The following is a 72,089-nucleotide window of genomic DNA, read 5'->3' on the forward strand; positions in this document are numbered from 1 at the left end:
ATCATTCATATAAAACAAGCATAATCTTTAACCCTCTTGCTGCCGGAGGGACACATATGTCCATGTTTTAATTTATGCAAGCTTCTCATCATTGCTGTACAAGACTTAAGCAAACACACCCACATTTGATAACTTGCACAAATGACCAAGTGTCTCCGTGAAGGGTAAGGTTTATACGTTTTGGAAAATGCCACGGCCCTTTTGGAAAATGCCACGGCAAAGAGTGTAAACAAGATATATTCTATTATCTTACCTCCTATAAAGTTCTAAGAATACCATTGGTTTAAAGCAAACGCGTGGGAACCGTGTATTGTATAATGTTTTTGATACTGACTTTATCAGCAAGAATATCAAGCCAGTCCACTAAGGCTGGTGACATCAGTATCAAAAAATGAAATTTCCTTATTCTTTTTATTGGTAATTTGTCTTTACAATATGTTTTTGTTTTGTGTTGAGAATATGAAGAAAAATGAAATAGTTTGTAAAACTACTTTTTTCGTGCACAAAACATTGTGATGGTTGTTCGGTTGTTTGAATCAAATCGCGTGCATTTCATTGATAAATTGATGTAGATGGAAATGAAAACGCGACGTTGCAGCACTGAAACGTGACGTCATTGCCTAATATTTTCAAATATCAAATCCCGTTCATGATCAAAACAAATATTAAGAAGAAGGATCAAGCCGATACATGGTATAATGGCATTTGTCTTTGTCAACATTAATATTAATCGAAGGCCGAGCTGATATCCAAGCTGGTGAGTCAGTAAATATCAATGCCGTGCAATCAAGGTCAAATTAACTGTTTACAAAACTTTGAATTTTTCAAAAAATTAATGCTTTTTTACCCCAAGAATAGAATACCTTAGCTGTATTTTGCAAAATCTTTCGGAAGTTTTGGTTCTCTCTAAACTTCGTACTTTATTTGGCCTTTTTCACTGTCACTGATGAGTCTTTTTTAGACAAAACGCGCGTTGGGTGTACAAAATTTTAATCCTGGTATGTATGATGAGTTTATTTACAAGCCAATCAGCTGTATCAGTGTAATGAACTGATACCAAGATTTCTACCGCACATGCTTGAAATATTTTTCTGTGAATGATAGACTGAACAGTTACATGATTTGTGTAGACGGCTAAACTAAAAATGTCCTGTAGATCAATTTGCGACGGTCACGGAAGTTCTCTTTGTTTTTTAAAACAAGCGAAATCCGTACTTACGACAAATAAAAGTAAAAAAAAATCCTTAGCCTTACGGGATTATTTAAAAGCGAATATAAGGTACACAAAAGTACAATAAGTTGTTTGCAAGAGGAGAAACCTTACACATGAAATCACAAAATAACCATACATGCTTATCCAGAGTAGGATACTTTGTCAGAGAATAACAATTATATAACAATTTTCGACAGCTTTTCGTCAAAGAACAGACAAAACGTATGCATCGACTAATTGCATACACAGTTTGCAGAGTTAAGATATATGGTAAAGTTAAAATTACACACCAATATGATCGCCATATCATATGATATGAAAACTGATAGGTTGTAATATTACTACAAGAAGTCACAGTACTGTACACAAAAACGTAAAAGCACAGTACCGTCTTACAGATTATGAACGCAAGGTCACAGTACACTGGCAAACTAAAACGACTATGTATATTCATTCCATGTAAAAGTAAACATCATTATTAACCCTTTTGCTGCCAGTAGTTTTTTAAGGTTGCATTTCGTGTGCCAGAAAATACGACAGCTCGACGTCTGTGACGTCACATGCCCAACAATGACGTCATTCGATATATGATGTCATGCCCTAATGACCGTTACATTTGGGAGCCATTGAAGAAAAATATTACACTGTTTAATCTTTAGTCTTTTATTTGAAAGAGATATGTAGTAAAAGAATATTGGAATTAAAATTGAGAATGTAATTCTATTACTTTTTTTATAGAATGTATGATTTTGATTTGTATATAATATCTATTTACTACATGCACTCTTAGTCTAGTCTGTCTACAGATTCAATCTAAACAAATTGCAACAGAAAAGACTTTTTGAATATCATATGAGATTATTATAGCACATTAACATTAAAAAAGTCTAACAAAATCGTACGGTCGGAAATCGGTGAAAATTGAAAATAAAAATAACGGTGATGTGCCTTCCGATTCATGTCAGAAATGGTCCGCCATATCGACAAGGGGAGAAGACTCTTACATATGTCAATTTATAGAAACCTACTGAGTAGATGATATCACTGAAAGAATCGCTAACATAAATTTATGTTATTATACAAATATGCTGGTAAGTGTTTTTTTAACATACCCTAATGTTTTACGTGTATTTATATATTCGGAAATGCGTCTAGAAATGAATTAGACGTACAAAAGTTTTTGACGCAGGTCAAACGACAAAGATCGCTATATTTTTGTTTATTTCAAAGAAAATAAATACAATCAACTACCTTTACGGAAAATCAACTATATTAAACTAAAAAAGTCCAAAATATAGCAATAAAAATAATTTAAAGTAACATAGTAAGACTCGTCCCTAACGAAAACAAAAAAGTATGGAACGCCAAATTAACAAAAATGGATAGTCATAATTACAATTTCGTCGATTTTGCACTTATTACTATAGCCAAAGCCTTTATTCTTAACTAATATTGCATTTTCTTCATATAACTAATTGTAAATAATTATTTTCTTCCTTTTTTAATGAATTATTGCCGAAAATAAACTATTTTGTAACTTTATTTCAGCTATCACTTGAAGTGACCTATGTTCGATTCAGCGTCATTATTTTATTGGAGCTAACCACAGTCACTGTGCTAATTGTTTAGCGCAAGGATCATTTCTATATCAGGTACTATATTATATTATTCTGAATTTCTTATTTCCATGAAAATAATTTATCACAATGGAGTCAAAAATATTTGATTGCGTATCTTGCTCTATCAATAAGTCAATTCAAAATGAATGGTTAACAAAACAAATGTACGAAATATGCTACAGTAAAACACAATCGAAAGTTTTCAAGTAGGGAAAACATCGAACATAGTATACTTTTAAATGCTTTATGATAAATATTGTGCTTAGTTCAAGCTGCTCGTTTCTGTGTGTACTTTGTATATTTTGTCTTGTTTGTTTTTATGTCCTTTTTCGTTTTCTCGGACGCGATTTAAGCCCATTGATTCAACTTCTCTTGTCATCCTTTTTGACACTTCGGTATTCTCGCTTTTCAAATAATTCATTATCTTCAGTAGTGTTAGAATTCCTAAGAAATTGAGAAATGGACAAATGAATTACAGTGTATAGACACACTAAAAAAGAAACATCACACGAACAAAAAAACATTATTATTTAGAGTCAACGTTGTTAATTCTTCTTGTTCCGAATAATATTATAATGTGTATTGATATGTTATATGACATATAATGATTAAAGTATGCATCAACAAATAATTTGTGTTCTTACTCTTTTCAGCTACAACTATACCATGGAGAAATGCATTGTGTGCCTAAAAGATGACCACCCAACAACGCTGATCAAATTGCGACAAAAAGGTTGTCTTGGAATCATCAGAGCTAGCCAGGAAAGAGGAGACTGTTTGTCCGCATTAGAGGGTAATTTTGTCCATCAACTCTGCAGGAAAACATATACCAATCCAAATGATATAAAGAAATACAAAAAAGAAAAACTTGTTCTACGAGAAACAAATACAAACACTCCAAAATTACGATCAAAGTCCCATTTTGATTTTAAACATCATTGTTTATTCTGTGGAAATGAAGCAACAGACTCCAAGAAAAAAGACAAAAATGTATTTCCAGTTCGTACTGATGATTTTGAGAGTAGCATACAAGATGCTTGTGATCTTCGAAATGATGATTGGGAAGCCGAGGTTCGCGGAAGACTTGAGAGCGTGAGCGACCTCCATGCAGCGGATGCTGTTTATCACCAGGCATGTAGTGTAAACTTCCGCACGTGCAAAAATATTCCTGTATTTCGTTCTCCCATATCACCGGACGCAAAGCCTGAAAACAAAAGAGGAAGGCCAGCTTTGCAAGAAGACGGCTTCTACAAAATAGTCGACTTCCTTAAACATCATGACGACGAACAGATTTCGATATCAGATCTTGTTGAAAAAATGGACGAGATGTGTGATGGGAATGCTTATAGCCAGATATATTTGAAGAAAAGATTGAAGCAACATTTTGGAGACGAAATCATTATTACCGATATACCAGGTAAAAAAAGTGTTGTAACTCTACGAGAAACCGTGAGTTGTATTCTTCAGGACTATTACCAGAGGCCAAGTAATCTAAATCCAGATGACGAAAAGAGAGCTTTGATCAAAGCAGCTGCCAAACTGATAAAAAGCGACATCCGATCTGTAGATACCACAAAGTCTATTTATCCAACTCCAGCCAACATTGCATCAGTTGATACAAATTTATCATACTTACCCGAAAGCCTGCTGTTATTCCTTTCTACTATATTTTCTGAGAAGGACCCATTAGTGAAAATAGCTTCCATAGGACAAGCAGTAATGCAAGCTTCACGACCTCGAGCTCTTATTACACCGCTTCAACTCGGTCTAGGAGTACAAGTGCATCACAACTTCGCTTCACGATTTCTTGTGTCCACATTGAACAGCTTAGGATTTTGTTCGTCATACTATGAAGTCCAGAAGTTTGAATCAAGTGCTGCAGCTGTACAAGGAGTTGACCTTCCAGGCGATGTAAGCAACAGCTTTGTACAATTTGTAGCAGGTAACGTTGACCACAACACAAGAACGATAGACGGCCTCAACACTTTTCATGGCATGGGCATAATAGCTGGAATTACGCCTGGTACGAAGAGAACACAACCCATTCCTAGAATAGCTTTTTCTACTGATGAAATAAAGGCATTAGCAAAGATAGAGATCAAATATTACAAACCTCAATCAGATCGCATGGCTGAATTAAGTTATGCTGAGTTGAAAAAATTAAACACACTGGATAAGACTTTTCGTCTTGATCTGCTGTCGGTTATTGTTTGGCCTTTCAAGTATCCAATACCAATGTGGTCTGGCTTCATGCAGATGGTTCAGACAGGAGACTACCCAGGAAAATCATCGGTTTCATTCCTGCCTATGATAGATTTAAATGCTTCGGACATGACCTGTATTTATTCCACATTGAACTTCGTCGCCAAACAAGCAAAGCGTTATGACATAACAGCAATCTTGACTTTTGATCAACCTCTGTATTGGAAAGCCTTCTCAATTATTGAAAACGAAAATCCAGGAAGCACCTTGAAGTCTATGGTTTTACGATTAGGACCATTCCACACAGAGATGAGCTTCCTCGGCTCAATAGGGAATCTTATGAGTAATACTGGTTTGAAAGAGATGTTAGAACTCATATACGCTCCGAATGCCGTCACGCATATCCTTAGCGGAAAAGCTGTAGCTAGAGCTTTTAGGGGTCACATGTTGGTGGATACAGCACTGTATTGTTTGTTGATTGCAGAGATATTCAATATTGACGTATCTAAACTTTTGGAAGAACCCAATTCAACCCTTGAAACAACTGAAATGAAGGAAATTGATGAATTATATTCCCAATTATCCTCTGGAGAGCTGTCAGCTTCAGAAGCGGGTGCATCGGACGTCTTGAAAAACCTAGAAACAACGGTCCGGAGAAAAACTGAAATTTTAAAGCAAAGTCGTACAGCAAAGTTGTGGCTGCAATATTCAGAAATGCTTCAGGTTTTAAGAAAATTAATCAAAGCAGAGAGAACCGGTAACTGGCCTCTTCATTTGCAAAGCATCCAAGCAATGTTGCCCTTTTTGGCTGCATCTGGACATAATCTGTACACGAAAACAGCATACGTTTACTTAATGACAATGCAATCTTTAGACAAAGACCATCCTGATGTGTATGCTAATTTTATCAATGGGAATCATGTCATAAGGCGCAGCAATAGGTACTGGGCTGGAATATCTTCAGATTTATTTATAGAACAAGTCCTAATGTGAAGTGTGAAAACAGCGGGTGGATTGACGAGAGGTCGAGGAATGACCGAAAGCCAGCGTTCCCTTAGGCTTATGTCCATGCCAGCATGTGCTGAGATTAATCAAGCTATGCAGGATTTGTCCGGGGTAGGATACTTTTCTAGTGAACAACACAAAGACGAAACACATGCAAGACAAAAAAAGGACACTAACGACATTCAAACTCTTCTCACGTTCTTGAAAAGTCGGAATCCATTCATTGATTCAGAGGTAGACCGTTCACTACGAAACATTGAGACAGGAGTAGTAGCTGATAAAACCGTGAATGTAGATGATGCCAAAAAGGTTGGGACTTCCATTCTACAAGAACTAGTAGGAAAGAATATAGCTGATCACACGTTTAGGAGAAAGAAACAAGCCATTACGCTTGGAAACAAAGTTCAGGCAAAACTTGACGGCGAACCTATCAGAATAGATTCACAGCTCCTTTTTCAGAGATGCACCACTGCTGCGCATGGTATTTTCGAAGATATTTCAGAGATATTTCAATTTGAATTATGCGGAGTTCCTTCATCAATATTTGAAACCACGGGCCTTCCAAGAGAACCCCAAAAATCAACCCTTGCCGAATATATGTGGAATTTGATTGAACTTAAACCAAAAGCACCAACAGAAACCCACTTTGTACTTGATGGTGGTTCTCTTATACACCGTTTACCATGGACAAAAGGAGCTATAGTTGACACCATATGTATGACTTACGTCAATTATGTTAGCAATCACTATAAAGATACAACTGTTGTGTTTGACGGATATCCATCAGTTCCAACTACAAAAGATGTAACTCATTTCAGACGTACTAAAGGAATCATATCTCCAAAAGTCAATTTTAACAATGACACACCAATTAAAACAAAAAAAGATGAATTTCTTTCAAATTCAGAAAATAAACAGCACTTTATCAATACCCTTGGAGAAAAACTTAAGGACGGACATGTTCAAGTTTTCCATGCAGAAGACGATGCCGATCTAAAGATTGTGCTTACAGCAATAGAAAAGTCGGCACAACATACAACTACCGTCATAGGAGAAGACACTGACCTACTCATACTGCTCTGTTATCATTCAAAAGATACTATAAACAAGATTTACTTCAAATCAGAAGCCAAGCAAAACACTCACAAAATAAAGATTTGGGACATAACAGAGACAAGGAGAAAAATTGGACCACTTGTTTGCAATATTTTGCCATTCATTCACGCCTTTAGCGGATGCGACACAACATCTCGAATTTTTGGTCAAGGCAAGGGCACGGTTTTCAAGAAAATTAGTACTAACATTAAATTACAAGATCATGCAGCTGTCTTTTGCCAGGAGTCTAATGTCGAGAGCCTTCACAATGCAGGAGAACAAATCTTTGTTGCATTATATGGAGGGTTACAAGATGTTGAAACATTAGATATGCTGCGCTACAGAATATTCGCCTCCAAAGTTTGCGTTGGAAATATATATGTACAAGTGCACACCCTCCCACCAACATCTGACGCTGCTAAGCTACATTGCATGAGAGTTTATCATCAAACTCAAGTTTGGATTGGGAAAGGTGATAAATTAGATCCAAAGGACTGGGGTTGGCATATTTAGGACAATAAATTGCTTCCAATTAGAACAATACTACCACCGGCTCCCGAAAAGCTTCTTAGGATAATCAGATGTAATTGCAAATTGAACTGTGACACAAAACGATGCTCCTGTCGTAAACACGGAATAGACTGTTCCCCAGCATGTGGGGAATGTCGGGGAATGAATTGTTCAAATACAAGTAACATTACAGAAGCCGATGAACTTGACGACATGTGAAGGCATCAATATGCATGTACATTGCAGAGACATATAACTATACATTAAGAAGACTTATATCAAAATTGTCTGTTTTTTGTTAAATTAAAACAAAATCAAATATTTTCAAAGATAAATTTTTCAGAAATTATATTTATCATCCTAATACTTTTAGGTGAAAACAAAAGTAACCAAGTAAAAATCAAAGTAATCAATTATTGAACAGTTTAGGCCATTTATTATATTAATTCAATGAATGTTATAACAAATCTAACATTAATACATTTTTTGTAGAAATTTATTTCAATTTTTTTGGGGGGGGGGGGGGGGGGGGGGTAATTTTGGACTAATTTCGTTGATAGATAAATAGATTTTCCTTAAAACAACCGTTTGCTTTCTTTTTTCACTTTGTAAATAATTGTAAATAATTGTGTTAAATGTTGTCCTTCAAAGCTGCCTTCAAAATAAAACGTTTGAAAACAGCCATATATGAATCTCAAATATATGGGTTTTTTTTGCATTTTTTTGTGATTTTATCATTAAAAGGGATAATTTTACCAATAAATTCTAACTCTGGATTGTAAATTTTACATCGGAAATGTTCTTTGTAGTTGTTTTTGTCATCCGAATTCGTTTTGACATTTGATTGGCTAACATAGTGCCATAATTTCGATTTTCAAAATTTTTTCACAATTTTCATCGATTTTTGGTTAAAATCAATGTTTTTAGCCCAAAATGGTGATTTCCGATCGTACGATTTTTCTAGACTTTTCATATATGATTGTGTCATGCCTTGGTATTGTAAAACCGTTGAAACCATTTCTGTTGCAATTTGTTTAGATTTATGCAATATTTGCCGTAGACAGACTAGACTATCTGTAACTGTTTTATATGTTCTAATGGTACATGTACACTTAACTATCATGACTATACGATTGTGAACTGACTATGTGTTAATATGTTGTATGTTTGCTTATTTCTCTTATTATTATTTTTTTACTTGTATTGTATATAAGGGCCTCAGGGAAGATTATTAATTGTAACTAACTGTGTTTACCCTCTTTAAATAAAGAATTTATTATTATTTTTATTATATTGTTGAACTAAACCATCTCTATTTTCGTCTTGAAAAGACTTGCGGTTCTTCTGCCTGGGGCTCATGAAATTCTATCTTCTCAAATATCAACCCTTAACATGATTTATCTATATGGAATAGCCTTGGCGCTCAAAAGGCAAATAAAGAAATAATTACCTTATATATTTCTCTGTCAGAATATCTTTTCAAAATTTTGTCGGTATCTGTGAAGAAAAAAATTAATGTTAATATTACACTCATTACAACTAATAATCATTGACTTACCATCATTGTGACTGAACTTCTAAATCTCGTCTTTGAATTCCTTACGGAGATTTTCCATTGCATTTTCAGAATCTTGGTTTCTATGTGGATCATTACTATAGTAATTACAATACATTTGTTATTCTCCTACGTTTTTCGAACATTTATAATTATGCTGGTTTCCCGGGCTTTTCTATGTCAACAACAACATGAGTTTTGTAAGTACAGCCGATTATTGGGTTTTCTACACGTTGATATAATAAAATATCGATAGATAGCCACACTGTGTGAATCTTGTTAAAGAGCTTAGAGGATTCACATTGTGTTGAACAGCCGATACTGTACGATATTTTTATGCAGAAAAGCCGCTTATCTATTTATAGTGCTAATTCTGTTCTCTTTGTATCCCTTAAGAGAGTTAAAACGCTTGACGGAGGTAATTTTGATACCTACTTCTCAAACATTGTGACGTCGGTGATAACTTCTCCTCAGACATTGTGATAGGTTCTGTCCATATCCTAAGGCCGTGATTTAAGAATTACGGAGGGACGTATCATGTTGAGTTAGGCAAAGGGAAAGACGACAATGGACAGTTTTAGCCTTGCTATTATTAAAGATTAGTTTTGAACCATTTGTAATAATCTACAGCACTCTTCTTTTCAAACTGGTTTTGCAATGTTTCTTTCTCTAATCTTATCCGCAAATTGAGAAAAGTTCCGATCGTTCTGAAAATATGTAAACCAGTTGAACGTGAAGCTCCCATGTAAAACTATTCAAAACTAACAAACGAAAATGATAACATGATATCCAGTAACAAAGGCAACCACTGAATTTAATGCATATCAATAATTAAAAGATTCATGTATTATTTGACAATAATATAAATAAAAGAATGTGTAGGTGTGCATCTATTCACTGCAAAAGAAATCAAGACATTTAGGGTGAACATACTGCTAGAAAACACATCTGTTTTACAATACATGTATATAATATGAATCAATCTATAATTCAATATAAGTCAAGTTGTGAAAAATTTACAATAAACGTAACTACTGCACGAACTTTCGAAAAGAACAATAATCAGTAAGATAATCATTCAGTATAGCCATATAAATTAAAATATATTAATTCCTGAAATACGAATGAAAATTGGGTTATAACTTTAATATTCTACTTATATGTATTAAAGATATTGATTTGATACAAAGTAGTAAGTTAGAATTTGGTAAAATAGGATGATACATATAAGTGGTTTATGCTACTAGTAAAATGAAAAGAGTAACTCTTCTAAATTGGCTACCATTCATTCAATTATATCCATTGAAAAGCTTTATATTCGAGGTGCATCTGATACTGATACTTGTATGGCATTTATACACAAATAATGAAAGATTTTTGTATCAGAAAAGTATATAAATTAAACGTTCGATATGGTATAGGAAAGATTTTGAAATTTTTGATTTTCTGGAAGGGACAGTAGTTAAGAGCAAAAATAAAATCATACAATTGTGAAACTATAGAGTAAAATAGACAAAATGATCCTTCGGCTTTAAAATGAATTATTTTGAATGAAAAAAGAGTGAATATTGAAATCTTAAAATATGATCAAGATTCTTTGATAAAAATCATGGGGTTTTAAATTTCAATCGAGAGAGGTAGCTATTTAAGATTTTTGGGTAGCAATTTGAATGTAGAGTACATAATTATAATAATAAAAAAATCTTCATCTTATACATTTATTTCAATAGGGTAGCTTGTTTGGATCCAACCAATCTTACACAGATACTTTAACTGGGATTGAATTTTTATTTTCTTCAATAAAACTACAATTTAATTAATTTTCGTTGTAATAATATATATATAAACATTTATTCTCCTGCTCATTATTATGCTAAACACTCTAGAATTATACTTTACAATAAGTACAAAGGGTGACAATTCTTAATGCATGCAGCCTCCTCCACTTATAACAGCTGCTTCCCTTGAAACTTAAAAAATAAGATAAAACAAATGTTTATGTTACAGCGCAAAAGATTGCGTTATTTCGCAAAGGTTTGCGTTATTTCGCAAAGATTTGCGTTATTTTGCATAGGTTTACGCAAACATAACAAGAAATATAGAAAAAAAATTTGGTGACGCTTATTCGCTTCCGAATCATAGTGTAAAAGTTGTGCAGTTTATTTTCCAGTGTTGACAATGACTTAAAGGGGAATGAATTTTCGGATTTTTGCACTCTTAGGTTTCTGTTTTCGACCCGGATTTGTTTTCGCTGAATCGATTTATGACTTTTGAACAGCGGTATACTACTGTTGCCTTTATTTATGTCTATTGTTGTTTTCCGAAAAGATTTAAAATAGCAGCATAATAAACAATACAAGAATTAAGACTCAAGCTTGTAGTACAATGCCCAAAGTAAAGATGGAAAAATGATGAGAGCCATTACTTTTGCCCCTTTAAATTGCACAAATAGTAATTTTGCAACGTTCCAAAATTATGTTAGTTCTTTTGCTAAAGGAAAAGGATGATACACTGTATAACCTGGAAACTTTAGTTTATAAATGTCAGTTGTGATATCACAATGACTTCATACACATGGTCATTTTTTCGTAGTTTTAGTTATGAGCCGAAGTCTTTTCAAAAAATTACATTTCACCCACATTAACATCTAAGTATATGATATTTTATAGCAAAATATCTTTTGGGTAGGGCATTGGCATATATCTTAATATCAATGACAACTCTGTAAATGAGGCAAAATTGTACTTTTGCATTTAATGCAAAAAATTTGAAGCCCTTACAAAAATATGTAAGACACAATTGAAAAATATAAATGATGTTATCTACCAAAGTAATGTCCTGTGAACAACTTTAGGGTGTTACTTGATAATTATAGTACTTTATGATTTTCAAATTTAAGGGGTATAAAGTGGACTTATAATATCATCTCTTAATTTTTGAATTTTAATGCCAAAATATCCAACAACATTGAAAAGTTTCTGCTCAAGAACTTCAACGATGAAAAGTAGCAGACATATTGTTTAAAGGCTTTACTGCCAATGACTAAAACACTTTAAATCTGTCTTATTTTGTAATTCATCACACTCAAATTAGTACTATAAAAAATAACGGATATATATTACAACAGATCATTGGAATAAATACCTGATTCTTGTACTCCTATAACAGCTGTTATTTCTTGTTTTTGCGTAACTGGTTGACCATTTATCCCTGAAACAACTTTTCCCAGGAAGTTGTGAACACTATGAGACAAGGATTCCTCAGTAACAAAAGCATCTTTTCTAATTTCAACATTTAAAACAAGGTCTGTTCTACTACTGCATGCTTCATCCAGACTTGAACTGTCTTCATCTGATGAAGATTCCAAATTTTCTGTAATTGTAAAGAGTACAATACATTCTATTTTATATATTTTGTTTCTAATCAAAGTCTTCACTATTCAAAACGCTTTGGTGTTTCTATTGTCCATTTGACTTCTATATATTTGCAGAAAAAATTCTTAAAAATCCATTTTTCAAATTATTATTTTTTTCCTTGATGTATGTTAATATATGATTTATACAAACTCTTACTATTAATTTCATAATTTTTGGTCTATAATTAAAAAAGTTTCTCATTAGGTCTCTATGACGTACAAAGATTTAATCCTTTCCGGAGAAGATAGCCAGTGTATAGCGAGAATGCAAATTTCTGATACAATTTTAACCAAGCAATATAAATTCTACAAGAAAGAAATGACCAACAACGCAAAATCGTCAACGCAGCCATACAAAACTTGCCAAATTTGCCTGCACTAATACCCAGACATAAGGGCCTAAAATCGATCAGTGACACAATAGAAAGTAACATATGAGAACTTGAAGAGATGGGGCGATTTCAGGAATCGTACGGAAGCCTATTATTACCACCAATTCTCAACAAAATTCTATGTTTTGTCAGACAAAATATTACTCGAGATCACGGTAATGTCTGTTGTGATATTTTAAGTTTACACAAATCAATAAAGAAAGACATTTGTATTCATGTAAATGTGAGGGAAAATGCTGTCTCATCTAGCTTACCTCTTAAAGTTATAGTTATAACTACAAATCTCTTTGAATAGACAAAAACCAAAACTACATCTATGTAATCAGATTACAACAATCGGACGAACCATCACAAGCCGGCTCTCGTATGTATTGTAAACATTAGCTATTTCAAAATTATGAGGTGACCCTTGCAAATGACCTGTACATTGATATCACTCAATGTAGCTCTATCCTTTAAGATACAGTACACTCCCTCTAGATTTTCAAACTATATCACAATTATGTCATAGATTTATTATAGTGCAGTGATATATCACTGAACTCTGATCCAGTTAGAACCAATGCCACTAATGCTATAAGGCAAGGTACTAAACGCCACATTGAACTCTACTGCAATTCATGTGACGGCTTCTAGGAAATCGAATATGCAAACATCTTCCAAACTAATTATAAGATTTTTGGCAGTATTAACGACATGAACGTGCAACGTTTTGTGTACTTCAGCGAATCATTTTCAACAATTCCTATCACAACACTATTAACGAAGGTATAACAAACACAAATGAAATAAATACTGGGTAAACTATAACAACAGAGAAATCCAATTACTGAAATACAGAAAAATCTATCAAAACACATTATACATGTAGTTGAACAAAAAAAGACATCATCAACTATAAATCCTTCATTTAAAGATAAAGCAACTTAATTACAAAAATATTTTTGTTTCTGTCATGACGAAACAATAATTCGTGACAAAAAAAAAGCAAGTAGCAGAACACTTCAAAGACTTTGTTTTTATGAATATAAAAAAGACATTTGACAACAACACAGCTGCAATCAAAAACCATTGAAGTGCTATAAAGAAAACTTGAACATGAAATCAAAACCGCCACATAAGAACTAGAATTTTCTACCATCTTAAATGAATTTGTAGACAAAAAAAAACATAAAAAAGGCCTAGGTGTAGATGGCATTTTAGTTAAAAATCTAAAATTAGCACAACCGGTGATCACAAAATCAATCACTTTCTGTTAATTCACAATTTTTCGAAAGGTATTCCACAAGGTTTTATACTGGGTCCCATACTTTTCAACACATTCTTTATTGAATTTTCCCTACCGTTCACAGTTGTCTATACTCTAAAAGTCTATTTTATACCAACAAATATAATCACAGCGATAACTGCACTTGAAACAGACAGTTTGGCTATGACATATTATTCTTTTCCAACCAAATAAAAGCAAATCCAGAATACTTTCAAGCTTATGAAAGTGGCCAAACAAGACAATATAAGGTTTGGCCTGGCATGTAACAAAATAAAATATGAAAAACGGGTCAAAATATTGGGCATCACTTAATTTTAAAATCTGCAAACAAACATAAAGACAGCTCCATATATTAAAAGAATTAGCAAAAACCAAAAACAAACTGGGGAAATTAACCATATAATACTCTTCCGTTATGTGTACTTCATTTTTTCTCTCACTATCTTGTCATTTCTGCAGCAAGACAAACGCTATAAAATTTGAAGAAAAAAATACAGAAAGAGCATTTTGTTTCCTTTACCGGGATTACAAAAGTACACGTATATGATGCAGTGCTATGAAAATTAAAAAAAATGTCATCTCTCAAAGCAAGCCTTAGATTATTGGCAGAAGAGGTGTTTAGAACAGTAGATAAGGAAAATCCAGTATATCTGCATAATTGATTTAAACTCGAGCGCCGGCCGTGCACTTGGTATAAACTTCGAAGTCTGAGGCAGTCTTGGTAATATATTCAAAAATCTACACAGAAACCTTGTGATTGGTTGAAAACATCCAAATGAACTAGAAAAAGCACCACTGATTGGATGTCATTTTCATTTAGGGGTATGACAAATGAAATTGCCCATTCATTATTCATTTTTTACTATCATGAGTATCAAAATCGGTTCCTGTTTGCTAAATAAGACAAATATCATGCTTGCAGAAGTACATTTTCTATTAACCATTATAGAACCATAAATCAGGATACTCCAAGTAAAATACCCCTTATCTGCAATATGAAAAACATGAAATCAATGAATGAATGCTGTATCGTACAATGTCTCAATTTACACTTGACATGTTTGATTACTCTCTTGTAACTGAAATTGAAAACTGAAACATACCTTCTAGTATAGAAAAGAAAACATCACACTGTTTCTTTGAAAAGCATTGCAAATCGGCAACCGCAAATACACGCTGAATGAAACTTTCCATTTCTCTGTACAACAAACTATCATCTTGCAGCAAACCAATAGCAATTTCCACATATAAAACAAGACTGCCTTCTTCAGCATACTTGAACTCAATTGACTCCGTGCTTATTTCACTTCGCCGAGAATAAAGGAGATCAGCTTTTTCTTGAGCATTCTTTATACCAGTCAATGTTATTGTCGACTTTATCATTCCTGGAATGAATGGGGATCAAGTTAAAAGCAATTCCATACTTTCACCCTTGTTAAGTATTCTTAGTTTATGTTTATATTTCTTACAAAAGGCTGTATTCAGACAATTTAAAATACTTATCCATGATATATATGACATAGATCTGATAATAAAAAAAAATAATGCCATTAATCTTTTCTGATAAAATGTTAAACTGCAAATGTATTACTATAATTTGTCACAATAAAACTTCAAAATAAGAAATTTGTAAGAATTAATTAATTCCTCTTTGTTATGAAAATTACTACCTTCTGTAGGACCTTTTGCTCTCAATTCCTCAATAACTGTTTGAGTTGACTGGTCCATGTAAACCTTTAAAGGTAAATCAGTCTTTACTTGGGTTTCTAATAATTCTGTAAAATATCAAGTGTATGAGAGAATATACAATGTATTCAATGTAGTGAATATCATAAAATGTCTAAAACACTTTTAATATCTAACATAAATAATCCATTCTTTTTTAATTTGAGAAAAAGGTGGGATACTTCAATATGTAAATGCTGGACATAGAACAATTAGTTTTGAAAGAAAATGTTGTGTTAAAGAAGGTTTCGTTTTTTAAAACCCAAAGTTAAAGACGAACTTCAAATTAAACATATGTCATACCAACTTATCATTGTGTTGCACTAAATGAAAAATCAGTCGAATAGTAAATGTCTTACTTCGATGCTGACAAACAAGAACGTTTGACATTAATATGTGTTCCTGTCAGAAATGCAACACCCTATTTTACCATTTATACATACGTTAGTGTTTATTTGATTTAAAAATATTTGATATGAATCCTGATTTATACACGTTTGAAGATCTTCTGCGACTTCTATATATATAATACCATGAAAACAATACAATTGGAAACGTGTTATGCTCTAATAGTAAAAGGCATGGTGTACAAAAGTTGTATAGAAGTCTCGCTGAGGAAACAACCATGGAAAGTTCCAGTCAGATTTGCGCTCATTTTTGTGTTCAAATTTAGAATTGTTTGTTTAATTTTTTATGAATTGTATTACATTAGATATTTTGGCTTGATTATAATGCGCTAGGTCACAAGACAACAGGAAAACATTTCACCCCACATTTGACATATTTTTCATACTGAGAATATGAATTTGCTCTTTCCCTACAACATGTTTGTTTGGTAGATAGGTAGCAAATACAAAATTTAAAGTGGACAATAATACCATATCTCTGTTATTTAACTGGTGCTCTGTAAATAAGCCCTCAGATGTATGTTGTTTCTTCAATATGGTTTTCATTAATACGAAGAAACTTATTTTTGAAAGCTATCGTTGAGTATTGTAAATTCAAAAATGTAAACATATATAGAATAACCATACATTGTCTCGAAATATAAATTTTATTTGTACAAGACTTAAAAACAGGTAGAAAGCGAGGCTGTGCCGAGCATTTCTATCCTGTTTTGAGCCGAGTACAAATAAAATTTATATTTCGAGACAATGTATGGTTATTCTTTATATACTGCAACTCCTACAACTGTTCCAAATGAAATATTTAGGGTAAAAACCATCATTTTTTTTAATTTACAGCGTAAAAATTCCGTGAACCTGTACCTTTTAAATGATGTCATAAATAAAACTCTATGGAAACGCATTGTCAACGTCGTAAACAAGGCGATGTACGGTCAGTGACTGTATATCACAAATGATTATACGGTCAATTTAATTTGACTGTGCAAATAGCACAACCGCAGTATATACCCAGTTGGAAAGCAGGTCACGGTTTGACCCCAATTCTATCACCAACAATAGTCACGTGACATTGAAAATTCTGTAAAACTACGGAAGAGACAAACCTCATTTTTTCTAAATAATATACCACTGTCATGATAAAAACGTACCAATCAAAATAATCTTCAGTATATATAGTTTTCACTCTTCAAAATTTACACATCAACTAAAAGTCCTTCTTTCTTAATTTTATCTTCAAACCTGAAGTTTGCGTGAAAATTGTCAAGTCTCCTGATCGAAAAATCTAAATATTTTCGAGGAAACTAAAAATGATGGGCTGAATTTGAATTTAATAAGGCATCTCATTAGGACAAACACTCGATATGAATATCCAGGCAACAGAGTTTTGGATACGCAAACGTCAAGTTATTTTCAACACGAAGCGGTGTTTTTTTGCCGATTTTGTGCAAGTGGTTATCTCCCCTGATATCACAAGTCTAAAATGAAAATCAAACAAAATCAATGAAAAGGGGTTAACATCACAAAAATCAAGAAGAAAATAAACAAAATTCGATTTAGAACTATGGTTTTTTAATATTTACAAGACATACCTGCCTCCTTTTCAGAGAAGGATAAGAGGTCAAGATTAAAAGACAATAAATTGGTTAAAAATTATGAAATGTCTCCTAGAAAACTAGCTGAATTGATATAAATTAGCTCTGGCTGATTAAATTTCCATTGTAATTGTAATAATGGGATATAGGATCACTCTTGGTAGAATTTTCCTAAATACATCTAACAATGTTTGAAGCAATAAAATATCTTGTCACAATTTAAAAAAAAATCTTTTGGAAATAAATATAATAAACACTACTAGTACTGATCATTTAGATTTTTACATTCTAAAAAGTGAGACCCAGAGTCACAATAGTTTCTTCATAGCAAAAAGGCCTTTTAACTCCATCTTTGTTTCTTTGTTGAACAGTGCAGTACTGCCTAGAAAATATCCTACAGAAAAAAGGATAAGTTTACCAGAAATATTTTAGAATAACTTATTTTCACTGAACAATAGAAATTCTGTAAAAGATAATAATTAAAATGATAGTATTTATTTAAGTGGCATAATTCTGAATTTTAAAATCATTACATTATTAAATGAAATGAAATTATTAAATTAGCTACCACAGTAGCCCTTGCCAAATTTCTCAGGGTATTCTATAGATTAGGAAAGTAAATCTTTTAGAAAAAATCTAAAAACTGGGGCTTCTAGTCTACTCTTCAAGTTGCTGTGTCAGCTGGTATAAATAAATATTGTATACTTGTACCTAAATAATTGTATATATATATATATCACAAATTACAAGAGAATTATTTGATAGTTGGTGGGATAGATGTGACAGCGATATATTCCTCTTTGTTTTGTTTCGTGGAAATTCAAACTTTACCTAAAAGCAAGCGACTATTGTTCTCGAAATTGTTAGCTTACATGTTGAGAAGTTAATCCATTTTAATCCTAGCATTGTCCATTTCTTGTTATCATATATATGTTTTTTAATTGTATTATTTGTTTGAATCATTAAGTGACAAATTTCATTATTACATGTAGTTATGATTAAGTAAGATTACGTAATTCATAATAGAGATTTCCAATAAAATGACATTACTCTACATAACCAACGTATCTGAACGTATCTCGGCCTATTGCAATGAAGCATGATTTTTTTTTGCTCGTTGAATACATTATGTATGTATTATGTTGGAATATATGTTATTAAAAAATTATCCAAATCTACTATTTTAAATCTTTACATATTTTGTTATCGAATTCTGGAAGATTTTTATTGACAACGACCTTTAAGAGAATAAATAATCCAGTTACCGGAATCAAATGCACCGATCGTTACTTGGTCATTTCACTTGACCCATATATTTAGTTTTCAAATGAGGAATTTTTAAAACCACTAAAATAAAAATTAAGTTTGAAATAATAAAAATAATGAAATCTGAAGCGAGGTGATATTCTCATTTTTGATTTATAAGTAATGATGTGAAAACAAGAGTTTCTAACACGCCGGAATGTAAAAGGTGTACACGACTAACTTCTTTTTTTTTTAGCATAATTCTATAATTTATTTCAAGATACTTTTGTCCGACTCAAAAATACAGATAACAATGCGTCTATCTGATAGCACTTTGTCATCTTTCCGTAGAATTTAATAAAATGGAATATGGAATTTATTGGAATGCATCTTCAAGAAAAACATGATTACACTTTACTAAATCAGTATTTTTTTCCCTTCTTTTTTTAAAAAGATGCATGGGTATAATTTAACGTCATTGCTCACAAATTGTTTTTGTGAAATGTTTGGAGTGCAACTTATACAAATACGTCTGAAAAACGGACATAAACATGTATGGAATTTTTTATTGTAGTTTTGTTGAGTAGGATTCTTTTATTTTTATTACCAACTTATGTGGAGCAGGATCTGCTTACCCTTCCGGAGCATCTGAGATCACCCACAGTTTTTGGTGGGGTTCGTGTTGCTCAGTCTTTTGTTTTTTGTGTTGTGTTTTGTATACTGTTGTTTGTCTGTTTGTCTTTTATTTTTTTAGCCATGGCGTTGTCAGTTTATTTTCGACTTATGAGTTTGAATGCCCCTTTTGCCTTTCTTTTATGATAGCAAGGGGTTATTATATTTTCTTATCTGTTTGTCTGTCCTTTCATCCGTCCCGTTCCAATTTTAAAACTTTTAGAATTATAACAAATCAGGGTTTTACCTAAATTAAGTGGTTTTCTGAACATGGAAATGTGATAATGTCAGGGGGCTAACATGTACATGTATGCGTATCTTCAATATTTATAACCGCCTCTGTGGTTCTGTAGTAGCTTGCTCGCCTCGGGTGCGGGAGGTCCTGGGTTCGATACCCGGCTGGTTCAAATCAAAGATTGACTGCATCTCTGCTAAGCACGCGATATATGGTATAGGAGTAAGAGCAAAATTTATGGTCCGGAGTCAGAATTATGTGTCCAGGTAGAGTGTCATGTCATCCTGTGGACCTTGTGAACTAGCATGATAAAAAATTTGGACCAGCGTGTAGGTCTAGTATAAAGTCGGGTTCATATTCATTCTCTCGTCTTGAATATGCATATTCAAACTACATATGCAATGAACACTTATTGTCCAACATCCTGTTGATACTTATATTTTAGCGTTGCGCAAAGTCGTGATCTTCTACACTGCATTGGGAATAAAAACACCGAAAAGGAAAATATTAACGTGCGCTTGGACTGAATTGCGCATCGAAATCATATCATCTTATTTTTTATTCTATGTTTCTGACTTATGACACTTGCACTACAATGATTTATGCAGTTAAAAAAATTGTTTATCAATAAATGGATAAAATACTATAAGTGAAGGCACTTCGAGGGATATAAAATATGTTGCCTGGAAATGTCTTTTGTATTTGGACTTGTATAGCATTTTAAAATGTTGTCCCCGTTAAACAAGATTACACAGAACAATCCTTTATCGAACACATCTTCTAAAATACAACCTCTATAGGGAATTTTTTATTTATTAACTTTATAATAAATGGAAAATACGTTAACTTAGAAATGAATTGGAAGCGATAGTTTTATCTCAATTTTTCAACTTTAATCGATCATCGACAAATCAAGACAAACAATGATTTCGACATTTCTGAACTTGTCAGCAAAATATCCTTCTAAAACATATTTTCCCCACAAAATATAAATAAATGGATAAAGAAAGAAGATAGAACATCGGATAACGAAAAAAAATTGCATTTAAAATATAGAATAATGGAGCGTTCATCTGCAATGCGTATTAAAAAAATAAATCTCATTATCAAAACCATGAAAGATAACTCAAATCGATCGTATAATAGGTAAGGGATACGTGTCTATACGTGATCTTATGTCAGAGAAAATTCAGGCGGGAATCTGGAGAACCACGTGATATATAAAAATACATGATTTCATTCATTTTATATACCGTAAAAAATATTTGATATGGACGTACATTCCAGTGTATGGTTTTAATAGTCTTTGAATACTTGGTTTAAACTTGAGCGACGTATTTAACCAAATTCAATCGTTGGCAATAACCAGTCCCATTAGGTCCGTACGTCGAGTTACGTACGTATGTCATTTTATTGGAAATCTCTATTAGATCGTTTCTATGTAAATGGTCAGTTGGATACCAGCGGTCAAGCTGTACGGACGCCGTGCATTTTACAGTGATATTCATTGTATTTAGTATAGAACATTTATTGGAATACCATTTGTTTTATCTTTTGGAATATACACCGTTGAACTTTTATTGTAATTGTTTTGCACTATTGAGAAAGTTATATATAAACCATCGTAAAGCTTAACTTAGTTTTGTTGACTTTAGACAGTGAGTTTCCCCTCGAATTCTTAATATAACAGGAACGACGAAAACCCCTGTTATACAGATCTTGTTCATTTTACTTAATGATTGCAAAATTTGACAAGAATTTACCATGTGAATAAATTCAGTTTTGTAAGATTTAAATTTTTTGTTCGACTTGATAAGCTATTGTTTGCACTTATTACTTTAACTTATTTAATAAGTAGATATCCAATAACCAAGGTTTTTCACTTATAGAGTATAATTAACTGACCTTCGTTTCTTCTTTCATGTTTTTTTCCCCAGAAATTTCCATTGCAAAGAATTATTTTTTCTCTCGCCATTTCTCGTGTTTTGTCCATGCATAGGCTATCATTATTTGGTCAGATTTGTTGCCAGTATGAATGAAATTTTCTTATACGTACAGTTTCAAACGTCACATAAACATGATCTTTGTTTCACTTTTCCAATGGCAATGTGTAAATTTTCACTTTGATTATTTGGGTATGCTAAAACTTAAAATCATCAAATTTTTATACAATGTAGTTGTCCACTATATATATAGGTTTTGGATGATTTTGACAATGATCGGAACTACTATGTTGCCATGGAAACTGCATCAAAAATTTCAAAAATTTCAAAATGCTTTTAACTTGATGAAACTTCACTTAATGATGAGCAACATTTATAGATGTGACTTATGAAGTTGGAATTTCCAAAATGGCTGCCGTTACCATGGAAACAATGCAAAATTGGTCAAAATGCTCCAAAAATCTTACAGTAGCATTTCCTTTCTTAAAATGGTAGGTCAAATCCATTGAAACTTTGATGGTATGTTCCCTCCCATGTACCAATGTGGCATCTGTCATTAAATTTTGGGAATGGTCTCTGTAACCATGGAAACCAGCAAAAATGTCAAAACTTTCTAAAATTTCAAAATGCTCCAAACTTAATACGATTGTCAACTGGCAAGTCTAGATGAGACTTTTGACTTTGGAATTCCAACATGGCCACCGTTGCCATGGAAACTGCAAAAAAGGTAAAAAATTTCTCAAAATGCTCCAAACTTAATGAAACTGAATAATATTGTTAACTGGCAAGTCTAGATGAGACTTTTGACTTTGGAATTTCCAAAATGGCCACCGTTGCCATGGAAATGTCAAAAATTTTTAAATGATCAAAAATGCTCTAAATGGTCTGAAAACTTACAGAAAGATGTAAAGCCATGCATAAATGTGCATTCACTGCTTAAAATTTTCGAAACGGCTGCCGCCTAGTGGCAATTGGGGAAGGGTAACATCCGCTATTGCTTGCAATGGCATATCTAGTTATGGCACCCCTTATGGCACCCTCAACGGAGTTGTGGTGATATATTGTTATTGTTCGTTTCTTTTTCTTTTCTTATTATGGCACCTTCAACTAAGTTGGGGTGACGTATTGTTATTCTACGTTTCTTTTTTTTATGTCACCCTGACGGAGGTCGGGTGACATATTGTTATTGTACGATTCTTTTTCTTTATTATTATTTTGGGGTGGGAAATATTTTGTCCAGACTAGTTCTCAGAATTGTATGGACCGATGTTCATGGAACTTAACCATAATGAAGACCACCACATGTAGTTGTGCACCTGACTTTGGAATGTACGAGATGTCTTCCGTTTCCATGGAAACTCCGAAATTCGAAATTTTAATGGAACATTCTATAAACTTCTATGCAGTAATTTGTCCATTTGAAAATGATGGACTGATAATGATAGAACTATGTCATAATGTGACCCACCATGTAAAGTTGTGCACCTGATTTTGGAATGTTCAAGATGGCTTCGGTTGCCATGGAAATTGCAAAAATGTAAAACAAATTCGAAATTCGAAGTCATTGTGTATCTTTCAATTTTAGACCTAACTTATTGAAAGTGTATGGTAATATAGTCTGTAATGTGTAGATGTGCAAATAGTATGTGGAATTTCCAAAATGGCAGCCATTGCCATGGAAACAGAGGAAGATTTTAACATTGATGCATACGGAAAAACACACAAAAGTAGTATTTTCTCAAAGAATCTCGATTCAAACCTAGTGTAACTTTACTGAAATGAAACATGTCATGTGCCAACGTAGCATCTGTCTTTGGAATTTTCAAAATTGCCGCCGTTACCATGGAAACATTGCAAAACAAAATCAAAATTCTTTGAACTTTCTGAAACTTTACAGAAATGTCACCTGGTATGTGTGGATGCCAGTTTGACTTTGGAATTTTCAAAATGGCCACCGTTGTCATGGAAACAGTACAATTGTTTTAAAATTGAAAAATGCACCTAACGCTATTAAAACTAACAGATTAATCTGTTGTCGTGCATATATATTTCTGCATTCACTGATTGAAAATTCCGAAATGGCTGCCGTTTAGTGGCAATTGGCGAACCAGGGTGACATCCGCTATTGCTTGCAATCGCAATTCTAGTTATGTCACCCGTACGACATTGTCGGGTGACATATTGCTTTTCCTCTGTTTCTTTTTCCCTATTATTATTATTTTTCTTCCACCTAATTTTGTCCGGCAGTTTTTTCGGAGGCAATGGAACCAATCTTCGTGATGGTTGAGCATAATGAGGACCACCAGCAGTGGAGTTGCAGTGAAACTTTGGAACTTTAAAATGGCCGCCGTTTCCATGGAAACAGCAAAAATGTGAAAAATGAATTTTTTGTTTTTGATGACTAATTTGAGAATACCTGAACTAAAAATCATCAAATTTTCATACAACATAGGTATCCACTATATACAGGTTTTGGATGATTTTGTCATGGAAACTGGGGAAAGGTTTCCCATTATAACCCTATGGGAAAAACCTTAAAGTAGCATTTTCTCTCTTAAAATGGTAGGTCAAATCCATTGAAACTTTGATGGTATGTTCCATACCATGTACCAATGTGGCATCTGTCATTACAATTTTGGGAATGGTCTTTGTTACCATGGAAACCAGCAAAAATGTCAAAAATTTTAAAATGAACCAAACTTAATAAAACTTTATATTAATGTTAACTGGCAGGTATAGATAAGACTTTTGACTTTGGAATTTCCAAAATGGTCGCCGTTGCCATGGAAACAACAAAAATGTGAAAATTTCAAAATGCTCCAAATGTTCTGAAAATTTACAGAAAGATATATTGCCATGCATATATGTGCATTCACTGTTTAAAATTTTTGAAATGGCTGCCACTTAGTGGCAATGGGGGGGGGAAGGGTGACATCCGCTATTGCTTGCAATGGCAAATCTAGTTATTATTATTATTATTCCACCTTTTTGTCCTAGAGTTTTCTCATAGATTAGTGGACCAATCATAATGAATGGGTTCCATGATGAGGACCACCAACTCTAGTTATGCAGGACACCTTTGAAATTTTTAAATGGCCACCGTTGCCATGGAAACTGCAACAATGTAAAACAATTTCAAAATGCCAATTCTTTTATTATTAGACCAAACCTAATGAAACTTTATGGAAATGTTGCCTGGTATGTGTGGAAGCACCGACTATATTTAGAAATTCCAAAATGGCTACCATTGCCATGGAAACTGGGCAAAAGTTTAACATTGACCCTATGGGAAAACATATTAAAGGAGCAGTTTCTTAAAGAATATAAGATAAAACCCAATGAAACTTCAATCATATGTAACATGTCATCAGACAGTGTGGCATGTGTCTTTGGAATTTTGGAATTAATCACTGTGACCATGGAAACAGCAAAAATTTCAAAAAATTCAAAATGCTTTAAATTTAATGAAACTTAATATAGATGTTTACTGGCAAGTTTAGATGAGACTTTCCACTTTGGAATTTCCAAAATGGCCGCCGTTGCCATGGAAACATCAAACATGTGAAAATTTTCAAAAAGCTTTCAATGTTCTGAAAATTTGCAGAAAGGTGTATAGCAATGCATATATGTGCATCCACCGTTTACAATTTTCGAAATGGCTGCCGCTTAGTGGCAAAGGGGGGAAGGGTGACATCCGCTATTGCTTGCAATAGCAATTCTAGTTATGTCACCCGAACGACAATGTCGGGTGACATATTGCTTTCCCTCCGTTTCTTTTTTTTATTATTATGTCACCCGATCGACAATGTCGGGTGACATATTGCTTTTCCTCTGTTTCTTTTTCTGTATTATTATTATTATTATTATACTTCCACCTAATTTTGTCCGGGAGTTTTCTCAGAGCCGATGGAACCAATCTAAATGATTGTTCACTATAACAAGGAACACCAACTATTGCGTTGCAGTGGAACTTTGGCACTAAAAAATGGCTGTCGTTACCATGGAAACCGAAGAAAGGTGAAAAAATAAAATTTTGGAGTTTGGTGAATAATTTGAGAATGCTTAAACTTAAAATCATTAAATTTTTATACAATGTAGTTGTCCACTATATACAGGTTTTAACTGATTTTGGCAATCATTAGAACTACTATGTTGCCATGGAAACTACACCAAAAATTTCAAAAATATCAAAATGCTCCAAATTTAATGAAACTTCACAGTAACGATGAGCAACATTTGTACATGTGGCATTTGGAGTTGGAATTTCCAAAATGGCTGCCGTTACCATGGAAACAATGTAAAAATGGTTAAAATGCCTCCAAAACCTTAAAGTAGCATTTACTTTCTTAAAATGGTAGGTCAAATCCATTGGAACTTTGAAGATATGTTCCCTCCCATGTACCAATGTGGCATCTGTCATTAAATTTTGGGAATGGTCTCTGTTACCATAGGAACCAGCAAAAATATCAAAAATTTCAAAACTTTCAAAATGCTTAAAACTTTATGAAACTTCATACGATTATTAACTGGCAAGTCTGGATGAGACTTCTGACTTTGGAATTTCCAAAATGGCCACCGTTGCCATGGAAACTACAAAAATTTCAAAAATTTCAAAATGCTCCAAACTTAATGAAACTTCATAATAATGTTAACTGGCAAGTCTGGATGAGACTTTTGACTATGGAATTTCAAAAATGGCCACCGTTGCCATGGAAACAGCAAAAATATGAAAATTTCAAAATGCTTCAAATATTCTGAAAAATTACAGAAATATGTATTGCCATGCATATGCATATATGTGCATTCACTGTTTAAAATTTTTGAAATGGCTGCTGCTTAGTGTCAATGGGGGAAGGGTGACATCCGCTATTGCTTGCAATGGCAAATCTAGTTATTATTATTATTCTTCCACCTAATTTTGTCCTGCAGTTTTTTTGGAGCCAATGGAACCAATCTTAATGATAGTTAACTATAATGAGGAACACAAAATTTCGGGTTGCAGTAGGTCTTAAGAACATTAAAAATGGCTGCCGTTACCATGGAAACGGAACAAATGTGAAACAATCCAGTTTTTGGTTTTAGTGAATTATTTGGAGATGCTTAAACTTAGAATCATTATATTTTAATATCATGTAGGTGCCCACTATATACTGGTTTTGGATGATTTTAGCAATCATTGGAACTACTATGTTGCAATTGAAACTACATCAAAAATTTCAAAAATATCAAAATGCTCAAAATTTTTTGAAACTTCACAGTAACGATGAGCAACATTGGTAGATGTGGAATTTGGCGTTGGAATTTCCAAAATGTCTGCTGTTACCACGGAAACAATGCAAAAAGGTCAAATTGCTCCAAAAACTTCAGGGTTTGGTGTATAATTTTGGTATGCTTTAACTTAAAATCAACAAATTTTTATACAATATAGTTGTCCATTATATACAGGTTTTGAATGATATTGACAATCATTGGAACTACTATGTTACCATGGATACAGGAGCAAAAATTTCAAAAATTTCAGAATGCTTCAAACTTAATGAAACTTCACAATAATGTTGACTGTCATGTGTGGAAGCAGCAATTGGCGTTGGAATTTCCAAAATGGCTGCCGTTACCATGGAAACAAGGCAAAAAAGGAAAAATTATGCGTAAAATTTGTAAATCCACTAAATGTTCTAAAAAATTACAGAAAGATGTATAGCCATCAGTATATATGTGCATTCACTGTTTAAAATTTTAAAACTGGCTGCAATCTAGTGACAATGGGGGAAGGGTGACATCCGCTATTGCTTGCAATGGCAAATCTAGTTATTATTATTCTTCTTAACCCTAATTTGTCCGACCATTTTCTTCCAAGCCTTAAATGATGGAAACTTTATATTTGGTATGATGTTGGGGTAGTATCCCTAGGCGTGCATTCACTATTTTTTATTTCAAATTGGGGTCAACTTGGCACTATTTGGGGGCCGGAACATGGGTGGGGTCATTTTTCGACTATTGATTCGCTACTGGTAGAACCTTTAAGTTTTGTGTAATACAAGAGACCGATGTCCAGGTGTCCATTCCACATTTTTTATTTCAGCCCGGGGCTATCTTGGCATTATTTTAGGGGGTCAATTTTCATGGAACATTCTAGAACAATAGTCATGTGATTAGTCATGTGATATGTTGAATTATTTCTATGTACATTTTATGTTATATAATGATAGATTATGACAGGTAGCACCATATGTAGCTGTAATTCGACTTTGGAATTTTTAAAATGGCCGTCGTTACCATGGAAACTGCAAAAATGTGAAATTTTTTAAAAATGCTTCAAATTCAATGAAATTTTGCAGAGATGTTAACGAGTGTATGTAGATTTGGAATTTGACTTTGAAATTTCCAAAATGGCCGCCGTTGCCATGGAAACAACAAAAATGCGAAAAATCTAGATTTGGTCCAATCTTTATGAAACTTAAGGGTATCTATCCTGGTTCCCGGTACTACGTTCCAGGTATTAGCTAATAACCATACGCTGTCACGTAACATGAATCATACCTGATAATATAAAAAACATACTGAATATTGCGATCGGGAACCAGTCTAAAGGGCATCCGATACAGTTTCAAGGGAGTTAACTCTTGGCGCGACGTTAAGCGTTCAAATTCCCGCAAAACGTCACTTTCTGCGGGACGTTATGCGTGTAATTTTCCCTAATTAGAACGATATATTGTACAATCGATGCACCAATTTATGTTCTCATGCATGCTAACTTCTACACCATTAAGATTAGCGCATTTGATTCTAACAGGATAAAAGTTTAATAAAATTATTAGAAATTAAACACATTACTGTTTCTGTTGTTCCTCATTTTGAAGTTTCTGTGAGATCTTCAACAAAATATCGTATAGACGTCGCGTACGGTGTTGGTGTTAGTTTTGACGTTATTTTTCATGCATTGTACAAATAACGGATCATAGCGTCGTAAAAATTTCATTTCGTGCAGCTCACCACATAATTTGTATGAGCTGTTTGCTTGACTTGCTACGTATAGAACCGAAAAGCAAAAGCAGCACATATTTCTTAAAGTGCAGATAAATTATATTTATTAATACAGTATCACCTTGGAGCAAAGATATTTTTTCTTTCTTTTGATTGTAACAGGATATTTTTTTTTTTAAACCACTGTCTTTACTGCTGCTTTCTTGTATCCGCTTTTGATAGTTTCTGGATAAAAATGTTATTAGTTGAAGCGTTTATTTCATTACCTGTATTAAAGGTTGAGTATGACTATCTATTGTTGAAAGCAAATTCAAAATTTACAACAACAAACATATTTAATCTGATTTCTTGCCCGGCGCGGGACGTTTGCGCTTTTTCATTTCACATTTGCGCTTTTTTAATGGACATTTGGCCTTCAATTCATATAGGACATTTGCGCTTTTTAAATGTGGACATTTGCGCTTTTTGTATAGGACATTTGCGCTTTTACAAAAGTTTCTTTATGGTTAAAAGTTAAATAGTCTTTCCATATCACATTCGTGTTTGAACAATTTTGCTCTTGTAAGTTGTCCTGACTGGTATTTCGCCCTCATTTCAAATATATATTCCTGTCTCTATTTCTCAATTCTTGACTGAGACGCCTGTTCATTAATATATCGAATTTTAATGTTATAAACTGTTGTACAATGATAAGAAACCATTGTGACATAGACATTTTTTACCGTACCTGTCTCTATAATCTTATACTTTTATGTTTAAGACTGTGCCAATGTTAACTAGCTAACGACAAATACAAGTTGAATTTATTTATTAAAATGTAGACGATTAAGTCCCAGGTTAAGGGGAGGGTTTGGATCCCGCTAACAAGTTTAACCCCGCCACATTCTGTATGTATGTATGTGCCTGTTCCAAGTCAGGAGCGTGTAATTCAGTGGTTGTCGTTTGTTTATGTGTTACATATTTGTTTTTTTGTACATAAATTAGGCCGTTAGTTTTCTCGTTTGAATTGTTTTACATTGTCATTCCGGGGCCTTTTATAGCTGACTATGCGGTATGGGCTTTGTTCATTGTTGAAGGCCGTACGGTGACCTATAGTTGTTAATTTCTGTGTCATTTGGTCTCTTGTGAAGAGTTGTCTCATTGGCAATCATACCACGTCTTCTTTTTTATATTAAAGTTAAAAAGCGTAAATGTCCGGTCAATTTACTACAGGTGTATCAAAATTTAAAGCGTAAATGTCAATAGTGTTTGAAGCGCAAATTCCTATCGTGTTATGTATGAAAAAGCGCAAACATCCTGTGCCCAATTTGCCAAATGCATATACAAAAGTAAATCTAATCTCAACTATGAACAAGAAAACCGATACAGTATATATATAAAAAATTATAAAAAAAGTTATGGTTTTGCATGAGATGTTTGCGACGTAGGGCACTACATGTCAAGTTATACAGAACGTAACGTCAAAACGAGTAAAAAAGCATGATGTGACATTATGACTTGACAAAAGTAGTCGCTGACTGTGACGTTAATACTTTCGACATGTAGTCGAAAATGGGTTCAAATAAATTTCTGAAATATATATTTTAATGTTAATATATAGTATTTTTTGTGCTATTGTAATTTCAAAAATTCCCCCGCCAAAACTGTATTATATGACTTATCATATTTGTAACAAAATTGTAAAAAACGGCGTTTTGTGACATTTTGACTAGACACAAATAAAAAGCTCGCGTTTATTTTCTTTTTTAATATTTTCCCTTGAAACTTCGACTTATTTTTTTTCTCTTTCACTTGAAAAACATCTTATCACGTTTAAATAAATTTTCAGATCGTAGAAAAGACCGCAAATGCCAATTGCTTTTCATTAGACACTTAACAAATACGCCGAAACGTCAAAAAACGGCAAGTGTGACATTTCAACGGATTTGATAAAATTAACAATTTAGGACATAATTTAAACAATATCTACTTTTAGAAGTCATAGAAAGTTTTATAGGTATTGTATAATTTTGACACTGAAAGGGTGGATATGTAAATTGTGATTTGAGTCTGCAGCATTCGTTCGAATTTTGAAGAGCTCTTTATGAAATGAGAGATTTGGGTTTTGTGACAGAAATAAAAATTTCCAATTACCATAAATTCTGCCACGATACTTTGAAATATTGTAGCAAAACTTTTTCTTTTTTTTTTCCTTGTCATATACGGAATAAAATGATATATTAATTTCGGAATAATCTATTTGAATTGTTTTTTAATATCACTCTTAAGTTCTCTCCTATTCATATTTTTTTTTACAATTTTCGGCTTGGCCACAAAACAAAGTGAACTATTCGTTCTGGTCAGACGCGTCCAGTTAACGATAACGTCATAAATAAAACATACGCCGTTAACACAAAAGACTGCTCTTTCTAGGGATATAGCAATCTCAAGACGACTGACCCTTTCGGTGTTACTAATATAATGCATGTCAATTATAATTTTTTTTATCATTCATCATACATGATCAAATTTTGATTTGAATCCGATTTTCTGACATTTTATTACAGCGCAGAAAACCAATGATTTTTTTTAAAACTAATACCGAAAGTTTAGGAACATGAAGAAGTAACGGAACAATTTATTCCATTTATTATGTTAAATAAATAATGGTATGCCGCTAATATTTACAATGATACAACTTTTATAAAAGAACAAAGTTCCAATTTCCTCCGCGTTGCACGTATTTTATCCAACAAAATGCAATAACCAATATTTTTTTTTTCTTCAAAACTTTTTACAAATATGTTAGAAAAATGGCGGATTGACAGCAAATACAATGCAATTTCCAATATAATTAATATTTCCAAATGGCATAACTCTTTTAAAAAATAGTTGATAGGCACTGATTTTCGAACGTGTCCATACGATATAAGTTTTATAAAAATCTGGAAAGAATTGTACACTTGAAAAATTCAATAACCCCCCCCCCCCCTCCCTCACCCCCACCCCCCAAAAAAAGCATTAAATACTGAGGAGAAAGTATATAATAGTACAAGATTATGAATGCTTTAAGAAGTGACTTGCTTTAAAATCGTAATTTGGGAGTTGGGAGAAGAATAAAAAGAAACAAAAACAAACCCAAAGTTATGGAGGATGTATAGGTAACCGTTGTTCAGTCTTCCAGATATTAATTCAACCGTTTTTGCCAAATCAAAAATTCTGAAAAATTCTGAAAAATTTCATGATTATGGTACAGTTTCTCTGTCTGGTAAAAGCCTCCTTTAGCAAATTGAAGATTCTGCTTTATAAGATTTTTTTTTCTGACAAGTTCCGTTTGCAGGAAAAGACCTCATGTAAGCAATGGTAAGTAACCTTTGTGCTGTGATCTAGTGAAAATAAGTATGTACAAGTGAACTTTATAACTGGTTAAAAACAGTAGGAGCCTCCAAATTTTATTCAACTGTAATCATTGACCAGAATAAAAGTTTGATTTTATTAATACATTTAAATTCTTAAAAGTGTTTAAAACGTGAATAAAGGATTTTAAGGGGTATGATAATGAAACAGCAGCCCACCAAACAAAACAAAACAAAAACATCTAGAGGTCAACATATGGTATAAAACAATACACGAGTGTGTACAGTACATGTACCTGCATGTCAAGTTCTAAATTGCCGCGAGTCTTAAAATTTTAAAAGCCGTAAAAAATATCAAGTCCGTAATAACTTGAGATGTTTCTAACTTGGACCACAAACAGAGAGAGGTATTTATGATTCACATGATGTTATTTCCGAAAACAATATTACCAATTTATAGGTAGCTCTTTATAAGCAATATTTATGCATCTGAAAAATGTCGCCGATAACTTGCAGAGATAATTTGCAGGAGACGTCGAAATTGTCTGCCAGCGACGTCGTGCATTTTCGCGCTAACGTTGAGGTTATCAAGGGGAGACGCAATTTTTAGGATAAATTGCGTTTATCTTCGAATCCAGCACGGTGACATATATTTTTTATTTGAGATTTGGAGAAAACATGACAAAATGCAGTTAATGTAGAAAAATGTGAAAAATGACATTTTCAGAATCACCCTATTTCCATATTTTTAGGTTAAAAAATATGCCACTTTGAGCATCTTGTCCGCAATGTCAAGCAAGGCTTGGATAATTATATAGTCATTCTTGTATAGATTTATTTTTTTCCTTATTGTCATTTATCACAGCTTCAGATTGAAACCAATCTTATTAATTTACGACGAAGAATAGCTACTCCAAAAAATTTATAACATTGCCTAACTTTTTTACAAAATTGCACAAATCCCCAATTTTCAGCCTCAATTTTCTCGAAAACAAGCACGGTGACCTATGTTTAATTTTGTGTTTTTTGTTATAACTCGCCCAGGCCTACAACATATTTCAAAATTATGAAAATGACATTATATCGAGAAACTGTATCGGATGCCCTTAACAGTAATATGACCTGTCATGTGTAGATGTGCCATCCGACTTTGGAATTTTCAAAATGGCTGCCGTTAATTCTAACTCTTTCGTTATAAGACCCAACTGGATGAAACTTTATGAAAATGTTACCCAGTATGCTAAGATGTCAAGACAATATTTGGATAGTCCAAAATGGGCGCCGTTGTCATGGAAACTGGGGGCAAGTTTTACATTGACCTTATAGGAAAATGCATAAAATCAGCATTTTCTTAAAGAGTATTTGACCAAAGTCAATGAAACTGTATTGATATATAACATGACATGTGGCAATGAGATGTCTGCTTTTAGAATCTTGGAATTATCCACTGCAACCATGGAAACAGCAAAAAAGTTCAAAATTTCAAAAAAAATCAAAATGCTGCAAACTGGATGAAACTTTACAGAAATGGTAACTGGCATGGGCAGAGTTGCATTTTGAAGTTGGAATTTTCAAAATGGCTGCATTAACCATGGAAACAGCAAAAAAGTTCAAAATTTCAAAATGCTCCAAACTTAATGAAACTTTACAAAAATGATAATTTGCATGTGTAGATGCACTCTTTGACTTTGGAATTTGCTAAATGGCTGCCGCTCACCTGGCAATGGGGGAAGGGTGCCATCCGCTATTGCTTGCAATGGCAAATCTAGTTATGGCACCCTCAACGGAGTTGGGGTGACATACTGTTATTTTACGTTTCTTTTTTTTCTTATTTTTCTTCCACACATTTTGTCCGCGCGAGTTTTTGAAATCCAATGGACCAATGTTGATGGAACTCTACTATAATGAGGATCCCCATGTAAAGTTGTGCACCTTGCTATGAAATGGTAAAAAATGGCCGCCGTTTCCATGGAAACTGCAAAACTGCGAAAAAAATCAAAGTGTTCCAAACTGGAAGAAACTCCACAGGAATGGTAACTGGCATGTGCTGATTTGCAGTTTGATTTCGGAATTTCAAAATGGCTGCCGTTACCATGGAAACAGCAGAACAATGGTTGGGGGCCGTTTTGGCGACTTTTGTGTTAGCATCCTAACACAGGATTACTTGTTATTAAGTCGCCAAAACGCAGTTTTGGGGACTTTATGTTTTTGTCGCGTTTCTTCTTAATGTTATTATTATTATTATTATTCTTCTTAACCCTAATTTGTCCGACCATTTTCTTCCCAGCCTTAAATGATGGAAACTTTATATTTGGTATGATGATGGGGTAGTATCCCTAGGCGTGCATTCACTATTTTTTTTATTTCTAATGGGGGTCATCTTGGCACCATTTGGGGGTCGGAACATGGGTGGGGTCATTTTTCGACTATTGATTCGCTACTGGTAGAACCTTTAAGTTTTGTGTAATACAAGAGACCGATGTCCAGGTGTCCATTCCACATTTTTTATTTCAGCCCGGGGTCATCTTGGCATTATTTTAGGGGGTCAATTTTCATGGAACATTCTAGAACAATAGTCATGTGATTAATTATTCCTATGTACTTTTTATGTTATGTAATGATAGATTATTACAGGTAGCACCATATGTAGCTGTAATTCGACTTTGGAATTTTTAAAATGGCCGCCGTTACCATGGAAACTGCAAAAATGTGAAATTTTTTTCAAATGCTTCTAATTTAATGAAATTTTACAGAGATGTTAACGAGTGTATGTAGATTTGGAATTTGACTTTGGACTTTCCAAAATGGCCGCCGTTGCCATGGAAACAACAAAAATGCGAAAAATCTAGATTTAGTCCAATCTTTATGAAACTTGACAGTAATGTGACCTGTCATGTGTAGATGTGCCATCCGACTTTGGAATTTTCAAAATGGCTGCCGTTACCATGGAAACTGCAAAAATGTCAAAAAATTCAAAATGCTTCAAACTTAATGAAACTTTACACAAATGTTGACTGTCTTATGTAGATGTGGCATTTGACTTTTGAATTTCCAAAATGGCCACCGTAACCATGGAAACACGAATGCCAAAATTTGAAAATTGGTCCGATTTTTATGAAACTTGAAAGTAATGTGACATGTCATGTGTAGATGTGCTATACGACTTTGAAATTTCAAAATGGCTGTCGTTACCATGGAAACAGCAGAACAATGGTTGGGAGCCGTTTTGGCAACTTTTGTGTTAGCATCCTAACACAGGATTACTTGTTATTAAGTCGCCAAAACGGAGTTTTGGGGACTTTATGTTTTTGTCCCGTTATTTATTATTATTATTATTATTATGGCACCCTCAACGGAGTTGGGGTGACATATTGTTATTCTACGTTTCTTTTTTTTCTTATTATGGCACCCTCAACGGAGTTGGGGTGACATACTGTTATTCTACGTTTCTTTTTTTTCTTATTTTTCTTCCACACATTTTGTCCGCGCGAGTTCTTGGAATCCAATGGACCGATGTTGATGGAACTCTACTATAATGAGGACCCCCATGTAAAGTTGTGCACCTTGCTATGGAATGGTAAAAAATGGCCGCCGTTTCCATGGAAACAGCAAAAATACGAAAAAAATCAAAGTGTTCCAAATTGAAAGAAACTCAAGAGGAATGTTAACTGGCATGTGGTGATTTGCAGTTTGACTTTGGAATTTTCAAAATGGCTGCCGTTACCATGGAAACAGCAGAACAATGGTTGGGGGCCGTTTTGGCGACTTTTGTGTTAGCATCCTAACACAGGATTACTTGTTATTATTATTATTATTATTATTATTCTTAACCCTAATTTGTCCGACCATTTTCTTCCAAGCCTTAAATGATGGAAACTTTATATTTGGTATGATGTTGGGGTAGTATCCCTAGGGGTGCATTCACTATTTTTTATTTCAAATGGGGGTCAACTTGGCACTATTTGGGGGCCGGAACATGGGTGGGGTCATTTTTCGAATATGGATTCGCTACTGGTAGAACCTTTAAGTTTTGTGTAATACAAGAGACCGATGTCCAGGTGTCCATTCCACATTTTTTATTTCAGCCCGGGGTCATCTTGGCATTATTTTAGGGGGTCAATTTTCATGGAACATTCTAGAACAATAGTCATGTGATTAGTCATGTGATAGTGTTGAATTATTTCTATGTACTTTTTTTGTTATATAATGATAGATTATTATAGGTAGCACCATATGTAGCTGTAATTCGACTTTGGAATTTTTAAAATGGCCGCCGTTACCATGGAAACTGCAAAAATGTGAATTTTTTTTAAAATGCTTCAAATTTAATGAAATTTTACAGAGATGTTAACGAGTGTATGTAGATTTGGATTTGACTTTGGAATTTCCAAAATGGCCGCCGTTGCCATGGAAACAACAAAAATGCGAAAAATCTAGATTTGGTCCAATCTTTATGAAACTTGACAGTAATGTGACCTGTCATGTGTAGATGTGCCATCCGACTTTGGAATTTTCAAAATGGCTGCCGTTACCATGGAAACTGCAGAAATGTAGAAAAATTCAAAATGCTTCAAACTTAATTAAACTTTACACAAATGTTGACTGTCTTATGTAGATGTGGCATTTGACTTTGAAATTTCCAAAATGGCCACCGTAACCATGGAAACATGAATGCCTTAATTTGAAAATTGGTTCAATTTTTATGAAACTTGTTAGTACATTGTAATGTGACCTGTCACGTGTAGATGTGATATCCGACTTTGAAATTTCAAAATGGCTGCCGTTACCATGGAAACAGCAGAACAATGGTTGGGGGCCGTTTTGGCGACTTTTGTGTTAGCATCCTAACACAGGATTACTTGTTATAATTATTCTTCTTAACCCTAATTTGTCCGACCATTTTCTTGCAAGCCTTAAATGATGGAAACTTTATATTTGGTATGATGTTGGGGTAGTATCCCTAGGGGTGCATTCACTATTTTTTATTTCAAATGGGGGTCAACTTGGCTCTATTTGGGGCCGGAACATGGGTGGGATCATTTTTCGACTATTGATTCGCTACTGGTAGAACCTTTAAGTTTTGTGTAATACAAGAGACCGATGTCCAGGTGTCCATTCCACAATTTTTATTTCAGCCCGGGGTCATCTTGGCATTATTTTAGGGGGTCAATTTTCATGGAACATTCTAGAACAATAGTCATGTGATTAGTCATGTGATAGTGTTGAATTATTCCTATGTACTTTTTATGTTATATAATGATAGATTATGACAGGTAGCACCATATGTAGCTGTAGTTCGACTTTGGAATTTTTAAAATGGCCGCCGTTACCATGGAAACAGCTAAAATATCAAAAATTCTAACTCTTTCGTTATAAGACCCAACTGGATGAAACTTTATGAAAATGTTACCCAGTATGCTAAGATGTCAAGATAATATTTGGATAGTCCAAAATGGGCGCCGTTGTCATGGAAACATGGGGCATGTTTTACATTGACCCTATGGGAAAGTGCATAAAATCAGCATTTTCTTAAAGAGTATTTGACCAAAGTCAATGAAACTGTATTGATATATAACATGACATGTGGCAATGAGATGTCTGCTTCTAGAATTTTGGAATTATCCAATGTAACCATGGAAACAGCAAAAATATCCAAAATTTCCAAAAAAATCAAAATGCTGCAAACTGGATGAAACTTTACAGAAATGGTAACTGGCATAGGCAGAGTTGCATTTTGAAGTTGGAATTTTCCAAATGGCCGCCGTAACCATGGAAACAGCAAAAATGTCCAAAATTTCAAAATGCTCCATACTTAATGAAACTTTACAAAAACGATAATTTGCATGTGTAGATGCACTCTTTGACTTTGGAATTTTCTAAATGGATGCCACTCGCCTGGCAATTGGGGAAGGGTGCTATCCGCTATTGCTTGCAATGCCAAATCTAGTTATTATTATTTTTCTTCCACCTAATTTTGTCCGGAAGTTTTCTTAGAGCCAAAGGAACCAATCTAAATGATTGTTCACTATAACAAGGAACCCTGACTTTCGAGTTGCAGTGCAACTTTGGAACTAAAAAATGGCTGCCATCCCCATGGAAACCAAAGAAAGGTGAGAAAAAAAATTTTAGGGTTTGGTGAATTATTTGGGTATGCTTAAACTTCAAATCATCGAATTTTTATACAATGTAGCTGTCCGTTATATACAGGTTTTGTTTGATTTTGACATTGATCGGAACTACTATTTTGCCATGGAAACTGTAGCAAAAATTTCAAAAATTTCAAAATGCTTTTAACTTGATGAAACTTCACAGTAATGATGAGCAACATTTGTAGATGTGGCATTTGGAGTTGGAATTTCCAAAATGGCTGCTGTTACCATGCAAACAATGTAAAAATGGTCAAAATGCTTCAAAAACCTTAAAGTAGCATTTACTTTCTTAAAATGGTAGGTCAAATCCATTGAATTTTTGATGGTATATTCCCTGCCATGTACCAATGTGGCATCTGTCATTACATTTTGGGAATGGTCTCTGTTACCATAGGAACCAGCAAAAATTTCAAAAATTTCAAAAATTTCAAAACTCTCAAAACTTTATGAAACTTAATATGATTGTTAACTGGCAAGTCTAGATGAGATTTTTGACTTTGGAATTTCCAAAATGGCCACCGTTGCCATGGAAACTGCAAAAATGTCAAAAATTTTAAAATGATCAAAAATGCTCTAAATGTTCTGAAAATTTACAGAAAGATATATAGCTATGCATATATGTGCATTCCCTGTATAAAATTTTCAAAATGGCTATTATTACCAATACAAGATAAAAAAAAAAGAGATTATGTCATAAATTATACTCTAGTATACAATGTTGGAGAGATGTCATGGTTGAAGATGCACAAAGACCTAGGTGAGCGACACAGGTTCTTAAGAGCCTCTACTTTGTGTTTAGGTCCGTTTCTCATACTAGTATACTATAAGTAATAGGCGAACTATATTTTCTCTCATTTCAATGAGAAAAATTCGAGATTGTCATGTTTTGTAAACAATTGCCTTGAAGGACATCGTTCTTTAACCAACATGAATAGATTAGTTTTTGAAAGACAAACCATTACTTTACTATAAATTAAATATTGGTTTTGGTTAAGAAAGTTTTTCGTAATTTTGTTTTGGCGATAATTACTCAACATCTGACCAAAATCTACTAAAATTACAGTTTGAGCCATCTATGGGCAATCTTAATTTGGTTACATTTTCAGAAATACATCATAATGTTAAAGCCTCAGTGTTAACATAAGAATTTGTCATACTCTGAATTTTAATAAACTTCGAAGGACTTTTTTAAAAAGGCTATGGTGCAAACTAAATGCAGGGGATCTTATCCATAGCTCTTATACACAATCGAAATATCCTTTTCTATAAAACTACAAAACTAAAGTATATGTAACTTAATGGATCACATTTGACTTCATAAGTTCATAAATAAGTACAGTTTTCAAATGAACGGAGAACAACTGATCATGGTTTATCATGAAACTATTCCCATTTTCAAAACCATACTTCTTATTTTTATATTTAATTAACAAACTAATATTATTGCAAATTGGGATAGTAGTGTACAAACGCTTTATTAAAGATCAGTTTCACAAAAATTCTTAAAACTAAAGTTGATCGTAAGTATACTGAATGGTTCATGACTTACGATCAACTTTAGTCGTAGGATTTTTATGAGAAAATGATTACAGACTCGGACTTTATTGTGTCTGGTGGATAGTTATCTAATTGACAATTTATGCCACATCTCCTTATTTTCATATTTATTACATCATATGAAACTCTTACTGTTTAAATCTCTTATCTGTTGTTTGTATTCCTCTTCCATTTGTGTGAACTTATTCTCCATTTCTTGGTCTAGATTACATGTTTGGTATTGTAATATTTTGTGTTCAAACGTTTGTGTTTGCAGATGTGTTTCTGCTCTTTGAGCTATGTCTATATATCTTGAAAATAGACGATGGAAATCAGCTTCTGAAATAGATGGATCAGCCATATGTGAGATGTCATCTCTACATAACCTAATACGCTCTATGTTATCTCCAACTGTAGACTCGTTTTGCTGGGGATTAGCTCCCCATCCTCGGGTTGGTTTGTCAGAAATCAGCAAAGAAAAACTCTTATATCTTGCTATTTTACACATAAGGCTTATGTCAAATTTTTTGAATCCATGTGCTGGTAATGTTTGTATCACACACATCTCTTTTTGGTTAAGACGATTCTTGAATTTTGTGTTTCCTAAAATGGAACGCTCTATTGAAGCTGGCTGTGTCCCAGACTGTTCCATGTACTCCCTTATTATTTGAGTAAGTACATCACCAAGTACAAGGCGACATCTCATATATCTGGCTTGATCTTGGGTAGCCATGATTACCTAAAGTATCAAGACTAAGAATAACATAATTTCATTAAATTATTTTAAAGTATTTCATTTCTTTTCTCTTATTTGAATGTTATAGGGACTTTTGATTGGTAAATAAATGAAATAAAATAAAAGAAACAACTATATTTTTAAGATCATCAGCAAGATCATTTGAATAGTAGAGGATTGGCGGAAATGTAAATAGTAAATTCAAGCCAGTTAATCAGGCTATTAGATTTCTGTTGAAAAGTTTTGCAATTGCAATAAACACAAACATTGAATACCAAATCAGTGTATTCTAACTTTATAAGTTCATTCAGAGAAAATACATGGTTTCAATTATAATCCTAAGATTTTTTAAACAGGCAGATGTTTACCTAACACATAAAGCCGTATGACTTGCAAAGAAAGAAAAGAAGTTAGCAGTATCCCTTAACTTCACTTTCCGCTATAACGTGATGTTCTATCACTAAATAATTCAAAATATGGTGACTATGTTGAACACATCGATTCCATCGAACTTGAGATAAAGGATACAACAGATACATTTAAGTCTGCCTCATATCTTGACTTACATCTAGAAATTGACATGACTTCAGCTTCCTAATTGTAAACTTCCCATTTCTACGTAGCAACATACCAGCAGCGCCTGCATACGGAGTATATATCTGCCAGTTGATACGATATCCCAGGGCTTTTATAACTTATCATGATTTCCTTGATAGAGGGTTGTTGCTCACAAGGAAGCTATTTAACCAAGAGTTCCAAACTCATCATAGAAATCATCAGTAAATTTTACCGACGCCATCACGAGTTGGTTGACCGTTATAGAATATCTGTTTCACAGATGTCGACGGATATATTCCAATTGTCGTAACTACAATTCCGTCCCCTTTTTCACGAATGTAACCTTGAGAATAATCCTTATCACCGGGTTTGAACTTGCATGATCAACACGACGGGTGCCAAATGTGGACCAGGATCTGCTTACCATTTCGGAGCACATGAGATCAACCCAGTTTTGGTGGGGTTCGTGTTGCTCAGTCTTTAGTTTTCTTTGTTGTATTTTGTGTAATAATATGCATATATTTGGTATGTGTACAAATAATCTGCAAAGCAAAACATTCTAGGTTACAAACAGTATGATAAACACATGTGATCATTAACTACATAGAAATTTGGGACAAATTATAAAAAGTTCAACAGCTTGTTATTTTGATAACAAAAATGGTTAAAATTTCGAGATATTGATGATAAACTGTAACATTTCATTTGACATAACATCTATGTGTAGACCTGAACACCATTTGATGTTTAAAAGTACCTTTATTTACAGGGACTGTTGATCACCGGGGATTGATCCTTCTCTCTTATATGTACAGAATTAATTATTATTTAAATAAATAATAATATAATTAAAAACTAATTGTTCAGAGAACAATTGAAGGTCTTTCCACAAATAAACATATATTTTAATATGAAAATAATAAAATACGGTTTAAAGTGTCATTACCAGCGTCAAATGATAGCTTATTGTACGCTGATTCCAAAAATATATGGTTTCTATACAATAGTTTTTAAATAAGTGAGATAATTGGTTACTTCCGGTTTGAAAAATGTTACTTCCGGTATTATTCAAACATATAATTGACACTGATACCAACAATATCTGGTTCTATAAACTTTAACATTAATCAAATACAAAAAAAGCTACTTCCGGTTTACACAAGGTCACTTCCGGTTGGCTTTTCTAAGATTAAATGGCTTGAAACGTAATGCAAAAAGTCCCATGGATTTATCATGTATTCATATGAGGTAAAAGCAAAGGTCAAAATTTAGAACGTCAATTTAACCTATGACCTTGAGCTCAATTTCAAGGTCATCAACCAAGGACCTATAATCAAATGACCCTAGGACTTAATTATATTTGGTTCATGAGTTGTATCACCATATGCATATTTTTAAATAAAAGAGGGGAGAAAACTCTAATTTGATGTAAGCGTACACTTTAAACCGATATGTATGTGTTACGACATGTCGCAACTAACAATTTAGTAAAATTATGTTGTCGATATCTTATATCGTGTTTAAAAAGAGGTGAAAATAAGCCAAAATCCAAATTTAAAAATGATCTTGACATTTGACCTTGACCCTATTTTCTTTTTTTTTGGACCAAGGACCTCAAATCAAAAGACCCTAGGTCCCTATCACTTATGGTTTACCAATTACAATTACATTTTACTTATTTTAAATACAGAAGGGGAAATAACTCTTATATGGAGTTTCTGGACCGCTTCGGTCAAAATTATTCTTAAGATCCTGAGGATATATAACAAACAAATTGGAGACATAAATTTGTCATAATCTTTTACGGTTGCGAAGGAGATGCGTACACAAGAAAAACAGTGTTTGGGGAGATATATCTTACAATAAAAAGTATTCGGTTAAACAGGGTCAGTTTCAAAATCGCAATAACTGTTCAATATCATACACAAAAAATCTAAGCGTCATCTTGGGAAACAAAAATGCACCGTCAGAAAAAAGTGGCGGAAGAAGAAAAAAATAATAATAATAATAATAATCAGAAGAAAACCAATAGGTCTTTCCACAGAAAAGTGAAAAGACCTAATTATCAGAAGAAAACCAATAGGTCTTTCCACAGAAAAGTGGAAAGACTTAATAATAATAATAATAATTAAAAACCAATTGTTCAGAGAACAATTGAAGGTCTTTCCACCCATAAAGATCTATTTTGATATAGAACTATTAAAATTCGGTTTAAAATATCATATCCAGCGTCAAATGATAGCTTATTGTACACTGATTCCAAAAATATATGGTTTCTATACATTTTTTTTCTAAATAAGGGAGATAAATTGTTACTTCCGGTTTGAAAAATGTCACTTCCGGGTTTTTTCATAGTTTACTTGATACTGATTCCAAAAATATATGGTTTAATATACTTTTACATAAATAAGTACAGAAAAATAGCTACTTCCGGTTTACACATGGTCACTTCCGGTTGGTTTTTTCATGGTCAAGTGGCTTGCAACGTAATGGAAAAAATCCCATGGCTTTATCATGTATACATATGAGGTAAAAGCAAAGGTTAATATCTAGAATGTCAAATATACCTATGACCTTGAGTTCAATTTCAAGGTCTTAAAGCAAGGGCTTCAAATCAAAAGACCATAGGTCTTAATTATATATGGTTAATGAGTTATATCACTATAAGCCTAATTTTTTATATAAGAGGGGAGAAAACTCCAATTTAATGTTAGCGTACCCTTTCAACCAAAATTTATGTGTTACGACATGTCGCAACTGACAATTTAGTAAAAATATGTTGTCGATATCTTATACGGTTTTTGAAAAGAATTGAAAATAAGCCAAAATCAAAATTTAAAATATGACCCTGACCTCTGACCTTGACCTTATTTTCTTTTTTTTTGGACCAAGGACCTCAAATCAAAAGATCCTAGGTCTCTATCACTTATGGTTTACAAGATAGAAATGAATATCACTTATATCAAATGCATAAGGGGAAATAACTCTCATATGGAGTGTTCGTATGGTACGGTCAAAATTGGACAAATCATGCGAAGGATATAACGAGCAATTTTATAAAATAAATTTTGTCGCTTTCTTATACGGTTACAGAGGATATGCAGTCACAAGGAAAACAGTGATTGGGGAGATAACTCCTACAAAGAAAAGTATTCGGTTACGCAGGGTGAATTTCAAAGGAGCATAAACTGTTCGATATCATATACCAAACATCTAAGCGACATCCTGCGAAACAAAATTGATACGCAAGAAATAAAAGTGGCGGAAGAAGAAGAAAAAAAAAAAAAAATTAAAAACCAATTGTTCAAAGAACAATTGAAGGTCTTTCCACATCAATTTTCTAAATAATTGATAGGAAGCTACTTCTGGTTTACTCAAAGTTATTAATAGCGTCAAAGTATAGATTTCTTCATACTGATTCAATAAATAAATGGTTTCAATATACTTTTGCCTGAAATAAGGGAGATAATTGCCAACTTCCGGTTTAGAAAATGTCAATTCCGGTCTCATATGATAGCTTTATTCACACTGATTCCAAAAATATATAGTTTGTATATACTTATGCCTGTAATAAGGAAGATAATATGCTACTTCCGGTTTATAAAATGTCACTTCCGGTCTCAAAAGATAGGTTAACCTATGATCATTCAAAAAATATATGGTTTCTAGGTAATTTCCATGAAATAAGTGCAAAAAATACTACTTCCGGTTCACTCAAGGTCACTTCCGGTTGACATTTTTCAAGGTCATATGTCAACCAACAGTTTGCAAAAGACCCTATGGCTTTATCAATTACCAAGTTGGAGTAATAATCAATTAACCTTAAATTGAATCATTTCAGGGACAATAACTCCTATAAGATGTCATTGGATTGTTTCAGACAAAATGTATCATATCTTAATCACAATTAGGCAAACATTTTGCACTTTTTCTTTAATTTGTATCTTTAAAAGTGACAGAGGAGATAAAATAACAAGGAAAAGTCAAAATTTAGAATATGACCTTGACCTTTGACCTTGGCCTCAATTTCATTTAAATGAACCAAGGAACTCAAATCAATATACCCTAGGTCTCTATCATTTACCATTCATGCTATACATTTATATATCCCTTCTGTCATATACAGAAGGGGAAATAACTCTCATATGGAGTTTACATATCGCTTCGGTCAAAATTGGACAAAACATCCTGAGGATATAACGAGCAATTTGGTAAAATAAATTTGTCGCTTTCTTTTACAGTTACGGAGGAAATGCAGTCACAAGAAAAACAGTGTTCGGGGAGAAAACTCCTACAAAGAAAATTGTTCGGCTTAGAATGGGTGAAAATAAAAAGCGCAAAAACTGTATGATACTATATAAGAAATATTTAAGCGACATCTTGCAAAACAAAAATGTTACGCGAGTACAAAATTTGGCGGAAGAAAATAATTATAATTAAAAACCAATTGTTCAGAGAACAATTGAAGGTCTTTCCACCCATATAGATCAATTTTGATATAGAACTATGGAAATTTAGTTTGAAATATCATATCAAGCGTCAAATGATAGCTTATTGTACACTGATTCCAAAAATTTATGGTTTCTATACATTTTTTCTCTAAATAAGGGAGATAAATTGTTACTTCCGGTTTGAAATATGTCACTTCCGGTTTTATTTCATAGTTTACTTGATACTGATTCCAAAAATATATTGTTCAATATACTTTTATATTAAATAAGTACAAAAAATAGCTACTTCCGGTTAACACAAGGTCACTTTTGGTTGGCTTTTACATGGTCAAGTGTCTTGCAACGTAATGCAAAAAGTCCAATGGCTTTATCATCTATACATATGAGGTAAAAGCAAAGGTCAAAATATAGAACGTCAATTTTACCTATGAACCTTATTCAGTTCAATTTCAAGGTCATAAACCAAGAACTTCAAATCAAAAGACCATAGGTCTTAATTATATATGGTTAATGAGTTATATCCTAATATTCCTAATTTTTAATATAAGAGGGGAGAAAACTCCAATTTAATGTTAGCGTACCCTTTCAACCAAAATTAATGTGTTACGACATGTCGCAACTTACAATTTAGTAAAAATATGTTGTCGATATCTTATACGGTTTTTGAAAAGAATTGAAAATAAGCCAAAATCAAAATTTAAAATATGACCTTGACCTCTGACCTTGACCTTATTTTCTTTTTTTTTTTGGACCAAGGACCTGAAATCAAAAGATCCTAGGTCTCTATCACTTATGGTTTACAAGATAGAAATGCATATCACTTATATCACATGCATAAGGGGAAATATCTCTCATATGGAGTGTTCATATCGCTTCGGTCAAAATAGGACAAATCATGCAAAGGATATAACGAGCAATTTTATAAAATAAATTTGTCGCTTTTTTTTGCGGTTACGGAATAGATGTAGTCACAAGGAAAACAGTGTTCGGGGAGATAACTCTTACAAAGAAAATTGTTCGGCTTAGAATGGGTGAAAAATAAAAAGCGCATAAACTGTATGATACTATAAAAGAAATATCTTAGCGACATATTACGAAACAAAAATGTTACGCGAGAACAAAATTTGGCGGAAGAAAATAATAATAATAAAAAACCAATTGTTCAGAGAACAATTGAAGGTCTTTCCACCCATAAAGATAAATTTTGATATTGAAATATTAAAACTCAGTTAGATATATCATATCCAGCGTCAAATGATAGCTTATTGTACACTGATTTCAAAAATATATGGTTTCTATACATTTTTTTCAAAATAAGGGAGATAAATTGTTACTTCCGGTTTGAAAAATGTCACTTCCGGTTTTATTTCATAGTTTACTTGATACTGATTCCAAAAATATATGGTTCAATATACTTTTACATTAAATAAGTACAAAAAATAGCTACTTCCGGTTTACACATGGTCACTTCCGGTTGGCCTTTCCATAGTCAAGTGACTTGCCATGCAATGCAAAAATTCCCATGGCTTTATCATGTATATATATGAGGTAAAAGCAAAGTTCAAAATCTAGAACATCAATTTTACCTATGACCTTGAGCTCAATTTCAAGGTCATAAACCAAGGGCTTCAAATCAAAAGACTATAGGTCTTAATTATATATGGTTAATGAGTTATATTACTATATGCTTAACTTTTAATAAAAGAGGGGAGAAAACTCCAATTTAATGTTAGCGTACACTTTTAACCAAAATTTATGTGTTACGACATGTCGCAACTTACAATTTAGTAAAAAATATGTTGTCGATATCTTATACGGTTTTTGAAAAGAATTGAAAATAAGCCAAAATCAAAAATTTAAAATATGACCTTGACCTCTGACCTTGACCTAATTTTCTTATTTTTGGATCAAGGACCTCAAATCAAAAGATCCTAGGTCTCTATCACTTATGGTTTACAAGATAGAAATGCATATCACTTATATCAAATGCATAAGGGGAAATAACTCTCATATGGAATATTCATATCGCTTCGGTCAAAATAGGACAAATCATGCAAAGGATATAACGAGCAATTTTATAAAATAAATTTGTCCCTTTCTTTTACGGTTACGGAGGAGATGCAGTCACAAGGAAAACAGTGTTCGGGGAGATAACTCATACAAATAAAATTGTTCGGCTAAGAATGGGTGAAAATAAAAAGCGCATAAACTGTATGATACTATATAAGAAATATCTAAGCGACATCTTGCGAAACAAAAATTTTACGCGAGAACAAAATTTGGCGGAAGAAAATAATAATAATCAGAACAAATACAATAGGTCTTTCCACAGAAAAGTGGAAAGACCTAATAATCAGAACAAATACAATAGGTCTTTCCACCGAAAAGTGGAAAGACCTAATAATCAGAAGGAAACCAATAGGTCTTTCCACAGAAAAGTGGAAAGACCTAATTTTCCATATATAAAAGTTTAAGTCTGTGATTTAATCATATATTCTAGGAAGAAGATAACTGACAATATAGTATTATATATAGTATGTATATTCAATATTTATATATGTAATATATATGTTGTGTACAAGTTTTTATTTTGTACAAAGTATAATGTGTACAATAAAAACGTACAAATTATAATTTGTATTTTCAGTTTGTACAACTTATAATTTGTATAAAAAGTGCCTGTACACATTAAAATTTGCTTAATTTCACTTATAACTTGTACAATATTTTACATAAAATAAGTTTTCAAATCAAATGATAAAAAATAATTTTAATTTTAATTATGAATCAATATGAAACACACTGATAACTCTATTTACAATACTATACAATAATATACAATGCTCTTATTTGTTGGAGCAGGTGAGCGAACCATGACACCTCGAATTAAACAACACATTCTGCTTTTTGCGTTTTTACACTTGGATTGTTACAACCACCTTTACATTTGCAAGAGAGATAACCCTGTCTACCAGTTTTTGAAAGTTTTTTTCACAGATTCTCTCAGGGAATGTTGTAAATCAGAAACTTGTGTAACGGACAAATAAGAGTCATTAATAGATTCTAGTTGGTTTCTGCTTAAGACTCCTGATAAATTACCAGCTATTGTCCCTACCCGATAGCCAGAATTTCCTACTTCCACAACAACACCTAGTATATTCCTCGGATCGGTCGGTGCTCGGTCATACTATGGAATTGGGATGATAACATTGTCTCCAACAGATAACTCGCTCAATTTCTGTTTTGTATTTCTTGTTAGAACATCGGCTTGGATTTGTTGGCCAGACAATGCTTGTTTTCTTGCACGAATGATTGGGGTTTCGACTTCCTCTGATACAACTTCAATAGTTGTACAAGTTGATTCAGTTTCACTGTCAGTCACAGAATCGTTAGGTTCTCTTTCTGATTCTACCGATTCAAGATATGTGTTTTCATCCGTGCAATCAATTTCACTGTTCTCCTCTGAAACCTCTTCGAACACTTTCTCCAAATCTTCCTCAGTTTCAAGATTTGGCAAAAGTTCCTTGGGCAAAAAAGATGAAGACAAACCTATCTTTGAGTCAGAACCAAACAGAGCATGATAAGGCGATTGATCAATTACCCAGTGATATGACCGATTTTTCTTAAATTGTAAAAAGCGCAAACCTTTAGACCACTGTCGTGTGTCATTATCATTCATCCATGATGTAAGCATTTCTTTAATGTCTTCGTTTGCTCGTTCCACAGACCCTTGACTTTGCGCATGTGTTGGTCTCTTCCATTATCGCTTTGGAGGATATGTGGTGCACCAAATAGAAGAAAAATGTCAAGTAATTGACAAGCAACTCCAGCAGCTCTCTTTGATTTCAGAGCCCTAAGAACGGTAAATTTGGTCAGATTATCTTGATAGTGCATTATCCACTTAAATTCATTGTCAGGGACGGATTGAAGGTCTACAAGGTCAACCTGCCCTCTATAGTTGAAGTCAGCAGAAATTATAGGTTTAACATCAAGTTTTGATATTTCAGTACGTTTCCGTTTCAGGATACACTGTTCACAGTTGTTTGTAAATATGCGTATTGCTTTCCGGCTAACGTTAGCAAAATGTTTTTTGAGTTCTTTGTTAGTTTTATGGAGACCACCATGACCAACCCCAACATGTTCTGTTTTTATAATATCATACATTTCCTCAATGGATGAGTAGTAAACGGTGTCATCTGAAAGTTAAAATTAAACTATTTTGAGGAAGACACACAGCTAAACTGGTATTTTGTTATAAAGGTATTTATGAGCCTGAATAGCGATATGCTGGTCAAATATTATAAATAAAAGAAGATCTGTGAACAAGTTTTGTTTTATGTTGTTTGTTTTCAAGTGTGTTTACTGTTTGGTCTTACATGATCTTGCCGCTTATATTACAGTTATTTTATTCTTATTTTCTATATGTATGTACAAGTTAAGATAATTAATCAGCTATTTCATTTATATGATTTTTAGTTTAAAGCAACTATGAGCACAGGATTTTTTTGTTTATACACAGTTTTGATTTAAAAGAAAAACCGACATGGTTAGGAAATACAAATAATAACACCATTACAAACACAATTCCATTTTAATATTCTTGTCATGGTTAGAAAATACATAAAATAACTCCATTACAAACTCAATCTTATATTCTTGTACGTTTCTACAATAAAAAAAAACTATTCTATTTTTAGAAAGTTACCAGTTTAAAATATGTTTGTGGTGTCCTGGTGTGCTGTCGTGGATTCATGGGAGGTGTCCGTTGTTATTCTGTGGTTTACATGTTGTAAGGTACTATTATATTATTTATAACTGTCCTGAGTGTTCTTGTGTTTATTTGTACTGCATTCCTGTCACGTAATGTTGTCATTTTAGCGGTATATTTAACATTGCCATATAAGCGGGAGGTTTGGCTAGCCATAAAACCAGGATCAACCCACCATTTTTTCTTAAAATGTCCTGTACCAAGTCAGGAATATGCCAGTTATCAAATAGTCCGTTTCTATGTATGTTGGCTATTGTTTTTGTTACAGTTCAGTGTTTCTGTTATTTTCCTCTTATAGTTGATGTGTTTCCCTCGTTTTTGTTTGTGACCCAGATTTGTTTTCGCTTAATGAATTTATGACTATTGAACAGCACTATACTACTGTTGCCTTTATTTATCTCATATGGTCGTTTGTATTGTGACCTAAAGGTCTTATAATAATACTTGTATTTACTGTGATCATACAAACTTATGATGTTAGGTTGAAGCGACATGGTGACTGCAATCTTCTGTATGCAATCATGCATGGTATAATGAATATTTTTTCTTGTTTGTGACTCTCATATTGGGTCTTTTGAAGTTCGGGAAAACAAGATTAATCCTTCCATGATTTGGGATTGATTTTTTTTAACATTCGGTTTCAGACCCCTTCTATATTTGTCATATAAAACGAAACAAACTCACCATTTTCTCCTTTTTTATGAGCTTTTCAATATCAGCATCTTGCACGACATCATATTTCTTAAGCAAATGTCTGTCTTGGTCACTTTTCTTCAATGCCCCTTTTGCATTTTTAACTTTAGAAATCAACTCATGCAATTTCTCCTTAGTATAAAGATGGTTGTGCTTTGATGTGTTATTCTCAGCAAATTGCTGAACTTCTTGATAAAATTTATCCTGTTGATCAACAATACTGGCCATTTTATTGAACACTATAACTTTTACTTTTGCAAATGACCATTCGAAAGACCAGTGAACAGTTAAACTTTAACCTCAAGGCAATATAAATGAATCAATATGACTTTAAAAATTGCATTGATTTTACATGAATGTGCTAGGTTGTCTTTCTCAAAAAGTTAAATTCCAATAGGTTGCATTTCTGTAAATATAGACAATGCAATTTCCCATAGGAACTCCCTTTGCGGCTAAAACTGTGCCACTTTTACTATGAAGTTTCGTAAAATATTATATCCTAGAATGGAAAGTTGATATGCACTACTATTTAATTCAAAGGTCAAAACATAGGGCTGTGCTGCATATTGTCAACATTTATATGCCCCGAACTTGATAGTGTTTAAACTTATACTAAAATTATGTACTACCCCTACCTTCACTTTGTGCCTACTTCAGAATTCAATTTTCACCGCAACAATATGTTTTTATACTGGTAACATTCCCAAGTTATGTCTCTATGAGATGAAAAATAGAGATCATATCTGGGAACCAGTACGTAAACAAAACGAAATATCTATGAATATTATATATCTCCCCAAAAGAGGCGTGGTTTGAGAAACAGCTGTATTTACAAAATGCAACCTATACTAGCTAGCATTTATTCAAATAGAAAACTCTCTAAAAACACTTTATCTCACAACAATACTTATTTATTAGAATTATAGCCTTAAAGAAATCACTGTATATACTCTAAGGTTTCTTTTACAGTACATTTTATACCCCCACCCCTGTTTCAATTTTTTTAAAGAATTTGAAAACAAGATTTTAATAATTGCCAGCTTACCCTATGGGCATGTTTTCTGACATGAAATGTCTAGAACCTGTTTGAAACTATTCTGATAACAAATTGAAAGCATTTCAGAATACTATAAATGTAAAGTTTAGTAGTTAATCATTCCAACATTCAAGATAAAGTATCCAATCCTGTCTCTGTCTCCAGTCCACACCTTACTGTATGCCTATTTGTCAATGAAAGTTCACAATTTCTGCCTCAAATGGTCAGTTAAAAAATCTTGTCACAACAGTATCATTTTTAACCATATATCTAACGTAATTTAGCTAATATATGAACTAAAAGTGTTTAAACAAAGCCATATTAGCAAAAGTTGTATATATGAAGTTACCAGTCTGATGTATGAATTCACTAAAAGCTTTATAGAACTGACTGCTAACATCTGATTTTTGCATAACTTCCAAGCACAGTTATTGTTTTCTATACAAAAGACCTTTAAAATGATAAAATCATAGTATTTACAGGTAAAATTATCTGTTTTATGACCCAGGGGTAGGCATTTTTCTCTGTTTTTTTGCCACTGGGGCCTCAAATTTCCAAAATTATTTTGCTGTTTTTAGCAATATGGAATATTTAGTACATATTTAGGATAGAACAAACTATTGTTAGTTTTATTGAGGTATTTTTGTATTTCTAGCTTGTATTTTTTTATGCCGCGGTCACAAAAAAGCACATTTAGGTGTTACGGCTTACTTTTGGGTTATCGACAGGACAAAAACACCCCACCAACAATATTCAGGAAGGATCTATGAGTTTCAATGACTGTGAACAGTAAATATAAGCACTTCTTAACAATTTAAATTACAGATATGCATATATTATGAATTTATTTTGCATTCAGGGCTTTAAGTAAACTATGCATACTGTAAACTGTGAATTTATGCTGAGTCATTATAGTTAAGGCCCAGGATTTTCTCAATCTTCATGAAAAATTTATAAAACTTCATATGTGAGTTAATTTCATTAAAATCTCTGAGATAAACCAGATTTGGTGAAATTCTGTATGTTCTCTTTTTTCACCCAATCAAGGATTTGTATAGTAAGATCTAACTATACAAATCCTTGACCCAATATAGGTTGCATTTCTGTAAATATAGACAATGCAATTTCCCATAGGATCTCCCTTTGCGGCTAAAACTGTGCCACTTTTACTTTGAAGTTTCGTTAAAAATTATATCCTAGAATGGAAAGTTGATATGCACTACTATTTAATTCCAAGGATTTGTATAGTAAGTGACAATTTTAAGTAGCAGTGGCGAGTAGCGAAGTCTCGCCGCGTAAGAGAAAACGATAAACCACGAAATTCCAATCCTTCTTACAATACAAATCCTTGTTAATTCAAAGGTCAAAAAAAGAGTTCAACAAAATTATGAAAATATATAGAGAATATAACACTTATTTCTGAGTTTAATTGATGAAATTTTCTTGAAAATCGGATATGAGTTCAAAGTATTTGTTTTTAATTTACAGTTTATGTATACAGTTTCATTTGGTGTAAAAAAAATAACGAAACTGAAAGTAGAATGTAGACTTTGGAATTCATGAATTTGCATTTGTATTTTTTACATAATCTAATTCGCAGTTAACCGACCCGTATATTGCCCTTTCTGTCTTTAACCTTTTTCTAGGTATAGTACACATTGCATAAGAGTCACCCGTCTATTTACACGAAGTTTTACTAAGACTGGCGTTGGGTTTTCAAAAAATTAAACATTAACCTTTAACGATAACATAGCTGCAAAAATCAATATATCATTAACGTCGGCAATCACTGATCTTTGAAAGAAACAAAATCAGCACTGTATGCAAGCAGCAAATCGAAACCTGTTGACAAAATTTAGCATATTAGTATCGTGTTATCTGAGATACTTTTTATGTGTTAAGTACAATTAAACATATATATATATAAGAATACTTTGTCCTTTTGTAAATGACAACGATCAAACAAATAATAGTTTCGTTTTAACTATTAAACAACAGTTAACAGGTTTTCGTGTATTCAAGGATTTGTATAGTACTATACAAATCCTTGGTGTATTGAACTATTTTACTTGGATCATTTTTCGATTCGAGTTTGTCGTTTGGTATAAAATAATTAATAACGAAACAGAAAGTAGAAAGTAGACATTGGAGTTAATGTATTACTAAGGCATCGATCTTAGTGATTTTTTCATTGTTAGGTTACTTTTGTTTTTTTAATGAAGCTTTTCAATCCAAAGCAAAAGATAACTTTAATATAAAAATAAGAAGATGTGGTATGATTGCCAATGAGACAACTCTCCACAAGAGACTAGCTTGATATCCGATGGAACATTTGAAGAATGTCACATCAGACGTCAGTATAGCAAATAGTTCTTCAAAATGAGACAATGAAGTATCGAAATTTATATATGATCTATATGGTCATGTTAACGATGAATATAGTTTTTTTCAGCGTGAATATTCTGTAAATTGTAAGCAAACATTCTTCTTTTCTAGTAAGATACGAAACAGAAACTTGAAATAGACATATGAGGTACGTTAGTATTTGGGATACAATGTTAAAATAACCTTACATTACTTTGAGTTGAATTTACCCGTACAATGCTTTTATTCTAAAATATAGAATAGAGCCATTTTTATACACTTAAGAATGTAAAATTCATAGAATTTACATTTTCTTACATTTGCAGATACATAACTTAAAACGTGTAATCGGAGGAAAAACTAGATTTGAAAATAAATTAATTTTTAAATGTCCGGGGTTTTTCGAGAATAGTCCGGGTTTTTTCGGGTAGCATCCAAATTTTACCAGTTAAATAAACAATATTTCTATTGGTTAAAATGTGATCTATTAATGCATTCCAAAAAATGAGAAGCAAATGTGATCTACTAATGCATTTAAAAAAATGAGAAACTCTAAATAAAGTTCATTTCATACATAAGGAAAAAGCATTTTCTCAAAATTTACTATGATAATGCTGTATTTACACATTTAATTAAACAAAGGTGTCGTTTATAGGTAATAAAAATCATGATAGGTGGCATTATTGACAACCAGACACATATCCACCAGGGTCCAAAAGCTATGAATGTAAGCAACTTTTTGTTTCACATCTATTAAGCGTGTTCTTGTGTTCTGTTGGACAGAATACACGTAGAATGTTTTCAATTACTATATTTCTAGACGGTAAATGTTTTAATTATTTTACGAATGGAAAAAAAGAATAATCTACAAGTGTTACTATTGTAAAGATGAATCTGATCTAGCATGTGTAATACTTGGTCAACACACCATGGTAGCTTGCTTAAATTATTTATTTATTTTCAAAAGTCTTATATAAACTCCTCATAGATACCAGGATTTGAATTTTGTACGCCAGTCGCGCGTTTCGTCTACAAAAAAACTCATCAGTGACGTTCGAATAAAAAAGCCATAAAAAAAGTACGAAGTTGAAGAGCATTGAGGACCCAAAATTCCGAAAGTATTTTCCAAATACAACTGATGTAATCTATTCCTGTGATATTTGACAATAGCCATCATTGGAGCTTCAAATTTCAATATGTCTAAAATACCAGGTAATTACTCTTTACAAAATGGCAACTAAGGGAAATAATTCAAACTCAAATTACGTCCTATCGAAATCTATCTCAAAACCGCAATTTTGACTGTTTTGGCAAATTTTAAATATTTTTACAATAATGCATGAGAAGGACATCCTTAACCAAGACCAAACTAATGTTGAAAATAAACCCATTATCTTTCGAATACAAGTTAGTTCATTTTTGGGTAACGATATCCTTCGAAGCAAACTTTCACGAAAACATTTGGAATTAGCAATTTTGTATCAAATAAACTCATCATAGATACCAGGATTGAAATTTTGTACTTGCGCCAGACGCGCGTTTCGTCTACAAAAGACTCATCAGTGACGCTCGAATCAAAAAAAGTAAAAAAAGGCCAAATAAAGAACGAAGTTGAAGAGCATTGAGGACCAAAAATTCCTAAAATGCTTTCAGCAACATTGAGCGCTGAATAACGTTTGGAGTTAATGAAAATACCCCAAATAGTTAAAAATTCAAGCAATTGTAAATGAATTAACTGTGAGCTTTTGCCCTGTGACCTTTTCTCCTATCAATTTTGTGGCTTCCTCTTTTATGACTTTTTTGTCCGTATGTCGGGAATGTAGGAAACAATGTCAGACGAAAAAAATCACGACCAAAGAGGCACAAGAAAAAAGTCACAGGAAACAAAAAAATATCATTCAACTCTTTACACTACACCTCCACACAATCTTACCATACAAAAGTGTTCTTTTTTTAATTAAATGGTCGTTTGATAAATCTGATTGCAAATATATTTGCTGCAACTCATTTAAAGTCTTCTTCTCTAATGAGAAAGTTAAATATGCTAAATACCTACTAGAGGTGTTATGAGATAATTGAAGCTGTTAATTTTCTCCTTGATAACATTAATGCACGTTTCGGCAATAAAGTTTATCGATAGGTAGTAGGTATTCATATGGTCACCATTTGTGCCCCTTTAATAGCAGATTTGTTCTTGTACTGTTATGAATTAAAGTTTATAGCCAAAGTCAATAAAGACCCGTCTAAATTGCATTTAATTGATAAATTCCATTACACTTACACATATTTGGCTTTGAGCGTTCCTGATGAAGTAAATCCAGAAAAGTGCTTCGGACGCATGAAATTAATAACGTGTTGTTTTCATTTATTTTACCATTATCTTGATGATATTTTTGCGTTAAATAATCAAGAACTTTCTAAATATACTGCCGACATTTACCCAAAGGAACTTACTCTAAATAAATCAAATGTAAACGATAATAACTTCCTTTCTCAATTTAGATATTTCAGCTTTACACGGGAAAGTCTACACACAAATTTACGACAAAAGGGACGATATTTTGTTCCCTATTTTTAATTTTTCTTTTTTGAACCGTGATGTTCCTTTGACACCATCTTACGGTGTTAATATATCGCAACTCGTTCACTATGCCCGTATCTGTAGCTAGGTTTTGGATTTCAATATACGTAATCTATGTATTACTGGTAAATTTGTAAGTCAGGATTTCGTTACCACAAATATCTTAAAACCTTTACTAAATTCTTTCATAGATACAAAGATTTGGTTTGGAAGTTTGGCTGTACTTGTAGAAAACTTATTTCAAACGGGATAGCTCATCCTTATTTTTACGAAGATGTTGTTTACCGAAAATGTAGATACGATTCTGGTAAACTTATTGATCCTTCAAATAAACTTATTCTAAAAGGTTTCCAATTCAACTCTGTAATTTTAGATCTTTGAATATTGTTTTATTGGTATAAATATTGATTTTGTTATCAGTAAGTTAAAATCAAACTAAATATTATTGTTATATACATATGCACATTCAATTTGTCGATAACTGTATCTTGGTATTGCATAAGGTCATGTTTTTCTCAGACTGTTAATGGCGTCTTGGCACTAAATCCATTGGGTGTTGAATGTGTACTTATTGATGTTTTTTGTCTTAGATGCATGATATTTTTATTAGTTATTATTGGCTTTGAACTAGCTGTCAGTAACTGCGAGTACTCTCAGATCTGTACTTAGTGTATTTTGTTGTTGTGGGAATGTATAAATACCCTGCCACGTCCGGTCTGTGTTTTTTAGGTGTTTTTCTGCTTTGTATCGATCTGATGAGTTAAGCCTTTTTCAACTGGTTTTTATAGTTTGTTCTTATGTTGTACTGTTACATCACTGTCCCAGGTAAGGGTGACGGTTTGGCGCCAGCAAACTAGTTTACCCCCGCCACATTCTGTATGTTCCTATCCCAAGTTAGGAGCTTGTAATTACCTGGTTGTCGTTTGTTGCTGTATGTCATATTTGTTTTTCTTTCATTGTTTTGTATATAAATAAGCCGTTAGTTTTCTCGTTTGAATTGTTTAGCATTTGTCATTTCGGTGTCTTTTATAGCATTCTATGCGATACGGTTTTTGCTCATTGATGAAGACCGTACGGAGTGACCTATGGTTGTTAACTTCTATGTCATTTGGTCTCTTATGGAGAGTTGTCTCATTGGCAATTACACCACATCTTCTTACTTTTACATTAATGAGAACAATAAAATAGTTAATCTGATGTGTTAACGTTTTAATTTTTTTTTAATATTTATTAAGATTTTATTAAAATGTTTAAAAGTATTTCATTTCTTTTCACTTATCTAAAAGTTACTGAAAACTTTTATTGGTAAATATGTAAAAAAAAAAAGAGAGAAAAAAACCTATTTTGTTTTATCATCTCTGCCAGAAAATAGTAAATTGAAACAGTTAATTCCTTTTATAACAGTCCGTTGACTTGTTTTAAAACCAGTTTACATAGACAAAATGTTGTTTTAATACAGGAAAATTTTTCAATTGCAATTAACCCAAACATTACAAATTTTAAATTTATTAGTTCATTCAGTTAAAATGAATGGTTTCTATAACAATTTGTATAAAATACATAAGACTTTAAAAACCCTCAGATTTATAACAAAAATGAGAAAGTCGTATGATTTGCGATTTGCAGTCTTTTAATTTCATACATCAGAGACTTTTAATACCTGATTTGTGACTTTTGCCGCTATATTTATCAACAGTGTGATATTTTCCCTATGAAATTTGTGTTTTTTTTTCGTTTACCCAATCATTTTACAATTCTAATAGGAATATCTTTGATTTGTGTGCAAATACTCTGCAAAACAAATATCAAAGCATCGTCGATGCTGTGATCCAGCCAAATATTTAGCTAGTAGGACATTTTTTAGCTCAGAAATTATGAGAAAAAAATTGTATTTCTGACAATCAAAGTGATAGAAATCAATGATGTTATGACTGGAAGGGCTGAGTGCAGAATTTCGATTCATATTCTCAGGTATGGTGGTGAAAAAAAAAATGATATTTATCACTACTGCATTAGTTTTAGATAAAACAAGTTTGTCGCCCTAAATTTACTTGTATATGGTTGCTTTTGGGAGTACATTATTTATTTCTCTGTTCACACATAGGTGTACTATTTTTGTAGCTCGTCATTGTATCCTTTATTCATTTTTGTTAATAAAAATTGTATGATACTGAAGATGAATTGTCTGTAGCGTTACTTTCATTCCCATAATCTTACTATAAAGTTGTTTTTTTTATTGTCCAAAGATTTTTTCAATTTTAATGCAAGTTCTGTTGATATTTCAATTCTAGAAAGTGCACTGATGTTTTACATCTTCTTTTGATAAACATTTTTCAATGACTTTAATATGGAGGAAAAAAGAATCTTCATAGGAAGGTGTAGTATACTTTTTTGTTGAAGTTTGAATTCAAATAATTTCAGAAAGTGACATTGTGAATGCACTTTTTCAACAGCAACAAAAATATTGAGTAACTTATTTTAAAAGAAATTGGTGTTTATTCTTCATTGAGAATAAAAAAACATTTTTGTATTCAATAAACATGAACAAATACTTTATACTTTAAAATAGCAATATAACGGAAAATAAACAAATACTATTTATTGCAGACATTACACCGATAAGAGTTTTGTAATTGATTATAATTGTTTCAAGCTGATTACTTATAATTGTTTTTTTTTAATTAATCCAAATTATTGATTAATATCAGATGATTTTGAAACTGATTTTACAAGTAAAATAGACTGTGCTTATTTTTTTTGTCTTTTCTTTGAAACATGTACATCTTATTAATTCCTAATCATTCATCTTTGACACATAATTTACGGAACAATTGCAGAGAACCATTGTATGTAGTGTAGCTCAAAAGTAATTATATACTATATTGGAAATTGAGCTATGTAATAAAGTGTCTATTCGATTATGTAATACTAAATATCAACTGTGATTGGCATTCAAGTGGAAGTAATATTTTATAATTTTTGATTTACAAAAGAACTATTTGCATGTGTATATGTAAAATTAAGTAGCTGTTCGATCTCTCTTTTCTTAATCTAAAGGAACATAACATGTGAAAAGTTGGCAGTAGATGATTGAAATGGTGTTTAAACCATTTGTAAATCATAAAACATAGACCCAGCATTGATGGATAAAAAATAAAAAACTTAGGTTGTAAGCAGTATAAAAAGATGTGATCCCAAAGTACACAGATTTTTGGGAAAAAATTATACAAAGTTCAACAGCTTGTCATATAGATAAAAACATTGCTAAAATTCTAGATATTGATAATATAAACATCTCAGAAATGCGTACAATCAACTTGCAACAAAATTACACATCATAACATAAGATATCATAATGTATAAAACACATTTCTGTCTGCTGCATATAGTTGTCAAACGCATAGCTTTTCGTTGAAAATAATCCACATCTGTCTTTGAGGGTGGTTATGGTGTAGAAATGCATTATTTAGATTACTGGAGAGGTTTATGTTGTCTTACTTCCAGGCAATCAACACTTTGGTTGAAGACAGTTATATAAGACAAGTCTCACAAGAGGGGATAAAAAGGTATGACTTTCTGATCAATGATCAGATGTGTTTTTATTAAAAACAAAATCATGTGTCATAATTAAAGAATTAATGAAGCGAACAAGCTGCAAAACCATTGATCTTATTGTCTTTTGTTTATTTTCTGAATATGTCTTTGAAAATAAATCATATCTGTCTTTCAGGATGGTTTAGAACTGAGTTGAACCAACACCCCCATGTCAGGATAATAAACAATCATAGATCAGTTGGTCATTTCATTTCATTTGACATAACTCTACTGAAACTGAAATTGTTATCTCACATCTGTACATTTGTAGACTTGAACCTCATTTGATATTAAAAAGTACCTCTTAGGAATGTTGACCACCGTGGATAGACAATTTTCTCTTATATGTAACATAACTATTTATTCATTTTTTTTAAACATTGTGTTTTATCTATTTCTAAATTATCATCTAAATAAATAATGATATAATTTTCCATAAATTAAAGTTAAAGTTTTCATGATATATGAAAAAACATATACTCATATATTCTGGGAAGATGATAACTTAAAACATATTATTATATATATATTATGTATATTCAATATTTATATATGTTATGTATAATGATATATTGAAAGATAAATACTACTTCGACTGTCCTAGGCTTTGATTTTCACTGATAATCTCAGAATCCTTTAGAAACTGTCCAAATAAAATGAAACTTTTATTTCATGATTTAAGTGCATACTTTAATTTGATGTCGCAATATCACTTTATACATATAGTAACTTGTGACATGAAAGAAAAGTTTTAGTTTAACGTTTTAGTTCTGTAAAACAAAGATTTAAACAAAACTATGAAAATATAAATAGACATCATAATTTTTAATTATGACCATATTTTTTTTTTAAATCGGTTTTAGAAATGATTTCTTAGTATTTGTTTTTTGAAAATTTACAATTTGTATACAATAAAAGGGAAAACATATAAAAGGTGCCATACATTATCAATACACTATGTCCCATGTCTACGGTACTGATAATTATTTTCATATACTAAATATTATGTTTTTTAATATATGTATATCAGATCTAATATATCAAAAATACTTTATTGAGCTATATCAAAAATAATATTAAAAATTATAAAAATTGAATTACGATAGGTACATCATAATACCAAAAACATCGGAAAACAAACAGAAACAGGAAATATCGCCGCGATTTCATATTTTATACAAGTACTACTGCGTCCCCCAAACGGAAAATAAAATACAATGATCAGGATAATATGTGAACGCCGTTCGTAGTTTAATTGAATGATATGCTATTGCAATAATCAAGCAATATTCAAGCAAGATTGGACACAAGTCATTAGTTACAACTCATATTAAGTCCTTTCCTACGTGCAATGCTTCAAACTATTACTATGTGAGTTATTATTAGGGTATTTTTAAGGAGAAGCGTAAAAATCATGGTATATTTTAAGTTTTGATTATATCTCTATGGTTTGGGACCCCTGCAGTAAACAAAAGTCAAAAATATTACAAGGGCGCGTTCTATTTTTTTTTTATTTCAATTAATCGACTTGAATGTACAGATATAATATATACTTTTGTTTGCTAAAATAATATAAAAATAACGAACCTGATAGTAGAATGTAGATATTGTAGTTGATAAATTTGTATTTGTATTTTTGACATAATCAAATTCGAGGTAAACCTACCTGTGTGTTGTTATTTCTTTCTATACTCTCCTAACTGGTATAGACCACATTACACAAGAGTCTATTAATACAAGTTTTTACTAACAATTACGTCTGGTTCCCCAAAAATCAAGATTAAACATTTAACTTTAACGATAACATAGTTTCAAAAATCAATATTTTGTTTACGTAGGTAACCTGATCTTTGGAAGTATAACAAAAGCAGCACTGTATGCAAGCAGCAAATCTAAAATTTTATTTTGCGCATGGGGATCACTCCGGGTTGTCAGAGTCAAGTGTCTTTTTAATGAAATGACGATAGATAACATTGTGTGCCCATTAGTATCATGTTATCTACGGTACTGCTGATGTGGTTAGTTCAATTCAAAATATATAAGAATACTATTTCCTGATGTAAATGCCACCGATTCAAAAATAATAATAGTTTCCTTTCAATTATTAAACAACTGTTAACTGACAAATTGACTAATTAATGGATCGAACCAAATACGTTTCATGCATTTTGCTATGCTATAATTTACTATGATTAACTTTTCATGTCATATTGAACTATTTTACTACGACCATTTTTCGATTATAATTTTTTTATTTGGTATATTGTGTACAGTAAAAAGGTGAAATTAGGAATTACATGTTATTCCTGATGCACTTAGTTTATACAAGTAATTCCTGAAACTGCCCAGTTATTACCAGTAATTACTAATTTTTAAATGAATTTTTAAACCTATTTACTAACTGTTAAAATTATGTTGCAATAATGTCAGGTAATCAAACGTTATGGTAATACTGATTAGAAGATCAGTGAGTACTATTAAAAAGTGATCATCCTAAAATATGCCTTGATGTTAAACTGTCTAAACATATTTGTTGAAAATGGCCGATGAGAAAAAAAAATGGTGACAATATGCGTGTTTGGTTGAGATAATTTGTGAATTAAACATTGTCGTTGCATGAATTTATATCAATGTCTTGCATGTTACGAATTATTTTCAGCAAGTTTCAAAAATTATAAAACAACAATTTTTCTGTTTCAATACACAAACTGTAAATAAAGAGCATGTAGTCCTGAAAAACCTTGGTTCCTTAACCCTAAAGTAAACCCTACAATTCCTACCCATTTACTTTCTAATTTGGTTTCTTGAATTATGTCTGAAATGTTGAAACAAAAATATCAAGTTAGTAAATAGCTGTAAAAATGACAAAAAAAATAAATAAAAAAATCAGTGATTATCTGTAATCACTGAAACAATCAGCAAATAAATGTAATTACTAAATTGATTAGTAATTACAGATATTTACTGAATTGTTTATTAATTACGTGTAATTCCTAATTTCACCTTTTTACTGTAACATATATAAAAAAAAAATTAATAACGAAACTGAAAGTAGAAAGTAGTCGATCTTAGTGATTTATTTATGGTTAGATTACTTTTGTTTTATAATGAAGCTTTTCAATCCAAAGCAAAAGACAAATTTAAGTTTAATTTATGATGGGACATTTGAAGAATGTCACATCAGACGTCAGACGTCAGTATAGCAAATAATTCTTCAAAATGAGACAATGAAGTATCGAAATTTATATGTGATCCATATGGTCATGTTTACGATAGGTATAGTTATTTTTCACGTGCATATAAAGGAACTCGTTTCTAGAACCGCCTCGGGTATCGTGGAAGCATGGTCACCTCGAGTGAGGGAGTTATTGGGATAGAACTCCATTCCGGGTCTAACCAAAGATTTGAAATTGGTATTTGCTACTTCTCTGATAGCACGCAGCATTTAGGAGTAAGAGCAAAGACTGGTCGGCTCGGAGTCAGAATAATGTGTCTTGGTAGTGCGATATTTCTTCCAGTGGACTGTTACCTTATGGACCAGCCCGTTAAAATTCCGGCTCGGTGTACGCGTGTCGGTCTAGTACAAAGCAGGGATTATATTTCATATCACATAATCATGTTCTCTTCCTGAATATCTCTGTAAGTGAAACAGTCATCCATTCATGTTCTAGTAAGACATGATTGAAATCGAAATTTGAAACCAATATATAAGTAACGTAAGTTGTTAGATTTGAAATGCTGTTTCCAACTTGTTGCGTTTATTTATAATTTTTGAATTTTTTTATTTCATTTGTAATACTTTTAGATACTGATTTTGTGTTTTTGCACATATGTAACGCTCCGCTCATGTACATTGTGTTTTTTACCATTCTTTAATATTTGCCTTTGACGTACGTTACGTTGTCCATAGTTCAGATTCATTTAAAGTTGATAAGATTTCGGATTCACATCGGTTTTTGTTTAGATACATTAAAATAGGTAAGAGATATTTCATGTTTATTTTTTTATAAAACAATATTTTTTAACGAGAAAAACAGTGAATCTTTTTATTAAGAAATGTAACAAAACTTGAATTATTAATTTCAACTAAATGTTTAATTCTATGAAATTATTTATGAAGCGCGAAAGAAAGGGTAACTCCTGGTTTGCCTACATTTAATTATACCAATTATCTATTAGTTAAGTAAACAAAACAAACAGAAGGTTTAATGAGCATACAATTGTATAGTCTGTTCCAACTTTATAGGTATAGTTTATCTAGTCCGTTTTTATGTATGTTGGCGTTTGTTTTTGTTGCATTCTTATAGTTGATGTGTTTCCCTCGGTTTAAATTTGTAACCCTGATTTGTTTTTCTCTTAATCGATTTATGACTTGAACAGCGGTATACTACTGTTGCCTTTACTTATCTGTGATTTCTATATATTCAGGTATCTTTAATGTAGTTCCATTTTTATTTGTGAAAATAAATAAATAATGAATAGATCAAATATTTTTTTTCCAATAATTTAATGTCAATTCAGTGGATTCATTTAACATACAATACCAAAAAAATGCAATTCATTTATAAAAGTGTCTTAAAGGGGCATTAGCTATCAAATTCATGTTCACCGACTTGGCTCAAATTCTCATACTAGTATTTGATTTATAACATTCTAAAACGTCAAAAGTCTAAAATAAACAATTATCAATGCATGGTCTTTTTCTATGTCTGTTTGATATCATATTATAGGTTAAAAAATATTTTAATTATCGTTTTTATCTATTCAAGAAATATTTTTTGTGGATCAAATCAGTCAACTAAATGGTTCGCCCTTGTTTCACTGTCAATTTTGACATTCTTTTCCTTTTAATAGCTGAACACGCCTAGTACGTGTGTTACCCATCTCTAACTAAGGAGTTAAATTGAAGGTCACATGAATACGGATTCAAAGAGGTTAGATTATTGACTTGCAAAGCAATAATACATCAGCGATGTATTTGAGCTTATTTTGACAAATGTGGGCCAAACTGACAGCTAATAACGAAATATTATTTCAAAATTCCACTGTTATTAACACTTGAAACAAAAAAAACATATTTAAAATTTTTGTTTAAACCATAGCTAATGCCCCTTTAATAATTCATCATTGAAGTTTTCAATAATAATGATACAAATACACCAGGTCCAATGTATGATAAAGTTGTCTTTTATTACAAATATGATTTATAAAATCTAAGAAGCAAATTTATACATTCATTGCAAATAGGAAATAAATAGGTCACTATGTAAAACCAAGTCATATGAAGCACTATATGTATAATGTTGACAAATACAATATTATATATATATATATAAATATATATATTTAAAAATTATAAAACAATAGATATACAAAGTCACAAATTACAATATTTAACAAAGTCATTCAGTTTAAATGAAGTAGATGAGATGCTTCGTCATAGTTGTCTGTCACGTCGATGAGTCCATGTTGGTATCTGTCTTTCAGTAACTGAAGTCTGTTGTCAAATACTGTATATTGGCGTCTGTTTGGAGGATGGGCTCCTCCTGCAGCATACTGGATAATTTTACATTCTGTTATTGCTTGGGTCTTTTTGAGTAGTTCGATGATCTCGTAGATGTTGGGGTGAGCATGTTGAAATCTCTTCTTGATCTTGTTGTTTCATCCTTCCAGGAGGTTGTTGGTGCAGGGTCCTCTGTCAAATATTTGTTCCATAAAAAGCGGTATCCCTCAATCCAAAACTATGTCACGTAGTCGGTAAATGGCCACAGACCACATTTCTCTATTAGTTCTTTATAACGTTTTGTCTCATTTAAAAAAAAAATCGCACGAATTATTTTTGTCAAATCTTTTGTGTGTGTAATTTAAAGCACAAGTCCAAAAATATATCTAACATTCAGAAAATAGCACTTTTACATCTTATTTAGCCAATACACATCCATAGCCCTAAGATGTTCCGAAAACAGTAAATATTACCTTTTTTTGCACCGTGCCTAATCACTCTTTTCATATCAAAATCAGTTAAAATACAACATCCAAAGATTTATTTCAACTTAGAAATGTATGAGAAAAGAAAGAAAAATACACTTTAGTTAAAGGGAAATATATTCGTTGTGGTCTTTGGACAAATGTTGATGCAGCGGGTACGTTGTCAGCTTCATTGATGCATGTTTTTCATCTTCAATTAAAAGATTTTTATTACAAGTGTTGTTAAAACAAATCCTATTTTCAACTAAAAGACCTTCATACCTTCCAGTCTCAATTTTCAAAGGAGCAGTACCACTTCTAAACTTGGCAAATGCACTACTCGATTTTCCAGGTAATGTTTTTTAATAAATAATTTTCTTCGCCAAATTCATTTTTAAACAGTCTGTAAGTACGTAGTTTGCTACGCTCGTTTGACATTAAATCAGTATACCATAGTTGTTTAAATCTATTAAAACAGATGTTCTCAACATTTTTTTATAACATGTTTATCAATAATTAAATCAGTATTACAAAAATGTTCCATATCAACTTCTTTAAACTTTGTGTGCACTCCAATTTTTCAGTCTATTATTACATATATTATTGCCCACATCAAAACTTTTTTGCTTATTCTGAAATTACACATTTTTGTAAATCTACTATATGTTCTAAAAATACATGTCCACTGTTTTACAATACATGGCATCCAACCCATATCACCATATAGGGCTAAATTAGGTGTGTACTTTCCAACACCCAAAGGAACGCATTGCCCTATTTTTTACAGAATTAATGCAAGAGTATTCTTTACTTCCCCATATTCCAGCGCCATATTCAATAACAGACATAACAAGAGTGTCGAAAAGCTTAGTAAAAGTAGAATACTCAAAAGCACCATTTGCTTTGCATTTAGCAATAAGTAAGCCTAATGATCTGCTAGCTGATTTTGCTACAATTTTCACCATCTCATTATAATTCAAAAACTCATTTAATAATAAACCAAGATACATATATTTTGATACAATGTCTAACTGGTTTCCGTTCAACCTTAATTCAAAATTTGTTTGTGTCACAGATTGTATTCTAAAATGAACCATTTTTGACTTGTCAATATTTACAACTAAGTCATTTCCATTACACCATATACTTAAAACATCTAATATTTTTTGAAGGTCATTTTTATTTTCGGCTAATAATACCACATCATCTGCAATAATATACAAATTTTTTCACCATTTACATTTATATCAATATTTAATCTCTTAATGTCATCAACTAAGTTATTTATGAAAATATCAAATAATAACGGTGATAATATACAGCCTTGTTTTATGCCAGAATTTACTTCAAACCAATCAGTCAAATTGCCATTTATCTTGACACAAGATCGAAAGACATTTTAATATAAAGAATGTAAAGCATTTAACATTTTGGTACTTAACCCTAAAGATTCTAATTTACAAAACAACAAATTACGATTAACCCAGTCATATGCTTTTTTAAAATCTATAAATGCACAGAACGTTGAAAGTTTACAAAGTTTTCTCCTTTCAATAATAGTAGTTAAAGTTGATAGATGGTCTATGGTACTATGACTCTTTCTGAAACCATTCTGTTCGTCGTTGATTACTTCAAGATCGGTAAGTTTTCCTGTCAGCCACTGGTGCTAGACTTATCCCTCTATAGGACATCTGATCTCTGGGATCTGACGTAGATGACTTGGGGATCGATGTAATGATACATTTATTCCACATAGCTGTCACTTTACCGGAATTATAACATATATATTCAATACACGGATAAGCGCATTCAATGCTGTAGGATTTTTATATAATTCAACTGGAATATCATCAACACCCGGAGCTTTGCCACATTTTGATATTTTCACCACATTATACACTTTGCTATTGGTAATTTCACCATCTAAAATTTCATCACAAATTATATCATTATTACAATTTATTGTTTCATTACTATTATCGCTATTTTTATTTAACATTTCCTCAAAATCACATTTCCATTTATTAATAACCATATTTTTATCATCACAAATTGATCCATCATTTAATTTAATCTCCATTGGAATAGTAATTGATGCTCGCTCCCTACTCCGATCCTTCCAATTTTCCGCCAAAATTCCTTTGGGTTTCCTTGCGAATTGATTAATTCCTGCTGCATTGAATGCCAATATTGATGTTTTGATCTTTGGACTCCTCGGTCAAATAATTTTCGCTTTTGTACAAATATATGACGGAGTTCCCTTTTCTTACTACTAAGACGACATATACTCCAATTTTTCTCCGCATTACACACACCATTCCACAACATAGTAGGCTCGTGATTCCACCACGGTTTTTTATATTTTCTAGCTTAATAGTTAAAAGCATTACTTATACGAATTTCTTTACTTGGTAACTTTTCAGACATTTCGGTTTTCATTACAGATACAAAATTTTCATACATTTTATCGATATTTTGTTGTGAAGCAACAGATTGTTCTAATTGTAATATCACACGATTAATTTCTGTTACAACAGACTCTCCACGAACATAATCTTCCTGTATACTTTTAGTATCATATTTAAGTTTCATAACAGTTTGACTTTTTGTCTATATTTTTACTGACTTGGTCTATAACTGAAAAATATAGGCACATATTCCATGTCAATAGTGATTGATCAGGTACTATTTTATGAAGATCATATCTACCGGGTTCGCCAAGAGTTAGAATACAATATAATTATGATTATGTTTTAATTGACTTTGTTCAAACAAACATAAAATATTTACGTGCTAAATGCTCCAACTACTTTGAAACCATGTGAACATAATTGAGCACATGCAATTATGTTCAGTTTTCTTTCTCAATACAATGAAACACAAACACAATGTTTGGGTACTGAATGGCGCAGTGACCAGCTCAAACTTTTATTTTCAAATACAAAATAACTCTCGGCTTCAATTGCAAAGACCAAACTAAAATATATAGTCCCTATTAACACAAAAGAAACTGCTTGGCAGAATCCTGCAAGTGTTCTGTTACAAAACAATCTACAAAAAAAAAAAACAACGTGTTTAAGATACTTAAACAATATGCTTAGAAAAATACAAAAATATTTTTATAAAAGAAAAATTAAACTTCTGACTATAGAACGTGTACTCTTAAAACTCGTGCAGTAACCTTATATACTGACCGCCAAACAGAATAACAACAATTGTTACACAACCTATTTAAACTCTCCGTTATAAAATCATTGCGCAATCTTTCAAACACATTCCACATAACGCACATAAATACATTTATTATACACAAAACAGACAGTATCTGCTATCTATTTGTTAAATATAAATACGCATATAATTTGTTCTACATAAATGACACAGTCACCGATTCGAACGAATTATAGTTTGGTTCAATAAACAACTGTTATGTTTAAACAGAGAAATTGAACAACAAAACCCGAGCTATAATTTTCTTGCATGTTTTGTTTTGTACAGACCTATTTGTTACGACTATTTTGTCGATTAAAATTTCCCGTATGGTTTAAAAAAGAACAAAACTGACAGTAGAATTATTATGACTAACGTATACGTATTGATCTTAGTGACTTATCTTTTATAGCATCTTATCGTGGCTTTATATTTTGCTCCAAAGGGCGCTTCAAGCAAAAGTTTTTTTGCTAACATTTTTGCGAGTATCTTCTCAAAAACCCCATCTCAGTACATTTGAACCAGACACGAGGTAGCGACTCATCACGTTAGCGACCAATTCTAGCGACCACTAAAATTAACAAAGAAATTCAACAAGTTAAAGAACCATTCAGTGATACGTCTGAAAATTACAAATTAACATTACATTACAATGTTCTTCTAATAAGAAATGTGTAGCTACCAATACGTTATATATCACTTTTTAATGTTTAAATGACCACATATGTCTACATTTGAGATAAAGAGTGGACGGAACAATAAACCACATATGTCTACATTTGAGATAAAGAGTGGACGGAACAATAAACATATACTTATTAGAAAGAAAAAAGTAAATTAATTTTTTTTAAAGTTTTATTTTGGATTTCAATTCTTCTATCAATTTACTTGTTTATCGTAGTTGCTCAAGGCTATGCTATTAATCAGTTATGTCTAGCTTGTTAATCAGATAAAATAACCAATTGATGATTTTTTATCACATGGCATCTTAAAATATGTAGTTACACCACTGTCCCAGGTTAGAAGAGGGTTGGGCGCTCACAAACATGTTTAACCCTGTCAAATTCTTAATGTGACTGTCCCAAGTCAGGAGCCTGTACTTCACTGGTTGTCGTTGGTTCATGTCGTAAATTGTTTTGTTATAAAGAAGGCCGATTTTTTCTCGTTTGAATTGTTTCTTATTTTTCATGTCGGAGTACCCATATCCTCAGTGATTGATATCATCTTGCATCCAGTTCATGTTAAGTTATAGGCATAGAAAACGAAAACTCTAGAGGAGAGAACCGAATATAAGATAACATCTATACATTTCTGAAACCAAAATGTGAACTACTTTGCACAATTTAATGCACAAGAGCACACTGGATATAGCGCTGAATTGTTTACAACATAGCCACTCTGAAGATCGAAAATGAAGCATAATAATCAACAATATTGGCATCTGAGATCTATAATCTTATTTACCTTTCCAATGAAATAGCGAACACAAATATACGAATCCTCTTGCCCTCAATAAACTTTCCCGTAAAAATCGCCTCATCAGACGCTAAAGTAAAGGTGTTTTCCTTCAAACATTTGATCACAATGTAATTCTTGTGTTTTTCTAATGTTGCCTCATGCTCATCAACCCAAAATGCATACATGTAATACCAATAACAAAATCTAAATATGAAAACCTATCCACATTTTGGTACTAATGGGTGGGAGAGGGGGGAAAATATCAAGGATCTCATCAACCCAAACAGTCAATATTCATTGCCTGACCAAATATAGCCAGTAAATCAACCACTTGGATGTTAAAAGAATGAGGATGCATCACATGTAATTCCGCCAAAGATATCAACCAATGAGACTATATCCATATCATCAGTGATTGGTATCATCTTGTATCCAGTTCATGTCAAGTTATGGGCATAAAAAAATCTGTTGTCCATACAGCATATTTGCAGGCCAATCTCAAATTACACCAATAGCAATGCTTTTCCTTAAGGAATAGTATTCCCAAAACTTAAACAAAAATATCTTCAACACA

At 32.4% G+C, this 72,089-nt stretch overlaps 1 protein-coding gene across 1 annotated transcript; it reads right to left on the reverse strand.

The window, feature by feature from the left end:
* Positions 1–12,317: 12,317 nt before the first annotated feature.
* Positions 12,318–40,832, reverse strand: LOC127736901 (uncharacterized). The gene is made up of 4 exons (XM_052247466.1): positions 40,253–40,832; positions 15,947–16,051; positions 15,380–15,661; positions 12,318–12,571 (listed from the first exon to the last, which is right to left on the reverse strand). Exons 1-4 carry the CDS (start codon positions 40,830–40,832, stop codon positions 12,318–12,320), a joined length of 1,221 nt encoding a protein of 406 aa, XP_052103426.1.
* Between the last annotated feature and the right edge of the window lie 31,257 nt (positions 40,833–72,089).

This window comes from Mytilus californianus, unplaced genomic scaffold (genome assembly GCF_021869535.1).
Source record: "Mytilus californianus isolate M0D057914Y unplaced genomic scaffold, xbMytCali1.0.p SCAF_4, whole genome shotgun sequence".
Lineage (NCBI taxonomy): Eukaryota > Metazoa > Mollusca > Bivalvia > Mytilida > Mytilidae > Mytilus > Mytilus californianus.

Excerpts from the sequence above, each read along its gene's own strand:
- LOC127736901 (XM_052247466.1), bottom strand. The coding sequence starts at position 40,832 with ATGGCTACCCAAGATCAAGCCAGATATATGAGATGTCGCCTTGTACTT. Across the intron at positions 16,052-40,252 it reads ACAGATAAGAGATTTAAACA|AATTATTAGAAACCCAAGTA; the intron begins GTAAGAGTTTCA and ends GATATTTTACAG. Across the intron at positions 12,572-15,379 it reads TTTCTTTTCTATACTAGAAG|AAAATTTGGAATCTTCATCA; the intron begins GTATGTTTCAGT and ends TTACAATTACAG.